Source organism: Dermacentor silvarum, chromosome 1 (genome assembly GCF_013339745.2).
Source record: "Dermacentor silvarum isolate Dsil-2018 chromosome 1, BIME_Dsil_1.4, whole genome shotgun sequence".
In the NCBI taxonomy this organism is placed as follows: Eukaryota; Metazoa; Arthropoda; class Arachnida; order Ixodida; family Ixodidae; genus Dermacentor; species Dermacentor silvarum.
The window spans coordinates 1,068,297-1,140,385 of NC_051154.1; the positions used below are offsets into that span (position 1 = coordinate 1,068,297).

The 72,089-nt window shown below is 50.3% G+C and overlaps 1 non-coding gene across 1 annotated transcript; it reads right to left on the reverse strand.

The window, feature by feature from the left end:
• Positions 1-37,978: 37,978 nt before the first annotated feature.
• Positions 37,979-38,050, reverse strand: Trnat-ugu (transfer RNA threonine (anticodon UGU)). Its single transcript has one exon. It is a non-coding gene; the product is annotated as a tRNA-Thr (tRNA).
• Between the last annotated feature and the right edge of the window lie 34,039 nt (positions 38,051-72,089).

Here is a 72,089-nt window from a genome sequence, read left to right on the forward strand (position 1 = left end):
CAGAACCAAGGTAATGTTGTTTTCCGTCCCTTGGAGATACTGAGATTATTTTTTTAGATTTGGCCTAATTACATGATTAGTCTTAATTAATTAATCAACTTCTAAAATATTATAATGATATTAAAAGTTTCAATGAGAAAATTGGAGAGCAACATGAAAGACTCCCGATACAGCTTTCTATTACTCAATACACGCTACGTAGAAGTATTTTTCCGAGCGTGAAAGAAGCCCACGAATACACGCAAAGTGCCTCGAGGCAATTTTGAGTCTATTCACGGGTTTCTTTCACGCTCGGAAAACACTTTTATGTATCACGTATTGAGCAACAAAAAGCTGTATCGGGAATCTTTCATGTTGCTGTGCAATTCTCTCGTTCACACATTTTATCCAAGAATAGCATTACAAAAGTTGATTAATCAATTATGAAAATAATTATGTAATTAGGCGGAATGCAAAAAAAATAATCTGAGTATCTCCAAGCGACGGCAGACAACATTACCTTCTGTCCAGCTACGTGACATTTGCATATTTTTAAATCTTGGTGCATGATAGTTAAGACACCCAGTATACATCTTGTACATGCAGCAAAATTTGTACAAACTACTGTGGCACACCGGAGGTTCTCTCTTCCGCAGCGGATTTCGAGGTTTATTTGACCATGTGAGGTTCTTTGGACAGTTCGGAAATAAGGTGGGAACTGTATTTGCAGACAGAACAGGGCTCTTTGGCGCGTCAAGTAGCACCATTTTATCGAGCTCCGCGTAATATGCCGTCGATATCATATCCTCTGAAAAATGCCTGGCGCAAACATGGTCAGTAGGCATTAGAGTTCGGTCTGCCCTCAGATTTACACGGCGCCACTGCTCTAGACGACCGCTGTCGGACGGCACTTTGAATAGAGGCACACGCTCCGCACAAGTTCGGTATCCAGAATTGCAGTTCGTGACGAAGCGCTTTCTACCCATTTCAAACTCTCGGAAGGCCGCTTCCACCTTGGTCGAGGGCCCGTGGCGACAATACACAGGCACAAGATGATGAAAGGCGCGTGAACAAAAAATTGCCCCCACCTCCCGGAAGGGAATCGTGAGGAAATGCGAATGCATTTCTTGCGCCGAGAGTACACGGCGTAGTAATTTTAATGGCGTACATTAATGACGAGACGAGGATTTATACCGCAACCATTTATTTACACATTCATCAGCACCTGTTTGTGTTGTCATTGTACCTGACGGCCATAATCACAGCCTTGTGGTCGCTAAAGTGTACAGTCAAAGGGTCTTTGAGAAGCATGCGCACGTCACAGTTTCGGGTAAAGGCGAGATCAATGCAACTTCCGTGAATGGTAGTCGGACACTTGTCGGACTCGGCGGAGGCACACTGCATAGAGTACTTTGTCCGCATGTACTCCACCAACCACTCGCCGCTCTTCTTTCTCACGTCCACGTTAAAGTCACCAACCAAGACGACGGGGTCAGATACTTTGGAGCGCACACACACACTTTCCATAGCCGCGTCCAGTTGCGCGGCAACGGCGTCACGGGCGAGGTTGGGCGCGAGGTACACGTAAAGTCCCTATATAAGAAAAGTACCGCCATCCTTTGACAAATGCCGCTTCGTTCTCTTGTGTGTTATCCTGTAATCCTGTATCTCCTATTGGACGATGATAGCGCGCGCTTTTCACTTCTTTATATTTTCTTTTTTTCCGCCTCAGAGCCATGTTGAAAGTCCTCTGCGCAGCCGCAGTCGCCGGCGGCGGCGGCGGCGCGCGCCCGGCCTGAAATACAGTGAACTACCAATATGTTCTAGTGCACTGTAGCCTGAAAGCTTCAAATACTTCTAGTTCACTGTAAACGTGGACTTTCCAGGTGAGCCACCGTTGACTTGGCTTTCGCAAGCAAAAAGTAAAGAAAAAAAGCAAGCGCTTTAGGAAAGGAGGCGGCGGAGGAAAGAGTAGATGGCGGTACTTTTCTTTGGCGCTGAGCCGTGCTCCCTAAAGGGCTGCAGAAGATAGCGCCAACCTTTCCCTTTCCCAACGAACCACTTAGTAGTAGTACTTTTCTTATAAGGGACTTTAGGTACACGGTCACCACAAAGACTCCGTCTCCGGTGTAGGCTTGAAACGGGCGTCCGGCTGCGTAAACTGCCGAGCGCGCGCCGCCGCTTGCGTGGCGCGATCGAGAGCGCGATCGAGAGCGCGGGCGGCAGCGGGATCAGCCTGTCGTCGTTGCCGCTTGGACTCGGCCTCGCGCCGCTTCACTCGAGGATCGGCGGCTCGCCGTTGACGTTTCTCCGCCGCGTCTCGAACACGAACTTCAGCGTTCTCGGCTCGCCGTTGACGTCTCACAGCGGCGTATCGAGCACACATTTCCGGATCTTCGGCTCGGCGTTGGCGTTTCGCAGCGGCTTCCCGAGCACGGAGTTCGGTTTCGGCAGCTCGCTTCGCTCGCTTGCGTTCGGCATCACGCGCTCTTCGCTTCGCAGCCTTGTCTTCCGCTTCTTCTCCTCCGGTTGATGATGACGTTGAAGCTACTGCAGTGACGTCACCTCCAGCGAGAGGTGTAATGCTCGGGTTGGATTGTATTACACTTCTTGCTAGGGGTACCGTTGCCGTCAGACATTCGCCTTCACCGACTTCTGCCATCGCCTTGAGAGGCGCCCAGCCAGCGAACGGTCGAGAGTGAGGCGCGCGCTTCACTCCATTTATATATACGTGCGAGCGAGCGAACGGGAGAGTGGGGCGCAGGGAGGAGAGAGAGCGAATTGCGAGAGAAGGAGCGGCGAAGCACTGCACCTACCCTCTCCTACACTCTCTCCAGACACGCGGGAGCTCCGCCGAGTTCCCGCGATGCGAGCGCCCTCACACGCCAGAGCGCGCTCCTCCTCTCCACTAACTCTCCGCTACTCCGCCCGCATCACTTGCTCCGGTTGCTAGGGGCGAGGATAAGCGCGCGCACCCACAGCTGTTGCTATGGGAGAGGGAGTGAGAGCGGAGAGATAACACCTGCCGGCGCGCGGACACCGACAGACGCCTGACATGCCCCGACTAGAGCACTGCACGGGCCGATTTTTGCGGCCCGGGCCCGGCCCGGGCCCGTTTTTACATTGGGCGGCACGCCCGAGCCCGATCAAAACTTTTATGGCAAGACCCGGGCCCGGAAATAATCTACGTTACCCGCCCGGCACGGCCCGCCACCCCTTTACCTTAAGCCAGAGCCCGGCCCGAGCCCGACTCGAAACTGGCCCGAACCCGGCCCGGTACGGAAAAATACTTTTTCAGAGTTGAGAAGCCCGAGAATAACTCGCAGAAAGCCCGAGCCCGGCCCGGGCCCGCGTAAAAACACCCGAGCCTGGCCCGGGCCCGGGTCAAAAAGCACACGCCGTGCCCGAGCCCGGCCCGAGCCCGTGAAAAAACTCCTCTACCCGGCCCGGCCCGGCCCACGGGCCGGGCCCGGGCTTTCGGGTAAGCCCAAGCCCGTGCAGTGCTCTAGCCCCGACTAAGAAATGCATTCGCATTTAAAAGTGTGCCTTCAAAAGAGCACGGCCGCGCATGCAAGCACAAAGCGCACAAAGACAGCGAAGCACGCGCCTTCCCGCCGAGGCTGGGACCGCATACTGCAGCGCCCTCTACGACGGCGCCGAACCAGCTGCAACCAAGCCGAACATAATCTGGACGCGAGCGAGCGGCGCTTTCGCGCGCGTTGGGAGGAGAGTGTCAGCACCTCTCCTTATTCTTACACCGTGGTCCAATCGGAGATACAGGAGAGAGAGAAGCGGCGTTGATCAAAGGATGGCGGTACTTTTCTTATATAGGGACCAGGCGCGTAGCCAGGGAAGTGGGGGGGGGGGGGGGGGGGGGCTGATGGGGCATCAGCCCCCCCCCCCCCCCCCCCCGAAATGTTTTCGTGCTGGCCTGCACCGCCGACCAAAACTACCACCGACGCCGGCAATCATTCTGGATTTTGTCGACAATGTCCTTTTCACGCTCGAAAAGACATTTCCGCGCGAACATTGCGAACTCGGGCAGGATTTCGTGACAACGCCCTTGCACCTGGAGTGACGTAACGCAAGGAGCCCCATCCGAGCACAAACTTTCAACGGCTTTTCGATAGCGAGCGTGCGCGTTGCGGCATCTCGCAGCGGCCGCAGAATATTCGGAGCGAATGGATTTCAATTACGAAACTTTATGGGTATAAAGTTCTCATAAACTTTTGACGCGAAAGGTGCGCTGAAATTTCCAAAGGCATGCTTTAAATGATTTTCAATTCTGGAACTTTATGGGGTTAATGCTGTTATAAACTTGGGCCAACATGCGCGCACTGGAACGCTCGTGTCCAAGCCGTTCCATAAATGGAAGCGCGCGCTGGCAATCTCCCACGCACACGAAAATACTAAATATCACCGTGAATGTTAGCTAGCAGTTGATAATTTTCTCCAAACATTTTCAGGAAGCGTGCCCAATGTGATTGATCAGCTGGACCAGGGCAGGCAAAGTAAAATATGAGAAAACAGAAGAAAGTGAACGGCCTATTATTGAGGATTTTTTTTTTTTTTTTTTTTTTTTTTTTTTTTTTTTTGCGGGCGACAAGGTCTGGCTCTCCGTGGCCACAGGGACAGGGGCCCTATGGATTTAAGCAATGCCCCTGCTGAAAATGCAGGAATTTTCAGAGTGCTTCTTCGCATGCGAGCTGATTGTGGCGATACATATCTGAAGAACGATTTGGAAAGTTGCCCCAGTATTGCCTCGTATTTAAGCCCAGACGCACAAAACCAAATTATAGAAATTTGTGGTGACATTATCAAAGAAAGCTTAGATTCAAAAGCAGGCTGCTTCTCCATACTTCCTGACGAAACGACGGACATCGCTGGAATCGAACAGCCTGTTTCTGCAAGGTACCTAAACAAGTATGCCAACGACATCAAGGGAGTGTTTTAGGTTTTAGCACCAGAATAGATGCCCATCTCTCACTGCGACAGCAGGTTCTATGTAAATGTGTAAATACTGCTGCAGCTTCTAGTCACCCTTCCAGTGACCACTGCCAGCGCAGAGAGAATATTTTTTAACAAGAGTTTATTAAAAAACTACTTGCGCTCTACAATGTCTGTGGAACGCATGGTTAGGCTGGCGCTTCTATACACCCACAGAGACGTCGGCATCAACGTGACCGTTTCGCTCAACTTTCCCGCCAAGAGAAGTTTGTCCTTTAGATAGCGAAGCAGCAAAAATCAATGCAAGTAAAAAGCACTGTTTCTTCCGGTCCATAAATTCATAATTATGAAAACGTATGACCGCTCATTAGCTTTTAAAACCGCAGAAATTTTCGCCGTTTATTCTAGCAGTTAGCATCATGATCACAATTATCACGCGAATACAAAAATTACGAGGATACCAATAACCAATTTTGACCGACCTTGCTCATTGAAAGCCCGGCCCACGCGGCGTTCGCCAAAAACACTCGGATATTGGGTAGTTCAACTTACCGCATCATCTGTGGCCTTCGTTTGTCTTTTCTTTCCTTTTCAGCTACCTGCTTTTATTTCTTTTTTGAAACGAAGGAATACCCTCCTTTAATTTTGGGTGCAGAATAATTGTTGGCGTTGTGCAGGCAGTTAAATTACACATTTTCGTACTGATTTATGCATTATTCCTCTATTATTCTACCTGTATGGTGCTGTCGCGACCGCTGCATGGCCCAAGTACATATCACGATTTCTGCAATCATAGTTATGTTCTTGCCAGGATCATCTGTCTTTCTGTGCTCAAAGTTTACTATTTGTGACTGAGCAACATGTTTATTTGTCGTATTTGACGCATTATATACACTGACGTTTGCTTAAATACGTAGATTTATTGGAGACTCATACGTATTTTTAAATATCTTACTGCGAGGTTTTGTGTATACAAGCAGTGAACTTTGTTTCCAGCGACTCTTTTTTTGCCCTTTAGCGAGTTGTATCTGCGCATTTGTATATTCCATTCTATCTTCGCATTTCTAATATATACTTTGCAGAACTCCCACTTTTATTTGTACTCACTGCTGCGAGTATTATCTCGGTGAAATTACAATACACGACGAATTACAGCTGCTCCTGCGCAATCGATTGCAACGAGGGATAGCGTCATTGATGTTTCTTCCTGGCCGTTGCATATGTAGAAATATGTAAACAAGGTTCTTGAATGACAAAGATTCATCAAAATATTTGTCCTCAACTTATTCATTTCATGGCCTTTACGTTTTTCATATAAGCTGCATGCATTGCTTTGCTGGTTTCGAACTGATATTGACCCTTTTCGCGGCGATCCCGTGGGCGCTGCCATATTTGGTCACGTGGTGACGCGTCCATTGCTTGCCTGAACTGCCTCCGTTGTCTCCTTGTTTACAATGGAAGTGTATGACGCCGGCGCGGCTTAGAAAACCTCTGTTTTTGGAGATATCGTAGACGGTGACTAGGTGGATGACACGAAGCTTTGATCACAGCTTGAGAGAACATGCAAAAGCGCTTTCGGAGCTGATTGAGCTATGTCCAAACGGCGCAGGCAGTTTATATGGTGCTTCTTCTAAAAGCGGGGCTAAATATGCATTCCAAGCTTTGCGATTATGAATTCAGGCAGGATTAGTGTGTTTTGCTTTTTGTTCTTTATTCGGCAAATATTTTGAAGCAGTGGCTTGTCAGTTTCTGACTCAGTGAAGTTCCTCGGTGCGGCCACTATCTGATTATTTTCTGCCTAATCGCTCGCGGGTGTGCTCAGTTCCGAATCCGATAGATTTGTTCTTGCTGCGCACAAGGCTTGAAACGTAGCTGTTTTATACATTGTAATACCTTGTAGTAAATATATATTACAGCGAGTAACTTGCTTACTCTTGTGGACCGTCACGAAACGTTCAGCTTCGAGCATTGGTGCGCCATAGGTGTAGTCCGTCATTTATTGTGCGTATACAGTGCGCATATATTCAAGTGTGCGTCCATTCACTTATTCTTGATACGTCGGCGATAGAGTGGTCGTAAGTTTTCCTGACATTTGGACAGATGTGTATAGATAACGTGCGCGAAACTTACTATGACAGGAAGCGGCTCTACTCCCTTTGTCATTGTTTAACGAGTGGTACTCACTGTTGCCGACGTTCTGGGGATGAAGCCCTTTCTTTGAAGATTAGCGATACAAGGCTGGCGGATGAGCAAATTTCTGTATCCTCTAGGAAAGCCGTACATCAGTTGCAGCAGCGGTCCGCGAACTTCGCCACACAGATTCATTCTATTCCTTAACATGCCAGTCACTATTTTTGCAGCCAACTACTGTACACGTCTTCAATACACATTATTCAATCTAGCATGATTGGAGCACAGTGTGTTAGCGAAAACTCAGTTGCATTTCCGACGGCTGATCGCACAGAAGCAAGGTAGAGTCGGTAATGGTTTCGTATTCGTGCGCGGTCGCTGAGGAAAGCTATGGCGCGCCGCCGTGAGCGCCATCTCGTTTCTCTAAAACTAACTGCTCCGCGAAAAGGGTCTATAGTTCTAAAGTTCATGTGATGTTTTCTTTACTTATTAATTAGACAAAAACAAAACACGGAAGCATTGATATCAGTTATTTCTGCCACAATTTTTGGGGCATACGAATATATTCTGTTATGAAAACATACATATTTTAATGGACAGTGCATAGCGTTCAATAACTCGTTTGCAGCATCTAATATACAATGAAATTGGCAATGCAGTTACTATTCATGCATTTGATCCCTCGACAAATTCGATAAGGAGGAGGCCGCGCTGCAACCTGAGCCCCCCCCCGAACAAAATTTCTGGCTACGCCACTGATAGGTCGACCCACTCGCGGCTGTTGTCCAGCGTTTTGACAGCGTCGTCGAGTGGGATGTGTTTACGTTTGCTTGTGCGCATGTGACACCAGGCGTAATATAGTTAGTAAGTGAATGTTTACAAGTGTATACGGCCGATAAAACTACTATCCTTACTTCGTATAGCTGTCCATAATTAGCTATCGCCGTCGATACGCAATTGCAACAAGCGTCGTACCATGCTTAATTTAGTTAGTAGGCTGTATGCGAATTAGCTTTCACAATTGATACGCAATCGCAACAAGCGTGATACCAGCCTTAATTTAGTTAATAAGCGAATGTTACAAGTTTATACGGCCGATTAAACTACTATCTTTACCTCATATAGCTGTCTACTAATTAGCTATCACAATCGTTATTTAAAGAGTCGCAGTTTCTCCCTTTCGGGAGAAAGGACTGTTTAAATATTTCTATTTCTCACGTGCGACGGTGTCCCTGCTCTTTCCTAAAATTTGTGACTCATAATGTCGCGGTTCACACCCGCCAGCGGAGAGCGCTGAAATGCGCATTGTATTTATTCTAAACAATAAGCGTGTATTCACTTGCACAGCGTTATCACAACATCCCTGTGGGAAATGTGTGGGGTTTACTGGCGTGAAACATAAGCCGTCCCAGCATACAAAACGCTGCGTTCCAAGCCTAACATCAGGAGTCAGTCGGTCACAATTCTATTTTCACGGCGTCCTTTTCGATACGCCTCGTCCAGCCTGATTTCTAACATCCTCCGCACCCGCCAATGTCACATGCACAGTCCTAGAGGACAAAGAAGTTCAACTATAGCCTCGTGAGTGCAGCGCCATCGGCTAGTCATATTTTGCATGCTCGGACGCTCCTGAACATAATGAGTAATTTCTCATCTCCAAGAATGACAAGGTCATCACTCTCTAAACAATTTACGGGCTTCTGTGTCCTGCTGTGCGCGCTCCTTAGTGCCAATATGTATCCTTTATATCAGCACTTCCAAAGGTCATTTAGTTTTTGTTGCCTACAACTCTAGCCGTGCACAGTGTCCGAGCAATTTCGCGAGTTCTCGTTAACTTGTGCCTGAGTAAGGGGAGTAAGACGTCTACACGCTAAAAATTTAGGAGGAGTTAGACCTTCGGCTTTCGCAACACCATCAGAAATGTAAATGAGCGGTCTATAATTTATCACTCTCTCTACTTCTGTTAGGAAATTGTCTAGTTCTTCAAAGCTCACGCATACCTTTCCTAATAATTTCCTGGGGCAGTTTTTGACTATCCAAATTATCCTCTCCCAAAAGCCTTCCCACCACGAAGCGCGCTCAGCAATGAACTTCCACGACATCTACTAGACGCACAAAACTTCTTTACCTTGACATCGCGTAGAAATCCATATGAAAGTTCGCGACTGCCTGTTGTAAACGTTAAAGCATTATCAGAACAAATTACACTTGGTGGGTCCCACAGCGGCGAAATAAAGCGTCGACAAGTAAATTAGGCAACAGTTCACCTTGATGCCACTGGAAAGTTCTAAGTGAACAGCTCCCCCCCCCCCCCTCCGCGACAGCATAGGTAAACACTATGCAGGGTATATTTTTTTGTTTCAAAATCCCTTACAGACATAGAAGGGCATTGCGTAAGGGGTAATACCGAAATTTTTATTCTTAGAACTCCAGAATTGATCAGCAAATTATACAACAATTATACAAACTACAGGAAAAGCAAGGAGGGGGGTTGATAGCAAACTATCAGTAGTAAACCAGTGTCAAATAATAACAAACAAGCACAATCATTACACTCAAATGTTACAAGTGAATTAGGGCGTAACATTGATGTAAGAAAAAACAGGAAATTTTACCAGTTGCAATAGCTAGTGTAACATGTTATACTACAAATATAAAAAATAATTTAAAAAACAATCAATAAAAGTCGGTAAACTAGTGTAAATAAACAAAACTGTTGACAGTAGTTATGAAAAATCGGTAAAGAGTGAAACTAGATGCTGTTAAGGTACGTCCACACTAGCGACAAAAACGCGCGCGACACGCCGCACGCGGCAAGCGCCCGCGCGGCAGACTCGCGCGGGCAAGTCCACACTCGCGTTTTGCGGCACGCGGCAACGGCGCGTGGAGTACCGCGTTGTCTCGTTCCATTCGATACTTCTCGTGACAACGCGCTCTCCGTTCTGCCGGTTTCGTGTTCCATTGAAAGTGTCTGTGTTTCGTTGCGCCACTGCCGGCCACGCTCAGCCATGTCGGATACGGACGCCGAGCTACTGGTGACTGTGAACACTATAATACTTATTTGTTCTTTACTTGTTCAACGTCGACGTGCCAGAAAGCGGACGAGAAAGTTTTGGGTGCGCCCTATATGGCGGTACAGGGACACTGAGAGCCAGGCGCAAACTCTGCTTTCCCGCATGTGCCAGCGGTTGGCACGCAGCTCCTTGTCCTTAAAATCGACGTTCGATTTGTCATAGAGGCACGCATATCCGCGAACGGTTTCCAAAAACGCCTCCATTGCGAGGCGAATCCTTCGTCGACGTCTCGGTGGCGGTGTGGGAAGGCTTAACAAAAACAGCCCCCTTGACTGGACATGGCCTCTGAGATTTTACGGCGTGCGCGTCACTGCTCAATCTCAGAGCCCATGCATTATGATTCTTTGCTTCTGCGACAGGTGGCGCCACAACTACGCAGCTCGCTTCTGATTGATGCTCGTTTTGCGGCTGCCGCAAAAAATGGGTCTCGCACCCATTCGAGCGTTTGCCGCGCGTTGCTGCCGCTTTTCGTGAATCTTGCCGCGCGCGACAGCATCGCTCGCCGCGCGCGTTTTTGTCGCTAGTGTGGACGTACCTTTACGCGACTGTTGCGCGACATAGTATGCGACATCACATGGTGTTATCAGGAAAAAATATGCGTGTCCGGAAAACGCCGAAAAGTATCGTGGTTGGTCCTCGAAACAGCCATGTCAGGAAGGTCATTCCAGATTCTTATGGCTGGTGGAAGAGCCGAGGAATTAAGCAAAAGTGTACCGCCATAGATAGGAGTGAAACTGACACCGTTATGTAGACGTACAAAGGGGGACATTAAGATGCAAAGGGGTAGTGTTCCTATTGTGGACATATTTATGTAATAAGGTAAAGACAGCTATGTCGCGACGCGTACATAATAGTTGTCGTGAAAGGTCATGTTTGATTTGTGTTATGTTTGAAATAGTATTGTATAAACAAGCGATAAATCGTGCGGCCCTCTTTCGATTTGTTTCCAACATATCTATTAAGTATTTGTGGTGGGGAGACCAAACGAATGACGCAAACTCGACTTGAGGTTGGACAAAGCTTTTGTATGCGAACTTAGGTATTTCAGTAGTCCAGTTACGGAGATTACGTCGTAAGTATCCGAACGATCTAGATGTGTTAGCGCAGATGTGTTTAATATGTGAGGACCAAGAAAGACCTGTTGTGAGGTTGACACCAAGTTACTTGTTCTCAAAAACATGACAGATGATGTTCTCATTTAGCCGGTCTGAAAATGTATAGTTAATGCGCTTGCAACTGAAAGAAATTGCTTTGCATTTTGAAACGTTAAGTTGCATGAGCCAAGTCTTACACCAAGAACTCTTAACCTGTAGGTCATCCTGAAGGGCGAGGTGGTCATCAAAACATATTGATACATGCACATTGCGTGTTTCTTGCGGGCGATGCGCGTGGGCGCCTCGACGAAGAAGACGAACTGCTCCTTGCTCTCGAGCTGTCGGCTGAACTGGCCAGCGCTGCAGTTGTCTTTTCTAATATACATTGTAAATAGTCTCCAGTGCTTAATCCTTCGTTCGCGTCACATTTTGTGGAGGTGCGGGGTACGAGGACGAGATCTCTAGCTGGGATGCTTTCAAGGAGGAGCTCGGCGACCTCTGTGGAAATCCGACCGGTCGGCAGCTTGCTGCAAGAAAAGAGCTTGCTACCCGAGTACAGTCTTCCACTGAATCGTATGTCTCGTGCATGCAAGACGTGCTCACTCTTTGCCGGAAAATCAACGAGAACATGGCCGAGCTTGACAAAGTAGGCCACGGTCTCAAAGGGATTGCGGACGACACGTTAAAGTTGTTGATCTTCAACAATAGACAGTTTTAGTTTAGCGTTTCTCGACTTACGTACGCTAAACGCAAACACTTTACGGGACGTTAGGGTGTGCGTCGCTTAAGGACTTTTAGTTTAACGTTCGAGAACGTAAACGTAGTATAAAACGTAAGCGGACGTAGCGCCATCTCCTGCCTAAATCAACTCCTGTCTTGGCTACAAGCGAGTCACACGTAGACGAGGAAGTGGAGAATCCGTTTATGTGTGCTCGAGAACGTCGCGAAAACGATTCAGCACCAGGTTTTGCGTCGCACGTCCACAAACTCATGGAGCGCTCAAATGTTCTTTGGGAGCCTTCTTGCTTGGCTTACCTAAGCTGGCACGACATAGAAGCAATTACGATGCGGGAGCGCGAACCAAGACCCAGGTTGTATGCAGCCAGGAATGGGCTCCTCAACATTGATGCCATCCCAGACCACACGTTCCGTCGCCAATTCCGGTTTGAAAAACAAGACTTCCATGTTCTTGTGAAAGCGTTGCAAGTGCCAGACTACGTGACAAGCGCTCAAGGAGTAGTGAGAGTGTCCGCCCAGGAAGCCCTGTCCATGTGCTTGCGTCGCCTGGCCTACCCGAACCGCCTGTGTGACTTGACTTCTTCGGCCGTCACTACAGAGTCATTTCAAGTGTGTCGAACGAAATGATGTTGCACATTTAAAATATCTTAGGAACTTTCAAACAGTAAGAGAGGCTCAGAGCTACTCACCTTTCAAGCTGACGCGAACAGACGACATACAACTATTCCAATACGGGGTTTATTCTTTGCTCACCGTGTGCCACCTGTAGCAGACGACGCGCGCTGCGGAAGCGCACGTCGTCTGCTACAGGTGGCAGACAGTGAGCGTCATGACGCGAAGAAGCGGTGAACTGCGCTCCAGACGGGCCCCGGTCGGCGCACCTACCCATCTAGACACCATAACGTTATTTCTTGTTTGTGTGTTTACATTCTGCAGAATCGAGGCTGCTCACTTACTTTCGAAGACATGCCCGGTCGCTCTTGGCGAAATGCGCTAGGAGAAGCTTGCATCTCTTACGCAGAGTTCTTGCGCTGAACACCTTCTTCGTCGCAAGTTCCATGTTTTTCACAATCTCTTGCCATTTTGATTGATTTCGAAGCGGGTTGCAAGCATTCACTTCATGGAGAAGAGCTAAATCGTCTTTCTCGGTGAAGCGCAAGCGTGCCACACCTGTTGCTGGTACAGCCTCCATTTTGCAGACTATTTTCCAAGAATAAGATCGCGTTACCATGGCACGGCCAGCGACTTTGAGTTTTGCCAAACCCGTCCAAGACAAGGGATCCATTAGCATCCATCCTGACGGCAACGTATGCGGACGCGTCGCATATAGGCTTACGGTCGCCGGAATCGCCGAACGATCTCGGAAATTGGGCGCGCTATGCCCTCAAAACTAGCGTTTCAGGTGAGTTTAGAGAAAGCGAAAGCTTATTTCTATAGTTACTGGTGATCTACGTGAGGGAGAGCGCAACCATCACGAGAATTCATGCTGAAGTGGGAGCCAGTGGTGCCGCCATGTTTGACAACGTTATTTTTTTGCGTCCGTAAACATTACGAACGTTAAACTCGCCAAATAACGTACGTTAACATAGCGCACGTAAACCGCAGAAACAGAATAACGTTCTGAGCATGCGCAGTGAAGACGACGCTATTTTTTACGTACGTAATGCGTTTACGTTTGCTTGCAAACGCTAAACTAAAACTGTCTAATGTTTCCACCATCGACGTCATTGTCAAGGAATGCCGCCGCTTTGAGCTCGCCAAAAGCCGCCGCGTCATCCCACAGTTCTCCCGGCTCTCTAACACGGCTGCGCCGTCGTCCTGCGTCGATTTTCCGCTTCACCCCCCTTCAATGACAACGTAACACGTATTGTTCGCCGCGAGCTCGAGGCTGCAAGTCCTGTCCCGTTCCATCTACGTACTTGACCCCACCACTGGCGAACCAGCCCCAGCGATCTCCCTCATTCAGGCAGTTGTGCGGCAAGAATTTGCCAACCTAGATTTTCCTGCTGCCTGCTTTGTCTCCCGACCTGACGCCAGACCGGTGCCGACAGCTGCGCCTCACAGCGATCCGTATTCCCCCTCCCAGATATCGCAACCCTACAGAGCGGAGAACTCCGGACGACAAGCCAACCTGCTTCCGTTGCCTCCGAGTCGGCCACGTAGCTCGCCACTGCGGCACCTCCTGGACGTCCCAGTATTCGAGCTACTTTACCCGTCTCCTCGCCCATATACCGACCCTCGCCGCTACTCTCCTCGCCGTATGCCTCCTACCTCTAACTTATCCGTCGATGACAGTCGTCCCGCTCACTCACCGTCACCTCAGCGCCGTTGGTCCCCGTCATCCCAGCCACGCCGCTATTCATCGCCGTCCAATATGGACCCTCCCGGACGGAAAACTAGACCATGCAGCTTCTGGGGGTAGCGCTGCATTATCTTCGCCGTGTAGAAATTCTCCATTGATGCTCCCAACGAACCAGCACTTACGTGATGTTCACGTCAACGGTGTCCCTTTGACGGCATTAATAGATACTGGAGCCTAGGTGTCCACAATGAGTTATAACCTCAGTCGTCGACTGAAGAAGGTTCTCACGCCTGCTACTACACAAGCCGTACGTGTCGCCGATGGCAGCACTGTTGCCGTCCCTGGAATGTGTACTTCCCGCATAAGTATCGTCGAACCACCACATTCCAGTTCTTTTTACAGTGCTGACCAATTGTCCCCATGATCTAATCCTCTGACTAGACATTCTTACGGCGCATTCAGCTTTGATCGACTGTTCTGCCGGTACCATTTGCCTCGAACTTTCTCTACTTGCGCATATTCGTGCCGAACTGCCGAACTTTAATACGACCACCTTCGTCCGCCTGCCGCCTAAAGCCTTGACTTTCGTCGATTTGCTATCATTTTCCCCTGTGCCCGAAGGTGATTACGTCGCCAAACCTGTTCCTGATGTCCTTTTGATGCGCAATATCACCGTGCCCCACTCCGTCGTAACCGTAGCCGATAACCGGGCATGCCTCCCCGTCATCAATTTTGGCCTGACAAAGCAAGTTCTACCCCAAGGCATAGCGGTTGCAACGCTGCGTGCAATAGGAGATGACCCGTCACGGTGTTTTCAGTAGACGTCTTCTCCAATTTCCCCATGTCCACAGGAGGCTATTTACCGTGACGCAGCATTTAGTCCCATGATTGCTGCGGACCTATTGCCTGAACAAGCAGCAGCTCTGTGTCACCTTTTGGTTTCCTACCACGACATCTTCGACTTCAACAATGGACAATTGGGCCAGACTTCAATTGTCCAATACTGGTGATGCCTGTCCTATTCATCGCCGGCCATATCAAGTTTCTGCTTCAGAGCGTTAGGTTATTCAAGATGTAGTGATCGAGATAGCTTGCCCAAGGCATTGTTGAACTCTCGTCGAGGCCTTGGGCGTTGGCCGTTGTGCTAGTTAAAAAGAAAGATGGCAGGTGGCCTTTCTGCGTAGATTATTGTCATCTAAACCGAATTACCAAAAAAGACGGCTACCCCTTGCCTCGCATTGACGACGCCCTCGATTGTCTCCATGGTGCCAACTACTTTTCATCAATAGGCCTTTGGTCTGGTTATTGGCTAATTTCTGTGGATCAAAAGGACCAAGAGAAGACCGTGTTCGTCACCCCTGATGGTCTATATCAATTCAAAGTTTTGCCATTCGGTCTATGCAACGCCCCAGCCACGTTCGAACGTTTGATGGACTCTTTGCTGCAAGGGTTCGAATGGTCAACATGCCTCTGCTACCTAGACGACGTTTTCGTATTTTCGTCTACATTTGAGACACACCTTGAGCGCAATATCAGCTGTTCCTCAAGTGTTCCACGAGTTTGGGCTCCAACTAAATTCATCGAAGCGTCACTTCGGTCGTCGGCAGATTACAGTGCTGGGCCACCTCGCCAACGCTTCCGGTGTTCAACCAGACCCGGAGAAAATTCGTGCGTGTCACGTCTTTTCCTGTACCTCTCATTCTGTCAAAGACGTCCGAAGTTTTGTAGGACTCTGCTCCTACTTCCGACGGTTCGTTAAAGACTTCGCAGCGATTGCCCGACCACTTAATGATCTTCTGAAGAAGGACGTGCCGTTTACGTGGGGTCCCGCTCAAACTGCCGCATTTGCCCACCTGGCCAACGTTCTCACAACAACACCTATAATGGCCCACTTTGACTCGTCCTCTCCTACAGAGGTCCCTACCAATGCCAGTGGTCACGGTATCGGAGCCGTCTTAGCCCAACGCCAACAGGGTCAAGATCGCGTTATCGCCTACGCTAGCCGCCTCTTGAACAGCAGCGGAGCGCAACTATTCGATTACACATCGTGAATAGCTGGCTCTCGTCTGCGCGGTTTCCAAATTCCGCCCGTACTTGCATGGACGCACTTCTCTGTAATCACGGGCCACCACGCGCTCTGCTGGCTTTCCTCACTCAAAGATCCTACCAGCCGGCTTGGTCGCTGGGCTCTGCGGCTGCAAAAATATTCCTATGCAGTAGTGTACAAGTCGGGCCACCTACATCAAGACGCAGACTGTTTATCACGATATCCAGTGGACGAGCCACCCGCCGACCCTGACACCGATGCCGACGCTTGCGTTTTCTTTCTCAGCTGCTACACGTCGCCGACGAGCAACGCCGTGATGCCACCTTGCGCGCCATCATTGATCACTTGGAATCTTCGCCTTCTGATTCGTTCCTTAACTTGTTTGTTCTCCGGGATGGTGTATTATACCGCCACAACGTACACCCCGACGGTCCTGCCGTACTCCTCGTCATTGTGAAGCACCTCCGGCCAGCTGTTCTCCAAGAACTTCGCGACTTACCAACGGCACGTCACCTCGGCGTCTCCAGCACCTACGACCGGATTCGCTTACGCTTCTTTTCTCCAGGACTTGCTGGCTCCGTCCGGAAATACGTTGCGGCGTGTGAGAAATGCCAGTGCTGAAAAACACAATTGACGCTTCCTGCCGGGTGCCTTCAACCGCTCGGCATTCCTTCGGAGCCGTTCTTTTGAGTTGGCTTAAACTTACTTGGCTCTTTCTCTCTATCAACGTCTGGCAACGAGTGGATCGCTGTGGAGACAGATTACGCCACGCGCTACGCCATCAGCAGAGCGTTTCGAACAAGCTGCGCCACAGATGTCGCCGATTTTCTTTTACTCGACGCGATTCTGCAGCATGGAGCTCCACCCCAACTGCTCCCTGACCGTGGTCGGACATTCCTTTCTAAAGTAATCGCCGACATCCTGCAGTCGTACTCAACCCGGCACAAGCTGACTACGTCTTACCATCCACAGACTAATGGTCTCACGGAGCGTCTGAATCGAACCCTGACAGACATGCTTTCAAAGTATGTCTCGTCCGACCATACTGTTGGGACCTTGCCCAACCCTGTGTCACATCAGCAGGGCCCGACATTACGAAGACGCTTGTTGCTGGCGTCTCCGTAAGGAAAGCGCTGGTCCCTGCTGCTTCCTCCGAGGGAAGCGCTGCTGCTTCCTCTGAGGGAAGCGCTGGTCCCTGCAGTCAGAATTGTGTTTAGACATTGTGAGCACTGTGTGCAATGCACATCATTTACACAAGTTACTGCTCAGAGTACCTAAACTATACTATTGCTCGCAGAACAACGCAAAAAAAAAAAAATGACTGAAAACATTTTGCACTCTGTTGTTATCTGCTATGCGGATAATTTGGGAGCTTACACAAACGCCTCCAACTGTACGCACCTCGCTGTCGGCGAAGAACTGCGGGGCGGAGACGAGAACGGGCCCGTCCTGCCGAGGACCTCGAGGACGCGGCGGTGAATGCCGCCCACTTTACTACCTCCTGTAGCCCTGCAAACACGACAACAACGTGAAACGACGTTACTGTCAGGATTATTAGAGAGCTTCTCGCTCGCCGCCCTGGCAGCCTCTTTTCTGGCTTTGTGGCTCAGCTTGGCCCAATGATTGCGCCAGCGGCTAGGGGTTTTGATAGCTGGCCCCTGTTCATTTAAAGGGGCCGCTATCTCCTCCCAAAGCTCGTTTTTTCGAGCAGCAGTCATACGTGGCGAGAGCTTTGTGGAAGCTCTCGCCAGGTATGGGTGCTGCTCGATAAACTACAGCAACATTGCAGTCTGCTCTGTTGAGACACGCGGGCCTTTCGCCGACATTTTTGTTGCTTTCTAAATTTGGGGAATTTCAGCCGGGCCGCAACATAATAACAAAGTTGGAGGCAAACATTTTGTGTAAGCTTAGCGCCCGCATAAAATGTTAACTTTATGTTTTATTTCTTTATACCGTTAATGTAAACAGTTGAAGTGGCTACTCAGATTTACTGTTCTAGCAGCTTCTTTTTCGTAAAGTCCCTAGATATTTTTTCGCTTGCATAAAATCTAGGGACATTCTCGGAGTGAAACCGACAGTGCAAGGGCGCCTGACCGTCTCTTTGACGAAGCTCTGTCGTGGCGGTGCCTTGACAGTTATCGATCCACTATCTTCCACATTGCTATGAATAATTCTTGTTGACTCTTCCTAAAAAGCAAAGGATCACAATGTCATTCAATTCATGCAGCGAAAACCACACAACAATGCGCAAGCACTACACGAGCAATCTTTAGTCACCTCACTCTTGTATCTCACGTCTCCCGGAAGCAGCGTCTGAAATTCTTCTCAGAGGAAAGTACACCGTCGTGGGTCGCAATCACTTGCGGGAGATTGCGGACTAGGGTAAACGCTCGATGGTGCGACAGTCGGCTTCTACAGCCATTTTGCGCGCGCCCAACGGCAGGGATTGGATGTAGATTCGACAAATATGTGGCTACGACTTCAAAAACAGGGGCTGAATTTCTTTTGCAACGTCAGATTTCGCTTTGTAAGGTTATAAGACAAATTTGGTTTACGTAGGATGGATGTGCGCTTTTATTAAGTGTCCATTTAGAAAATAAATTTGCTATACAGCCCCGGAAAAAGAAAACGCGAATGAAACGTCCGCCCAACGGAGCGAGCTTTTTATTGGACTATTCAAAAAACGTCATGCATACGTATACACCGCTTCCAAAAGCGATGACGTCTCGCGAAAAGGCATTGGCATAAAGAAAGGCTTTTCTTCAAGATCGCACCCCAGTGCTGCAGGCCCTCAGCCACGCCGTTTTTTTTTTTTCTGGCATGGCGGCAAAGAGCGTCTGCAGAGGGACGCCCTACGATTACCAAGGCGCCTCGGGGGCCTTCCATGTATGGAAACGATGGCGCTTGGCCTTAAGACACTAATGACAATCATAGATGACGTAGGAGCAGCCGCAAGGCGGCTCGCCATGTATTTCCTAGGTCCACTTCGGAGTAGTCACCCGAGCGTTAGGGAATCTGTACCCGAGTGCTGAATTCACGTGTTACAGGGCAGTCATCTCGCTTTTCCGGGAACGCCGTCGACCTCGAGGTAGATCCAAGAGATGTAGCGTCGGCGCGGCTCTGCGAAATACTCTTATCCGCCCGGTCCACCTTGAATAGCCAGCCACCGACGTTTCCATGGTTGGAATTGACGTCAACTAGCTTCCCCATGAAAGTAGTGGACATGCAGTGGGAAAGGGCATGGACAATCCTGCCTACACTAGAACGCCTACAGCGCTGGGCTATAGTCCAGCCCGCGAGGTGCCCCAAGTGCGGAAACACTGCCCCACGCTGTCGCAGGTTGTGTGGGAGCCAGGACCTTCTGGCGTCTCGTGCATCGATGCATGCCAAGTATAGGCGTGGACCACTAGGGGCCGGTGTCCCCGAGGTGCCTACGCAAGGCTCGTCCTCGCCGCCGGGGAATATGTTCTTTGGCGAAACCGTTGCAGGGTGGTTGGCGGTCGCCGACGCCTGCAATGGCGTTTGCTGGCTCACCTTAGGAGGGTTTTACTACGCTTCCTAGAGACCCAATTGGTTACACACGGTGAAGTTGAGTTCCTGCGGCACTGGTCCTGCCCATTTGTATCTCTGGTGGATGGCAACGTTAGACTTTCTGTGGTCTTTCCTGATGTGGAAGTGTTCTAATTTGTTTGTGCTAAGGGGCCGAATTCAGCGGCCTCCTTTTGTTGACGGCGTTAGCAACACCTGTGTGTCTTTGTGAACTGTTTGCGTACAGCTGGTCCTGTTGTATGAGTGTGTGATTTTTCATTGTAGCAGCGCAGAGTAGTCCTCCCAGTACCTGAGCACCAGCGTTACTCTCAGCAATGTATGAGTCCCCTGTGTTCGCTTTGGTTTTTCAAAAATAAACTTTTCATCTGTCCTTGATCACTGGGCACTCTGTTCGTTGCATCGGTCGGCCAGAGTGTGCTGCGACCGTAAGCGACATCAGGGAAAGACTGTTAAAAAATTACAGTGACGTTCACTTCGTGAAGGCGGGTTACGCGCAAGCGTATGGACTCCGCGAACGTGCACCGCGGCGTCGAAACAACGACGAAAATGGCGCGAACGAGGTCGTGGACGCCATAGAGTAACATAGCAAACGACGTTTACTATGTTACTCTGTGGTGCACGCTCTCGACGGTGCGACGCCTTGTGGTCGTGGCGCTCGTGTAACGTCGTCAACTGTTACATCCACTTTCACAGGGTTGAATGGAGGCGGATTTTTTTTTTTTACTTTGGATCTAGCTGCGAAAACTGCTTCTTTTGTTTTAAATTTATTCAACCTAGTTATCAGTGGGCGTGTCTTGGTGAAAATTTACCTATTTTATGAGCCCCAGAATGACGTCATCTGGTGAGTGAGTGAGTGAAAAAACTTTATTGAGGTCCAGAGAAGACGCAGGGGACACCCCGCGCCACCCGGCTAGTCCCACGTAGGGACCGGCAAGCCGAGCTTGACGGCCCGATCGCGGGCACTCTGGACGGCCAGGGTTTGGTCGTTGAGTTCGGGGCTGCCCAAAAGCGCAGCCCACCTATCCTCGCTGAAGGCGGAGCCGATGGCTTCACACTCCCACAACACATGGTTAAATGTTGCCGTTAGTCCACAGGCAGGGCAGTCCGCACTGGGATACCTTTCAGGGTATATAGCGTGAAGAACCGCAAGGTTAGGATACACACGAGCTTGTAAAAGTCGAAGGGTCACCGCCCGCGCCCTGCATAAGGCAGGGTGCGGGAGGGGGAATACCCGTCTTGACAGATAATAATGCTTAGTGATCTCATTATACGCTGTTTTCTGCTTTGAATATGCAGCTACGTCATCTGGTAGCTGCATATTCAAATCAGAAAACAGCGGTTCACTTAACTTCTATTCGGAAACAGCCCACGACTCGGAGCTTTCATCACTAAACCCAAGAAAAATGAAATTTTCGCGGCGTGATTGGTCTTCCAGCTCATCCAAACGATCACTGATGGAATCAGTTTGCGCACGCACGCATTCGGACAAGTTGCCTTCCTCAGAGAATTTCGGAGCATTAGCAAGCTTGTCTTCAACGGTTCTTAACCTACTGTGTATGTCATCCATCTGTTCTTCAATATTTGACTGACGTTTTCAGTTCGTTAAGTTGACCTATAACTTCGCCGTGGTTTTTGTCGATCTTCGCATTCATTGATTTTAGTACGGCAACAACGCCCTTTCTGGCGTCTGTATTAGCATTAGTTAGCCGAGGGCTTACCTTAATGTCACCAGCCCAATGGAAGCAAATTTTTAACATGCAAGCATTCAAATACAGTGCTTAAGATAACATTTGGGCATGTTAAAACGAGCACCATTGGATTGTTTGAGCGTTTGCAAAACAATGATGGAATGCACCACCCTGTGGCATAAAGCAAAGCAGAGTTTAACGAAATCGCATCGCTAACATGCCCACTGCTGAACCAAGGTGACGGCAGTTGATTCTAAGGCCGCTGGACAGTCGATGTTCTTGTCGATAGGAAATACAGCGTCCACGGAGGTTGTACTGTAAACTGTAGCAGATGAAGTACGGCTAGGTCATGTTACGATTGACATGTCACGCCCCGTGTCAAAAAGGATTACGATTGACGTATGACAGCCCGGTCGTTACGATTAACGTGTGACGCCCCGTGCAAGGGGAATTATCGGATGCCCATGCCTAAACCAACAGAGGGTGAATCCCTGATTCGCTATGGTTGTCTCGAGTGGTCCTCAATCTGGCGGGCGAGTCGCAGTGATTTATAGCCTCCTTTGTGTGTGTGTGTGTGTGTGTGTGTGTGTGTGTGTGTGTGTGTGTGTGCCCTGCAGGCGAGGAGTTCCGCCTTCCCCGAACTGTGTACCACCGGGGCCTGGTGTCGCATTGTTTACCAGGCCCTTTGCGTACGTGCACCCAGATAGCGCCCAGAGAGCGAACGATGCACGACAGAAGCCTCAAGTCACCGCTATCGGAGGCAAGCCCCCTAAACGTCGCCTAGGAGAGAGGTAGCAGCTGCCGCACCCCCGACATGACTCAGTACTTATCACGTGATGCTGACGTCAGCGAAATCCCGCCTACGATGTTAGCGGGTCTACTTAAGCGGCCCCACCATGTATTTTTCATTCTCTTCTTTTATTGCGATAGCAATTATATGGACACTTCAACCGGATTTCTGCCGTCGTCGTCGCCGTCGCCGTCGTCGTCGCCGTCGCCGTGAGGTTCCCTATAGATAAAATCTTCGCCGCGCGCCGTATGCCCGAGCGGAAGCGTGCGGGGACGCGTGCTATCACGGAGAGCGAACGCACTCATCTCCGACGCGCAAGCAAGGAAGCAGGAAGCCAGCGCCGGAGGGAGCGGGCGGGGGGGGGGGGGGGGCACTTCTACTCTGCCAACAACCGCGCTCGTCGCTCGTCCGCACCGTCTCTTATCTCCACACGGCTCTGACCTTTATGCGCCGTGCATTCGCCGCTCAGTTTCCGTTGAAGCGATAGACCGCACGTACTTTCGCCCGCTGCGGCCTATATGTGCTTGCTGCCAGCGTTTTGACAGTCGTTGTCTGCAGTCATTCAGTGTGATCTATTCGTGTTTGTTTGTGCGCGCTCACACCACGCTTGTTCATTCAGTTAGTAATAGTCGGACGACATTTTCCAACGCACGCTACACATGCAATGCTGCCCGGATCGGCAGTGCAGCGCTACAGGTGTGTCCCTTCGCACGCGCTGCCCACGGGAAGCGCTTCTCATCAACACCACCGTTTCACACGCGCCTTCTCGTGGTCATCGAGTCTCTCTTCATGTCGGTCTACTTACGCCGCAGCACACCTGCTTACTTAATCAGCTCATGTTTACTACAATTCATATTGCTACCAAAGCCGCTCACCTTACTTCGTATGACATTGCTGTGTTGCTATCGCATTCATTGCTTCGCCCTTAGCGCGAAACTGTGACATTTTTTCTAACCTTCATCAACCATGAAATAAACTGTGCAACTTTCACACTAAGAAATCGTCTTGCCCCTGCCTGGTCGCTATGGTCTACCGGACGCCTGCAGTCTGCCGAGAACGCCACGCTACCCAGCAGTAACGCCGGTCGAGCTTGAAGGAACGGGCGTCGCAACAATTGGTTGGCAGCTAATGGGATCGACGACGCTTCATCCTGGAAAGAAGGTCTCTTGATAACAACTTCGGGACGATCGTCGCAGGATTCATGATTGCAGCTGGTGAGTGCACGGCCTTTCTTCACTGAGATATCACCAGACTTTTTGTAATTTTGGGGAAATTATACAAAAGCAGTGATAGTAGTAACCATTGACGAGTGTTTTTAGAGTACGTCACGGTCGTGTAGAAGTGAAGAAATAGAAGCATTAAGGACAGCCATGAACCTGAAGGCGGTAAAGAAGCCGGAATTGCTAGAGTTAATTGGCCAATGAGCTGAACATAGAAATTTCAGAGCGACAGAGAAAGCCAGAGATAATTGAGGTGATTGAAGCACTCGGGGCAGACGACGAGGAACTAGAAGAATGCTTAATTAGCATTAAGAAAAAATAAGAAGACCGAATAGCACGTGCGACCAAAGAGAAACGCGTAGCACGTGAGGCCAGAGACGAACGCGAAAGACGTGACGCGCTCGAGATGAAGCTCATTGAGCTTGAGATTTTGAAGGCTCAGAATACCGGAGAAGCGACTCCCATCTCAAGGGAGCGCGAGAAAAAAAAATGAAGGACTTGATGCAGTCATACCAAGTCGGGGAGGATGTGGACCTCTTCTTGGTGAACTTTGAGCGTACATGTGAGAAGGCTGGATTTCTGAAAGACTCGTGGCCGCAGCGTCTGCTAACGTTGCTGCCGTGTGAGGTTGCAGACGTGATAGCTCGCATGAAAAAAGAAGAATCAGAAGACTATGAGAAAGTAAAGTCTAGTCTTCTGAAAAAGTACAAGTTTTCGGCGAACAAAGTTCAGGGAGGCCGAAAAGGCCAGAAACGATTCGTATGTCGATTTCGCGTACTCGTTGATGGCCAATATGAAGGAGTGGCTAAAAGGATCCGGAGCTTTTGGTGACCACGACAAAGTGGTAGAGTGTTTTGGGCTGGAACAATTCTTCCGCCGACTGCCTGAAAACATAAGATATTGGATGCAGGATAGGCCAAGCGTAGAGACAGTCGCAAGGGCGGCAGAGCTTGCTGGGGAATCCGCATCGCGCCGGGGCCCCGAAAGCAAAGAGACGCTCAGGAAAGAGAATAGATCCAAATCCGACAAGCAGGAGCGTTGGCCAAGCTCGAGACCGTATAAAGGAAAGGAGAAAGCGGAGTCAGCGACCAGTAATGACGAGAAGAACAGAGAGGGAAAGGAGGAGCCACCAGAACTCAAGGCTGCGCAACAAAAGAAGGCTTTCGAAGCTAGAAAGCCAGTTGTGTGCTTTAACTGCCAAAAGACAGGACATATTGCCCTCGGTTGCAGAAATCCAAAAGTTGTCTTTTTGTCAGTGAGCAATACTGATGACAATATGAGATTCTTAGAACCGTACATTCGGGATCTCGTAGTGAATGACAAGCCTTGTCGCGTACTCCGGGACTCAGCCGCCACGATGGATGTCGTTCATCCCTCATACGTAGAACAAAGTCAGTTTACAGGAGCATGCGCTTGGATAAAGCAAGCAGCAGAGGCTAACAGTCTTTGTCTACCAGTAGCCAGAGTCCGCGTTGAGGGTCCTTTCGGAACACTTGACACAGAAGCCGCCGTGTCAGCGCACCTTCCACCGCAATATCCATATTTGTTTTCAAACAAATCCGACGAGTTGTTGCGGAGCAGGGGAGTCGTTTGCGGCGAAGGAATAGTGCAAGCTCTAACCAGATCAAAGGCACGACAACTCGCGGTAAAGGTAGCATGCGCAAGCCCAGCACAGGAGGACACAGCCTTACACAAGGAACCCTCAGAGAGCGCCAACGAGGTGACCATGTGAATGCGAGGTCGTTGAAGGCGCGTCGGCTAAAGAACAGGCCACCGCACTGAGTCAGGAAGAGGCGGCAGTTTTGAGAGTGAACGAGGAACCTGTAGTATCTCGGGAAACGGAATGCTGGTGAAAGTTGCTAAACGTAACAACTTGCACTTTGGTTACCGAGCAAGAAAAGGACCCCACTCTTCGGAACCTTAAGCACAACGGTGAGGCGGGGACCCCTAAGAAAAAAAAAAATGTCACAGTTTCGCCCTAAGGGCGAAGCAATGAATGCGATAGCAACACAGCAATGTCATACGAAGTAAGGTGAGCGGCTTTGGTAGCAATATGAATTGTAGTAAACATGAGCTGATTAAGTAAGCAGGTGTGCTGCGGCGTAAGTAGACCGACATGAAGAGAGACTCGATGACCACGAGAAGGCGCGTGTGAAACGGTGGTGTTGATGAGAAGCGCTGCCGTGAGCAGCGCGTGCGAAGGGACACACCTGTAGCGCTGCACTGCCGATCCGGGCAGCATTGCATGTGTAGCGTGCGTTGGAAAATGTGGCCCGACTATTACTAACTAAATGAACAAGCGTGGTGTGAGCGCGCACAAACAGACATGAATAGATCACACTGAATGACTGCAGACAACGACCGTCAAAACTCTGGCAGCAAGCGGATACGCCGCAGCGGCGAAGGTACGTGCGGTCTATCGCTTCAACGGAAACTGAGCGGCGAATTCACGGCGCATAAAGGTCAGAGCCGTGTGGAGATAAGAGACGGTGCGAGCGAGCGACGAGTGCCCCCCCCCCTCCCCCCCGCTCCCCCCGGCGCTGGCTTCCCGCTTCCTTGCTTGCGCGTGGGAGATTGAGTGCGTTCGCTCTCCGTGATAGCGCGCGTCCCCGCACTCTTCCGCTCGGGCATACGGCACGCGGCGAAGATTTTATCTATAGGGAACCTCACGGCGACGGCGACGACGACGGCGACGACGACGGCAGAAACCCGGTTGAAGTGTCCATATAATTGCTATCGCAATAAAAACATAATGTTCCAAAAGAGGGCAGGCGTTCTCTATCGAAGGTATCGCGATAGAAAAGGAGTCCAGCTTGATCAAATAGTAGTGCCACAGCGTTACCGCCAGGATCTGCTGCACTTGGTGCATGGGGACCTTTGGTCCGGACACCTTGGCATTCGAAAAACTAAGGACCGCTTGTTGCAGGAATTCTACTGGCCCGGGTGCTTTCGGGAAATAGAAGCATTCGTAAAAAGTTGCGACACGTGCCAACGCATTGAAAGCCTAGGGACAAGGCTCAAAGCCCCCATGAAACTTGTTCCAATAATTACGGAGCCGTTTCGCAGACTTGTAATAGATACAGTAGAACCTTTGCCCGCAACTCAGTCCGGCTACCGCCACATTCTTACGGTACTGTGACCCGCAACCAAGTTCCCTGAAGTGCCCTTAAAAGAGCTAAGCTCGGTCGAGATCGTGAACGAGCTTTTGTCCGTCTTTTCGCGAGTCGGTTTCCCAGCGGAAATTCAGTCGGAACAAGGAACCGTTTTCACGAGCGCCCTAACCTCAACATTTCTGGAAAAATTCGGTATCAAACTTATCCATAGTTCGGTATACCATCCCCAGTCCAACGCCGTAGAAAAGGTTCACTCGGTCATGAAGCGTCTGTTGCGAGCCATGTGTTATGAGCGCAAAACAGATTGGGAACTCTGCTTACCAGCAGCTATGATAGTGCGAAACGAGAAACAAGCGGTCGGGCGGGTCCGCATGGCACCAGTTTCCCGCGCGTACGTCACGGAAGCGGGCCGCTCTCATTGGTCTCCTTCATCCGCGGCACGCGGCAAACCGCAAAAATCGGTCCAGGAGCGATCCCTGCCGCGGCAACAAAAACCCGTTTCGCGGCTGCTTTCGCGGCGCGCGTCTTGCCGCCGGCGGCGCGCCGCGTGCGTTTTTCCGCTAGTGTGTACGTGGCATTAGTCTATGGTCGTTCCCTGCGATCGCCACTCCGGATCATTCGGGAAGCCTGGGATGGCCGGGTTGACGATCCGTCTGTCGTTGAATACGTGCTAGATTTGTTAGATCGGCTGCATACGACGCAACAGTTGGCAGGACGAGAAATGCGCAGAGTTCAAGGTAATGCCAAGCTTTACTACAACAAAACGGCTCGGACGCGACGCTTCGAGGTAGGAGATCAGGTAATGATAATACGCCGCTCACCGAAAAACAAGCTGCAAGTACAGTGGGAAGGACCGGCTGACATTGTTTCAATATTATCTGACACGAACTACATAGTAACAGTTCCGGGTAAGAGAAGAACTCATCAGGTATACCACAGCAATTTACTGAAGCCCTATCGGCAGAGGGAGGCCGTCGTAAACATGTCCCTTAACATGCCAGAGGAAATGCCGCATGACTTTCTAGAGTTGGTGCCAGCAACGGAAGCAAGTGTAGGCGAAACCATAGATAACCTCGTACAGCAAGCCGAGCTCGACCTCCATCAGAAGGTGGAGCTGCGGGAACTCATGTATGAGTATAGAGATAGGTTTTCGGACAAGCCGGGACTGACGACCGCAGTTGTCCATGATACTGAATTAACCTCATCAGGGCCTGTGCGTTCGAAAGCGTATCGCGTTTCACCACGCCAGCGTGAGGTCACGGCTGCGGAAATAACAAAGATGTTTGAGCTAGGCGTAACAGAACCTGGAGAGAGTGATTATACTTCACCTCTTATCTTAGTTGAGGTGCCCGGAAAGGAACCACGCCCTTGTATTGATTACCGGAGGCTTAACCTGATCACGAAGGATCAAACCTATCCTATACCTCATATCGAAGAAAGGCTTGAGAAAGTGAGCAGCGCCTATTTTATCTCTACACTAGACTTAGTCAGGGGTTATTGGCAGGTACCGTTGACAGACCAGGCGAGTAGGTATGCCGAATTTATTTCTCCATTGGGAACGTTTCAACCAAAGGTCCTGAGCTTTGGATTGAAAAACGCTCCCTATTGTTGCATTATGGACCGGGTGTTGCGTGGTATGGAGAATTTTGCGCTGCCGTATCTCGATGATATTGCCACGTGTACTTGTTTATCTTTCACCGGTAACAGCTCTTCACCGGTTCACAAATGTTAACCGTTATCGCACGGCGCAGGACGCGCCTGCATGTATCGGAAGTTTCTCGAACGTTATCGAGGCTTCTTTCCGTTGTCTGTATTCAGCGACGCTTATGTTATCAGATTGTATGACCGACGCGAATTGTCTAGAACTTTCTGGAAGACACGCGGGCACCAGGGAATAACCTGGAACATTCGATGACTCATGTATAAAAGCCAACGCGTTTCGCCGCTGATCAGATTTCGATGATCGCCGACTGTGTTCGCCGCTTTCGTTGTGCTTCGAGCGCAGCTTGCTTTTTTGGGCACTGGTTCGCCCAATAAAGAATAAGTATTGTCGTACACAGTTTTACGACTGTTTACTTCAGCGTCACTACTACGTTACATCTGGTGGAGGTGCTTTTATGTCCTTGTACCGGACTCCCCCATCCAGCCGTGAGCCAAGTCCAAACCGTCCAGAGGACGTCGACGCCTACCCCGACCAGCGAGCTAGCCGTAGGCTATTGAACCTGCCACCGGAGTACGAACCCCTACCCGACAAGGCCAAGAGGACCAAAGTCACGACTTCGGCAGCAGCTACCATGACAGCCTCTGCGCCGACATCTGCAATCGTGATGCAACAACCCAGGGAGCCGCCGACTTTCCGCGGTTCGCCATGTGAAGACCCCGAAAGCTGGCTGGAGGCATACGACCGGGTCGCTATGTTCAACAAGTGGGACTGCGACGACAAGCTGCGCCATGTTTACTTCTCGCTTGAAGACGGCGCCAGAACCTGGTTCGAGAATAGGGAGCGTGCATGCACTAACAACCTGGGACCTGTTCCGAGCCGCATTCCTGGACACCTTCACGAGCGTCGTCCGTAAAGAAAGAGCTGCAGCCTTGTTGGAAAACCGTGTACAGCTCCCGAATGAGAGCATCGGTATGTACACTGAAGAAATGACTCGATTATTCCGGCACGCCGACCCCGCTATGCCAGAAGACAAGAAAGTTCGCTTGCTCATGCGGGGAGTTAAGCAGGAGCTATTCGCCGGACTGGTGCGGAATCCACCAACGACAGTCCAAGACTTTCTCTCGGAGGCTACGACGATCGAGAAAGCACAGGACATGCGCAACCGGCAATACAATCGCCGTTCGACGCCACAGTACGCCGAAGTCCAAGGACTCTCCCACGACCTACGAGACACCATCAGGGCGATAGTACGCGAAGAGCTGCAGAAGTTGCTACCGTCGTCGCAGCCTCAAGTTGCTTCCATCGCCGATATCGTGCGGGAGGAAATCCAGCAATCGCTCGGACTTCCCGAATTGCCGCAACCCCAGCCGGAAGCGATGACCTACGCCGCCGTCGCCCGACGTGAAGGCCCCCGTCCGCGCTCGCGCCAGGGCCCCGTAACGCCGCAGTCCCGTCGCCCACCGCCGCCGCCGCCAGCACGCCGGCCCGTCGCCCAGCGCAGTTACCAAAGGAAGACGGACATTTGGCGCGCCCCCGACCACCGCCCGCTCTGCTATCACTGCGGGGAAGTCGGCCATGTCTACCGCCGATGCCCATACCGCGAGATGGGCCTACGAGGGTTCGCCGTCAACGCACCACGCCCACAGCTTGGCGAGCGACCACGTGACATCGCCGACTACCTCGCCAGAGCTCAGTGGCAACCACGACGACCCTCACGCTCGCCGTCACCAGGCTGCTACATCTCGCCCCATCGCCGTCAGTACACTGGTCCTACTCGGGGCCGATCTCAAAGCCCTTACCCGGGAAACTAAAAGCAGCAACCAATGGAGGTGCGGTTGCTGTACGACGCAATGACGAAGATCCTCCGCCGCCACCGACGACGACGATTCGCGAATCATCACGACGAGATATCAGCACGCCGTCTAGCGACAACCTTGACAACACTTCGCCGCCGAAAGAAGATGTTCTGACGCGACGTAGCAGCAGCAGAGGAAGCCGACGCAGCCGTGATCCGACACCACGAATTAACCGCAACTCCGGACGCTGGTCTACCGATCTAGACGTGCTAATCGATGGTCATAACGTCACCGCTCTCGTCGACACTGGTGCCGATTATTCCGTCTTCAGTGGCGCGTTCGCGGCCAAGTTGAAAAAGGTGAAGACGGCCTGGCATGGACCCGATATCCGGACAGCGGGAGGCCACCTAATAACGCCGGCTGGAATCTGCACAACGCGAGTCACGGTCAACAACCGCACTTACCCGGCGAGCTTCGTAATCCTGCAGCACTGCTCCAGGGATGTCATCCTAGGCATGGACTTTCTAAATGAACACGGTGCATCATCGAGTCCAAGTCGATAACGCTTTCAACACACAACGCGATACCACCGGATACAAGCATAAGTTACCATGCCTTGAATGTGCTTGAAGAACAAGTCACCGTTCCGCCTCGCTCCAGCGTAATGATTTCCGTCGGTACCGAAGTGCTTGCAGATATGGAGGGCGTCATCGAGGGCGATCATCACTTACTGCTCGATCGTGAAATTTGCGTCGCTAGAGGCATAGCTGAGCTACGTGAAGGGAAAGCAAGAGTGATGCTCACGAACTTCAGCGACGAATACAAGCACATTAACAAAGGCACAACGGTCGCCTACATCGACGAAATAGTACAAGCCAGCAGTGCTTTTGCCTTCACGGATTCTAGTGCACTTGCAACGAAGACTGTAATACTTGAACCAACTTTCGACGTCAATCAGAACCTTCCCTGGCATAAGAAAGAGCAGCTAAAAGCTCTGCTCCAGCAATACAAGGACTGCTTCTCGTCGTCGTCAAAAGTTCGACAAACCCCGGTCGCCAAGCACCGCATCATAACCGACGAATATGTCCGCCCACTCCGTCAGAGCCCGTACCGAGTTTCGGCGCGCGAACGCGAGGCTATAAGGCAACAAATCGACGAACTGCTACGCGACGACATCGTCCAGCCGTCCAAGAGTCCGTGGGCGTCCTCCGTGGTGTTTGTGAAGAAGAAGGATGGAACCCTACGTTTCTGCGTCGATTATCGTCGCCTCAACAAAATCACGAAGAAGGACGTATACCCTCTCCCACGGATTCACGACGCCTTGGATCGACTCTACAACGCAAAGTATTTTTCATCGATGGACTTCAAAACCGGCTACTGGCAAATCGAAGTCGACGAGAGAGACCGGGAGAAGACTGCCTTTATAACACTAGACGGACTGTTCGAGTTCAAGGTCATGCCGTTTGGTCTTTTCTCGGCACCTGCGACTTTCCAGCGCTTCATGGATACAGTACTGGCAGGCTTGAAGTGGCGGACTTGCCTCGTCTATTTGGACGACGTCGTTGTGTTTGCCTCAAGCTTCGAGGAACACCTCCGGCGCCTTGAAACAGTTCTTCAAGCTATCAAGACCTCCGGACTCACGTTGAAGCCAGAAAAGTGCCGCTTCGCATACGAGGAGCTCTTGTTTTTGGGCCATGTCATCAACAAGTCTGGAGTGTGCCCTGACCCACAGAAAACGGCGGCCATCACTGAATTTCCTCCGCCCGCCGACAAGAAGGCAGTGCGTAGATTTCTTGGCCTGTGCGCCTATTACAGGCGCTTCGTCAAGGATTTTTCACGGATCGCCGAGCCACTGACGTACCTCACGAAGGCCGACGTTGAGTTCAAGTGGAAGACGCCGCAAATCGAAGCATTTGAAGAACTGAAGCGACGCCTGCAATCGCCACCCATTCTTGCGCATTTCGACGAAAACGCCGATACCGAAGTCCACACCGACGCAAGCAGCGTAGGACTCGGCGCCGTGCTTGTGCAGAGGACTGACGGACTAGAAAGGGTTGTAAGTTACGCTAGCCGGTCGCTATCGAAGTCGGAATCAAATTATTCTACAACAGAAAAAGGAGTGCTTGGCCATCATCTGGGCTACATCAAAGTTTCGCCCCTATCTCTATGGCAGACCCTTCAAAGTTGTGAGCGACCACCACGCCTTGTGTTGGCTAGCTAACTTGAAGGATCCTTCAGGTCGCCTCGCACGATGGAGCCTGAGACTTCAAGCATTCGACATCACCGTCGTCTACAAGTCCGGCCGAAAGCACTCTGACGCCGACTGCTTGTCTCGCGCCCCCCGTCGAACCGCCGCCACAGGACGACCAGGATGACGACACTTTCTTGGGACCCATCAGTGCCGACGAATTCGCCGAACAACAGCGAGCCGACCCGGAACTAAGGAGCCTTGTAGACTAACTGGAAGGCAAGACCGTCGCTGTGCCGAAGGTGTTCAGGCGAGGATTGGCGTCGTTTTTCTTGCAAAACGGCATTCTCCTAAAGCAGAACTTTTCGCCTCTCCGAGCCAACTACCTCCTCGTGGTACCCTCAGCATTGCGTCCAGAGGTTTTGCAAGCTCTCCATGACGACCCAACGGCTGGACACCTCGGTTTTTCCCGCACACTCGCGAGGATACAAGAAAAGTACTACTGGCCTCGCCTCTCTGCCGACGTCGCCTATTACGTAAGGACATGCCGAGACTGTCAGCGACGCAAAACACCGCCGACAAGGCCAGCCGGACTTCTACAGCCGATCGAACCACCTCGCCGACCATTCCAGCAGATCGGGATGGACTTACTTGGGCCTTTTCCGACGTCGACGTCCGGGAATAAATGGATTGTCGTAGCTACGGACTACCTCACCCGCTACGCCGAAACAAAAGCCTTGCTCAAAGGCAGTGCCACCGAGGTAGCCCGATTCTTCGTTGAGAACATTCTCCTGCGTCACGGTGCTCCAGAAGCCCTCATCACCGACAGAGGCACGGCCTTTACGGCAGAACTAACTCAAGCCATCCTGCGATACAGCCAGACAAGCCATCGCCGGACCACCGCCTACCACCCGCAGACGAATGGCCTCACCGAGCGCCTAAATAAGACCATCGCCGACATGCTGGCAATGTACGTCGACGTCGAACACAAGACGTGGGATGCCATCCTTCCGTACGTGACCTTCGCATACAACACGGCCGTGCAAGAAACGACGCACATGGCGCCGTTCAACCTGGTCTACGGAAGGAACCCGGCAACGACGCTTGACGCCATGCTACCGGACGTCACCGATGAAGAAAATCTCGACGTTGCCACCTATTTGCAGCGTGCCGAAGAAGGTCGACAGCATCAAGAACCAGCAGAGGACCGACAGCCGACACTACAATCTTCGACGACGCTACGTCGAGTACCAGCCCGGCGACCGTGTTTGGGTCTGGACTCCGATACGCCGGCGAGGACTTAGCGAGAAACTGTTACGACGCTATTTCGGACCCTACAAGATTATCCGACGGATTGGCGCACTGGACTATGAGGTCGTGCCAGACGGCATTTCGCAGTCACAGCGGCGCCGCGCACGACCCGAAGTCATCCACGTGGTGCGTCTTAAGCCTTTCTACGCCCGCTGACGAACTTAGGTACTTCGTTGCTTTGTTATTTTTATTGTCTTTATTACGCGTGGTTTATGTTTTTGGATTCGTGTTCGTTAGTAGCATCGGGACGATGTTTTTTTAAGGGGAGCGTATTGCCACGTGTACTTGTTTATCTTTCACCGGTGACAGCTCTTCACCGGTTCACAAATGTTAACCGTTATCGCACGGCGCAGGACGCGCCTGCATGTATCGGAAGTTTCTCGAACGTTATCGATGCTTCTTTCCGTTGTCTGTATTCACCGACGCTTATGTTATCAGATTGTATGACCGACGCGAATTGTCTAGAACTTTCTGGAAGACACGCGGGCACCAGGGAATAACCTGGAACATTCGATGACTCATGTATAAAAGCCAACGCGTTTCGCCGCTGATCAGATTTCGACGATCGCCGACTGTGTTCGCCGCTTTTGTTGTGCTTCGAGCGCAGCTTGCTTTTGTGGGCACAGGTTCGCCCAATAAAAAATAAGTTTTGTCATACACAGTTTTACGACTGTTTACTTCAGCGTCACTACTACGTGACAATATCGCGATCTTTTCGGCATCATGGGCAGAACATCTGACGCATCTGCGAGCCGTACTGGCCGGGCTGCGCGAAGCTAATTTAACTGCCAAAGCGACAAAGTGCCAATTGGGGCGTGCCGAAGTGGCCTACCTGGGTCATGTGATTGGTCAAGGCCGCCGCCGGCCTTCCGAGGTCAAACTAGCTGCGATCGAAAGTTTTCCACAACCTCGCACTAAACGGGATATTCGGTCATTTCTCGGAGTGGCAGGATATTACCAAAGATATATTCCGCGTTACTCCGATGTTGCAAGCGCTCTGACAGATGCGCTGAGAAAAACAGAAGCACAAACCATACAGTGGGACGAAGCCAAGAAAAGGGCTTTCTGTACACTGAAGAGGGCTCTGACGAGTCAACCAGTGTTAAGCGCGCCGGATTATTCTAAGCCGTTCATTGTTCAGTGCGACGCGAGTGATCGTGAAATGGGTGTCGTGCTTTGTCAAAAGGGAGATAATGACGAGGAGCACCCTGTACTCTTTGCCAGTCGGAAGCTCACTGCTCACGAGGAAGCATACAGTGCTTCTGAAAAAGAATGTGCCTGCGTTGTGTGGGTGGTGCAGAAGGTAGCCTGTTACATTGTGGGTTCAAGGTTCACCATCGAGACGGACCACTGTCCTCTTACGTGGCTGCAATCAATGTCCCCCCAAAACGGCCGTCTCTTGCGCTGGAGCTTAGTACTTCAGCAGTACAATTTTGACATTCGCTACAAGAAAGGTAAACTGCAGATGGTCTGAGTAAAAATGCAGATGGTCTGAGTCGTTGCCCCTAGTGTATCGCTAGCCTCATGTCCACTCTGGTTTCCGTGTCATTTTTACGTTGGTATTCTTTTTCATACGTTTTTTTATTATCGCATAGTTGTAGGTGATTGTTAGCGGATTTAGTAATCACGTCCTAAAGCTTTCAGGAAATGGCTGTTTTTAGTGTTTAGGGGGGAGGACGCGCGAAAGGCATGAGAAAGCAGTAGCAGTTTCTTCTTCTTTTTTTTTGTAAAGCCTGGTGTGTCTTGGGGGAGAGTGGCCTTGTGCTCGCTTGTTTGTGGTTGTGGGTCCAGCACTGTTCTGGAGTGATTGCGTGCCCAAACAGAAGACGAAAAGTTGCGAGACCTGTATGCAAATCCTGTTTCACCGGACCGGACCAGGGAGAAAAGGCACACAAGAGCGCCCCGAGAACTGATGAACGACTCCAGGGAATCTACAAGCTACGAACCAAGGGTTCGTCACCACGGAGGGAAATTCTGCTGCTGAAACGCCGATCCCTCGTCCAGTGGCTGCTGGCCCCTACGCGTCGGGATCTTCCTCCCCCGCTGGAGATGCTGTTACGACTGACATGTCACGCCCCGTGTCAAAAAGGATTACGATTGACGTATGACAGCCCGGTCGTTACGATTAACATGTGACGCCCCGTGCAAGGGGAATTATCGGAGGCCCATGCCTAAACCAACAGAGGGTGAATCCCTGATTTGCTATGGAAGTCTCGAGTAGTCCTCAATCTGGCGGGCGAGTCGCAGTGATTTATGGCCTCCTTTGTGTGTGTGTGTGTGTGTGTGTGTGTGTGTGTGTGTGTGTGTGTGTGTGTGTGTGTGTGTGTGTGTGTGTGTGTGTGTGTGTGTGTGTGTGTGTGTGTGTGTGTGTGTGTGTGTGTGTGCGCCCTGCAGGCGAGGGGTTCCGCCTTCCCCAAACTGTGTACCACCGGGGCCTGGTGTCGCATTGTTTACCAGGCCCTTTGCGTACGTGCACCCAGATAGCTCCCAGAGATCTCCCAGAGAGCGAACGATGCACGACAGAAGCCTCAAGTCACCGCTATCGGAGGCAAGCCCCCGAAACGTTGCCTAGGAGAGCGGGAGCAGCTGCCGCACCCCCGACTGGACTCAGTACCTGTCACGTGACGTTGACGTCGGCGAAATCCCGCCTACGATGTTAGCGGGCCTATTTAAGCGGCCCCACTATGTATTTTTCATTGTCTTCTTTTTTAACCTTCATCAACCATGAAATAAACTGCAAGTTTCGCTCTAAGGAATTGTCTTGCCCCTGCCTGGTCGCTATGGTCTACCGGACGCCTGCAGTCTGCCGAGAACGCCACGCTACCCAGCAGTAACGCCGGTCGAGCTTGAAGGAACCGGCGTCGCAACAGTCAGCTGGTATACTCCCCAGGTAAACGGGAATTGCATCACGAGCGCCAATTTCTCCCCTGGTGCTTGGTAGGCCATGCTTCTGAGAAAAAAAATGAAAACAAAAGTGAAGTTTGCTGTTATGGCAACGGTTTTGCTGATGCGCGAGGGGGGCGCGGCCATCCCGCTTATCTTAAAGTCCCTATATAAGAAAAGTACCGCCATCCTTTGACAAATGCCGCTTCGCTCTCTCCTGTGTTATCCTGTATCTCCGATTGGACGATGATAGCGCGCGCTTTTCACTTCTTTATATTTACTTTTTTTTTTCGGCTCAGAGCCATGCTGAATGTCCTCTGCGCAGCCGCAGTCGCCGGCGGCGGCGCGCGCCCGGCCTGAGCTTCAACGTGGACTTTCTAGGTGCGCCACAGTCGACTTGGCTTTCGCAAGCAAAAAGTAAAGAAAAAGCAAGCGCTTTAGGAGAGGAGGCGGCGGAGGAAAGAGTAGATGGCGGTACTTTTCTTATATAGGGGCTTTAGCTTATCTGCAATGCGCTCGACGAGTGTGCGATTTTCTCGGCAGACGAAAAAGGAAACTAGCATGAGTTCCGTTTGCTGCTACAGTCTGCATTATTCTAACGGCTGCAATTTTCAGCCTGTTCTTTTTTGTAATGACAATTTCCTTTTGCGTGTGTGGTTCATGTATTGAATAAATGCCAGCAGCACATCTGTGTTTGCTAAAATTTTACCCTATTCCGTCATTATACGTGAGCCAGCATGCCATAGCGTGTGGCTATTGCGTTTCGGTAGGAGAATAACAGGCAGTGAAATGTGCTTTATTTTGCAATTTTATTAGCAACATTTGTACTTCAAGAGATACAATACACAAAAATAATATTGCAGACCTGAGTATCTCGCATCTACAGTACAAACTGCAAATTATATAGGCGCATATACGTGAAGCTGCTTACAATTTCTGAATAGCAAAATTCATGTTTTTTTACTTCGCATGAGGCAATCTTGCCAACGCAAATCGTTTTTCGCAGCAGTTATCTGTGATTACTCATTCAAAAAATATCATTAAGCGAGACCGGTTGAAAGACTGACGGCAGCACATTTTGCATACCCTAACACAGACGAGGTGGAGTTATCCGAGCTGGAGCTGTGGTCTGGAAAAAAATGGAAGTAATAAAGTTTTATGCTTACACACAACGCAATTGCATGAACAGATTTCAGCACTCTTACCACTAAACAGTACTTTCAATTCATGTACGTCAATCTTATTATATTTTATTGTAGGATCGATTTATGCTAAAAATATGGCACAAAGATTTAACAATCCAAATTCTTATTTTAACTGCTACTACATTGCAATAACAGGTTTGTATCATAAGAAGCCAACAAACAATGACACCAAGAACAACATAGGGGAAATTGCTTGTACTTACTAATTGAATCAAAGAAATGATAATATAATGGAAATGAAAACGGATGAAAAAAACAACTGTCCGCAGGTGGGGAACGAACCCACGTCTTCGCATTACACGTGCGATGCTCTCACCATTGAGCTACCGCGGAGCCGTTTTCCCATCCGCTTTCTAGGGTATTTATGTGTTACAACTAGAACTAACCCTGGGAGTGTTAGCCAGCGCCACCACTCACAAACCAAAGGTTTGTGAGTGGTGGCGCTGGCTAACAGCGGTTGGCAGCCCCGATACAAGGAAGCGGACCGTAAAGGTCGATTCCGACGTGATCAAAAGGACGGGATGGACAAGGAAGTGGCTGTAAAGCTGCGGCAGTGGAATTAGGGACCGAGTTTCGGCGCTGGCAGTCGAGGCAGCAGCGGACGTACTTTTACATGCCAGGCCAATAACACCGGAGCCTAAGACGGGTGTAGGTCTTGAACACGCTACCATGTGCACATTGGAGATCGGTGTGAGACGATGCGCATAAATTTAAGCAGCCCGAAGATGACGCGGGCTTACTAGGAGCCATTGCCAACCCTCGGGGAGATAGTTACGATGGTAGAGGAGTTGGTCTCGAATAACAAAGTGATGCGCCCGTCACCGTAGAGTCCTAGATGCTGCAACAATGGCAGGATCAGCAAGAACTCCAAAAGCGAAGAAATCCACGGGCATTTGCTCTGCTCAGAGCGCATGTCATCGATGGCAATTGCTGACAGCACAAAGTTGAGTGGGCAAAGGCTGTGTACGTCAGCTGAAATTGGCGAGCAGGAGAGAACGTCGGCATCGGTGTGCTTGCATCCAGAGTGGTACACGAGCCGGATGTCGTACTTTTGAAAACGGAGTGCCCAGCGTGCGAGGCGGCCAGAGGAGTCCTTAAATGAGGAGAGCCAGCACAGCGCATGATGGTCTGTTACTACATGAAATTGGCGGCCGTATAAATAAAGGCGACATTTCGCAAGGGCCCAGAGTATGGCTAAACACTCCTTTTCTTTACCAGAGTAGTTTAGTTGCGCCTTTGCCAGCGTGCGACTAGCGTAAGCAACGACGTATTCCTCAACACCACGTTTGCGTTGGGCAAGAACCGCCCCAAGGCCGACTTCACTAGCATCGGTATGGACTTCAGTTGGGGCAGCAGGGTCAAAATGTTGCAGAATGGGAGGAGAGGTGAACAGATGGCGAAGGGTTGGGAACGAGTCATCGCATGCTTTCGACCAGACGGATAGGGTGTTGTCTCCAGTCAGCAGTTGAGACGAAGGGGCGATGATCATAGCGAAGTTCTTCACAAAGCGGCGAAAATAGGAGCAGAGGCCGACGAAACTGCGTAGTGTCTTCAGGTTGGTGGGTGTGGGGAACTCTGCAACTTCGTGGAGTTTTGCAGGATCCTGAAGCACGCCTTCTTCGGATACGACGTGGCCTAAGATGGTAAGCTTACGAGCAGCAAAGAAGCATTTTTTGATGTTAAGCTGCAGGCCAGCCTTATAGACCATATCTCGTTTGGGTGAGCTGCGGTTTTGGATGCTTTGCATAAGGTGATAGCACTTTCCAGGAATAACTTCTTTTCTCTGAGCATTTTTTCCCGCAGCTTCGGGGAGTTTGTTCCAAAAAAGATTTGGTCCCGAACCATGACAACGGTTAAGGTACCGAAATTACAAACCCTGGCCTGTTTCTTGACTTCTCGTAGAAACTGTTCGGCCTCCTGCTGCACGCGCGTACGAAACACGTACCTTTGGTGAAGTTCGCTTTCCTGCTCACCGAAATACCCCTGGAATTTGGCGACGACCAATTTGTAGTCATGTTTACTTTCCCCTCCCAAAGAACGAAAAATTGTTGTCGATCTCTAACGCATCTTCGCCGGCTACGCTTAGAAGGAGTGCAGTTTTTGTCGTTCCGACCATGGTTTGTCAAGTGACGTTGCATCCAAGAAGAGTTCGAACCTTTGTTGGAACAGCTTCCAGCTTTTCTCGGTGCTTCCCTATGTGTTCAATGGTTCCGGAGGCTTGATGCTTTCCATGACTGCTGAAGGGAAATCCAGGACGTCCGTCGGCGGCTGACCACCTTTAGTGGAATTCGTGAGGAGCAGGCTTCACCACTTCCGACACCATGTACCATTCTGAGCTTGCCGAAGTGAAGCCTGTTGCGGGTCGGGGATTAATCCCGCCGCTGTTACCAGTTTGTTGGGAACGGGTTGTTGAGACTCGGTAGCGTTTAGGCCGGTGATCCTTCAGCCAAAGGGATGAGTACGTCCGGGTAGTAAGAGCGATAGAAAAAAGGGTTTATTCTACATATTTACAGTGGCTCCAAATATGGAAGCCCACTCCATGGGGGGGGGGGGGGGGGGGAGCACTTTGAAAGTCGCAGCTCACTACATGTCTGAGCACATATCAGAACAGGTCAGGACACACCACTGCACTCAGGGTGTCTCCTTATAAAACATCGGTCTTCCCTAGTTGACCCGGCTAGGGAATCAGATGACCGTGATACGGCCAATCAGACGGGCCGTCTTGTTCGCTGAACTCCGCCTCTAATGTTGCACCTTCGAAGCAAGGACGAGGCAATCCGGAAACAGGGGGTTGACACTCCTTCCACGAAAGTCGGTGACCTGTTTCCTTCCCTCCGACGGTCATCTTGCCAGGGTCGGGAGAATGGCCTTTGCACTAATCCCCGCGTCTAACGAAGGGTGGCGGTTGTGGACGGTCGCTTCTAAGTGAGCTTCTTTGTCATGGCGTCACTGCCGCTGTCGGGCACTGTCGCCGTCTGGACGACGCTGATGAAAGGGATGGCATCGGGGGAAGCACCCAAAGAATGGGCACTGCCGAGTTGGGGTGCTTGTTTGCCCGTCTCATCGGTGTCTGGCACTGTCACCGTCTCGGCGACGCTCATGAAAGGGCCTGCCTCGATGGAAACAATCAAAGAATGCGCCCGGTCGATTCGGGACGCAACACTCCTCCCCCGCCGGAAGATCCGACCTGAGGGTGACCAGCTGTCAGGTTGCCCGAAGCGTCGGTGGTTGGTCGAGAGCTCGTTGTTTCCTCTTGTAATGATGGCCGATGAGACACTCGAGCATGTGGTCCCAGCATTAACCTCGTTGTGGCCTTCTCCCTGGGAATACACAAGCACACACACGAACCACAGGGCAAAGGAAAGCGCCGTGCTCGCACCGAGAGCCATCGGGTTTAGCGAGCAAATCAACGCGCCTGCCCTTATCTAATAATAGCACCAAAGCAGCCATCAAATCACTGAACCTTCGCTGAAGCCCACAATATTAAGATTAGACCAGGATTCACAATCTTCTCGCAACCTCCGACAGAGAAGAGCAGTCCTGGTGACAAAGCACCACATAGCGCTCAAGCGCCCGAAATCCGTTTAAATCCACCAGGCCTCGCTTGTCCCAATAATTTGGACCCAAAATTTTGTGCCGCCAAAGCGAGCTCTCACGAACCTCTGAGTTCACCAAAACTAGATCGTCGTGCTGCAGAGAGCAAAGGTAGAATATTCGAAAATGCTCTAAATAAATCATAAATTAAATATCGTACGCAGCACAAGCGCAATGAACAGTCTTGCATCCGCTAGTATCGGACGTACTAGGGCCACTCAGAGCCACATTAGCATCATGGATGTACTGTCAGAGTCGCTTTAAATTTGCGGACAAAATTCACAAGTAATAAGTGCGACTCGCGCACTAACAATTTCTTTCTCCCGTCCACAAAGGACACATACTAAAGAAACAACAACAAAAAAATCTTGCCTAATTATGCGCTAACACTACCGAAAAGTAAACTGATAATCAAGTGTGTCACTACAGGCTTCAAACAAATAGCCTGGACCTGACACTGCAAGCGTATCTCACATACAAAAATAAAGACCATCTGCTTAAAAAAAAGAAGAAGAAATGTCGAAAAAACAAAGTTTCAAACATACATCAGTGAGTTTCTAAAACAAAGAATTTAAACCAAGCTCGAAACTTGCATATCGAAATGAGATCTAGTCTCGGAGATCTCAAAACATTTAACCAAACACAAAAAATAAAGAAACAAACAAACTGTTGTTTCCACAAAACATGTACTGCGGCTTTTCATTCCGTATGGCCTACGGTTGCGGCAAATCTTTAAGCCGTACTCGAGGCGGGCGCGGTCTGAAAACTTGTCTTGTTAACGAGGGAATACAAAGGGCACGAGGTTATTCTCCTCGCTGCCCACCCCCGACACTGTACAAACAGGCCTCATGCCTTCTGGGCGCCGTGCGACGGCTTCGCTGCCGCGCGTGACCGATTCGCGTCGCCTTCCCGGCTCGCCCTCCAGTGTCATGCCTAACACACCACGAAAAGAACCGAACGAGGGGGAACATAATTGCCCCCTTCGCGCCACATTCGCTTTTGTCCACCTTCGCGCCGATCGGCCCTTTCTTTTCTTTCTTGTCTGGCGGTTCGGACGCGCCCTGTCTGCAAACATTCCAAGGAACAAACGCGCCGTTCGAACTATTTGACTGCGCTCCCCACTGGGTTTAGCGCCTTTATTCGGCCGCGTTGCCCTGTCTGCCGCATTGCTGAGCTTGCGACGCCGCTTCATCCTAGCACGCTTACTAGTGCTCATTTTCAAGCCTTCCGCTTGAATCTCGTGCTGACCGGCACTTAATTCATCGGTCACTATTTCCGTCTCAACCGCACAGTCTGAATGATTTGCGGGTAAATCATTCCTCTCAATGCTATCTCGACTGGCGGAGAGCTTCAAACACTCAGGGACAATGTAGCTATTTTCATTTGCGCAAAGTAGCTCGTATACATGGGAGCTGTCCACAACTGCACTGCCCTGCCTACATTGTGCTATAGCGCACCCTTTTGACCGATTGGACTCCGCACTGGTGCTCTTGTCTGACGACTCGGGGCCACTTCGGGCTTCTGCAAGAGCTACCTTCGCGACGTACTCCCTGGATAACTGTGCCAAATCGTCCACAGCTGGCCTAGCTGCTTCTCTAGTATTCCATTGACTCAGTATCTCGTCGCGCTCAATACGGTCCCCATTAACGGGCTCCTCAAGAACTACGTCACGGTCTACGGATCTGGCCTCCCCTGTGAACGTACCATTAGGCTCACGGGAATCAGCCTCTCTTTCTACCATCGGTAGAACCGTGCGCGCAACTTCTTCACACTTTCTGTGCGATATTTCTGCGGGTGCCTGACATACCTGCTGCTCCACTTTAAAACCCCGTTCTAATCTTTCAATCTCTTGATTGAGAGCATCTATCTCTTTCCTCACCTGCCTACTTTGTTCCTCTGCAATTTTGATTCGTTCCTGGTTAATTCGTTCATACTCCTGCCTTTCTCGCTCTTCATGCTCCTCGTTTTCTTGTTCTTTCAGAATTAAGTTGCCGAAGTGTTCAAAGTATTTCTGATCACGGCTGCATTCTAAAATAGCTCTAATTTCGGCTTCTGACATGTCATTCTCTACCTCTACGTCGAGCTCTTCACACAACTGCAACAGGTTAGCTCTCGTCGAACTAATGAGGTTCATGGTCACTACTTTAGGCTTTGGCTCAGCTATTCACAATACTTGCTGCGAAACCCGCAAAAATTGCAATGCAAGTAAAAAACTACCAGTGGTTCAATTCTGTTTTCCTAAGAGAAATTGAAGCCTGGAAAATATAGCAGAAACCAAACGCCTATACACAGAAGTAGTGCCAAGTCCCCAAGTTCTCCTCCACCGCATCGAATCAATTGCAAGACAACGTAAATCTTGGGTCGCCTTTAACTGATTACAATTCCGGTAGGTCTCTACCTCCCAATTACTCGCACACAAGTATGAGGTCTGACTTTAGTAGCTGGTTCAGATCTATGCTGAAAGCTGCTTTCTGCTTGGATGCGGAACAACCACAGTATCAAAATGGGCAGTTGTACACGCTTCATCGGTTTTTAGAAAGTCTAGGCTAAAAGATCCGATGACTCAAGCGCAAAGCCAGGCACTCACCCTGTACCGTGCAGTCATGATGCGCTGCGTTTATCCAGTCACTCGCGAGCCAGTTGGCGATTGGCGTTGGCTGTAGGTTCCATCTTGCCGCTGTCGTCCAGTCGCTCGTGAATCAGTTGTTGGTGACTGGCGTTGGCTGAAGGGTCGATCTCAACTCGGCCATCCAGTTGCTCGCGGCTCGGGGTTTGGATTCATCTCAACGCTGCCATCCAGTTTGTTGCGGGTCGGTTCGGAGATTTGCATTTATCCCGCCGCTGCTGCCAGTTTGTTGGGAACGGGTTGTTGAGACTCGGTAGCGTTTAGGCCGGTGATCCTTCAGCCAAAGGGATGAGTACGTCCGGGAGTAAGAGCGATAGAAAAAATGGTTTATTCTACATATTTACAGTGGCTCCAAATATGGAAGCCCACTCCATGGGGAGGGGGGGGGGGGAGCACTTTGAAAGTCGCAGCTCACTACATGTCTGAGCACATATCAGAACAGGTCAGGACACACCACTGCACTCAGGGTGTCTCCTTATAAAACATCGGTCTTCCCTAGTTGACCCGGCTAGGGAATCAGATGACCATGATACGGCCAATCAGACGGGCCGTCTTGTTCGCTGAACTCCGCCTCTAATGTTGCACCTTCGAAGCAAGGACGAGGCAATCCGGAAACAGGGGGTTGACACTCCTTCCACGAAAGTCGGTGACCTGTTTCTTGCCCTCCGACGGTCATCTTTCCAGGGTCGGGAGAATGGCCTTTGCACTAATCCCCGCGTCTAACGAAGGGTGGCGGTTGTGGACGGTCGCTTCTAAGTGAGCTTCTTTGTCATGGCGTCACTGCCGCTGTCGGGCACTGTCGCCGTCTGGACGACGCTGATGAAAGGGATGGCATCGGGGGAAGCACCCAAAGAATGGGCACTGCCGAGTTGGGGTGCTTGTTTGCCCGTCTCATCGGTGTCTGGCACTGTCACCGTCTCGGCGACGCTCATGAAAGGGCCTGCCTCGATGGGAAACAATCAAAGAATGCGCCCGGTCGATTCGGGACACAACAAGCCATAGAGTAACAGATACAAGGATAAGAGAGGACACTTCCATAGACCCCTGCGGCTGATTCTAAAGTCCCTATATAAGAAAAGTACCGCCATCTACTCTTTCCTCCACCGCCTGCTCTCCTAAAGCGCTTGCTTTTTGTAGCGTTAGCTACACTGGCCTAGCCAAGCCCGTTTCGCGCGGCTACAGTGGCTAGAATAGCCACTGTAGCGCGGCACATCAAGAGCCGTGCAGCGCATGCGCAAGGGTCAGTGATGTCACATGGCATGCGCACCAGAGCCACCGGAGCCAGCACCTCTCGCGCACTCCGCCGCCGCCGCGCGCGGATCACCGGCGCCGGTCTGCGCATTCCAGAGGAGTGACGTCGTAGCCGTGGTAGACGCACTGGCGCCGGCGCGCGCTCGCTGTGCAGTCGCCGTCTGACACTGCGCTGGAGCCGCTGCGCTTCTGACTGGCGTTTGCCAGTGTGGTATAGCCATGGAGAAGGAGAGCGCAAATGCTGCTCAACAGCGCAGAAGAACGGAGAAGCTTGACTCATAAGAATAATCTTATCTTAAGAATAATCTTAAGAATAAGCTAAGAATAATCAACTGAACCTTTGCTAACGCTACGTATATTCTGGCATAGCCGAGCTAAGCCACTGCAACTTTTATTTCTTTACTTTTTGCTTGCGAAAGCCAAGTCGACGGTGGCGCACCTAGAAAGTCCACGTTGAACCTTCAGGCTGGGTGCGCACCGCCGCCGGAGACTGCGGCTGCGCAGAGGACTTATAACATGGCTCTGAGGCGGAAAAAACAAAATATAAAGACGTGAAAAGCGCGCGCTATCATCGTCCAATCGGAGATACAGGAGAGAGAGAAGCGGCGTTTATCAAAGGATGGCGGTACCTTTCTTATATAGGGACTTTAGCTGATTCGGGTTCGCAGCGCACCTGCGGGTGTGGAGACGCGCGCAGCGCCCCGCATGAGGCAGACGCGCTCACATCGTTCTTGGAATACCTATGCGTTTCAGCTAACTTTTCTTCAAAACACCGGATTGACCGACACCATTCGATCCATGAATGCAAGCGGAACCTGTGGATACCAAATTTCTGGACCAGGGACCGTTTTTCATCCCACCACGGACCTCAGAAGTCATCAACCTCGTGAGCGCCACGCCAAGCCTACCGGAGCGTAGGTGGTAGCGGCAGCGCCCGGCGGAACGCCGAGGAACGCGGCCCTAGATGGCGGCGCAAACACCTGCGTCTGGCGCAGAGGACGCGAAGAATCCCCCAGATCGGAGCCGCGGAGGCCACGAAGAAGACACTGAAGGCATGGATTGCCGTGACACCGAACCCCAAGCATCCAAGCCCATGACCACAGGACCAAGCAGCAGCTACAGCGGCGGCGGTCCGACGAGAACACTAAACGCTGGAGAAGAGGACTGGCAAACGGTACTCACCCTGCGACAGCGTAAAGCGCAAGCAAAGGAACGCCAACAACAAGCATCGAGAAACGGACCCAGCTCCGAAATTGCTCAAGGCCAGAACGCCTCCGGGAATAACCGACGACGGCCAAAATACCGCAAGCTTCCACCACTGCCACGCGACGATTTCAAGGTCGTCATAAGACCCCACCAAGGACTTCCAATCCGATCCCTCACCAGCCCGTTGCTCGCCGAAGCGGTCATCGAAGCATGCAACGGCCACGTACAAGGTGAGCACTTGATGCTCCGTATTAAACCGGGCTCAAATATTTTTATCGTATCGACCCCTTTGCAAGAAGTTACCTCCATCGTCATCAACGGCAGGCCGCATGCAGTGAACGCGTACGTGGCCACCGGAGACGAGGCGTAGTGCATGGCATACCGCCCCACACCCTCAAGGTCAACTTACGTATCCGATCCCAAGGTGTGGAAATAATTCAAGCCCGCATGCTCGGAGACTCAAAGACTGCAGTGATCACATTCTACGGTACGTTTGTACCACGCTACGTCTACTACCAAGGAGGAGAGCTAGCGTGCTACCCTTACAAAAATACGGTGCAAGTCTGCAAACTGTGCCAACAAGTGGGACACCGCACAGACGTGTGCCCACAACCAGAACTCCAAGTGTGCCGCACGTGTGGCACATCGGACCCCACGGAAGGGCACCAATGCACCCCACGCTGTGCCATGTGCGGGGAGCCACACCTCACAGGAGACCGTAGCTGCAAAAAAAGACTCAAGCCAAACCGTCGCCTGCAGCACACCAACGCATCTCGGCGCAACAAACCATCCTCGAAAACTGTACCACATACCAGTAGCAAGCTGCAACATAAACATCCATCCCGATGGTTCAGCTCGGAAGAGGAAGAAGCAGCCTACAGAGACCAAGAATTCCCGAGACTCGGACACGGATCTGGCAGCCGCACTCCGCGAGCGAGACACCAATCAAGATCCAGCTCAAGATCTCGATCGGGATCCAGACATCGCAGCACGAGCCGCCATGAAACTTTCCCTTTCTCAAAACCCACAAATCTCTCCCAAACACCCTCTACAAAGTCCAGGGCTGCCGTACAGAAAGGCCAGCAACAAACCAACCCACAGGTAAGCTGGGCGCAAGTTGCGTCATCCACTGCCAAAGCCATAACTGAAAGTCCCGAATACCAACGCATTCTTGCCGAAAACAAACTCCTTAAAGCTAGCTTAGCCGAAATCAAACAAGAGCTGGCCGCACTCCGCTCCACCCAAACTCAAACCATACCCAAAAATACGGAATTGGTGATAGCTAAGGAATCTGCGAAGCCAAAACCCATCAATCAGGACACGCTGTCCAATCAGATCGCAATTTTAGCGCAGCAAATGCAGAATTTCCAACAACAAATGTGCAGCGAGCTACAAAAATTAAAAACCTATGTAGATGAATCCGTCAACAGCGTACGCGGCGCCATGCGCAAGCGAGCAAATGTTAGCCCGGGAGCCCCAACGCGGCGCCTGAAGGCTATAGAGACGACGGACAGCGAAGGTACTAATCATGGCTAATCGACGTCCAAATTCAAACGAAACCCTGGAAATTTGGCAATGGAATTGTCGCACTCTCCACAATAAGATAGCCGCATTATCCCACTTCATGCAAACGGCGCCAATCCAGCCAGACATAATATGTATTCAGGAACTAGGAAATAAAATACACACCCTACTGGGCTATGTTTACTACACCCACCCCGACCACCCAAAAATCGCAACGCTGGTTCGAAAAGACATCGCAGTGAGTGTAAGCTACATGTCCCAAACAAATATTCAGCACCAAATTCTAACTATCTGGCCCTGTAAACGCAGCAAATCCAAAACCATCATAATCAACATCTATAGCCCCCCAAGGGAACGATCCGCCAATTTCAAAGATCTGTTTTGGCATGCAAAATCCCTAGCACGAAATCAGGATAAAATATTAATACTTGGGGACTTCAACTCGCCACACACAGACTGGGGGTATCCGAGGGACTCTCCTAAAGGTCGCAACCTCGTGGAGGCGATGGAGGACCACAATATGAGGCTAGTCACCATCCTGGACTCTCCTACGCGAACAGGAAATAGCGTCACGAGAGATACTTTTCCAGACCTCACGTTTGCAAATACTTTAGACCGAATCAGCTGGACTAACCTCGAGGAAAACCTAGGTAGCGACCACAGCATCATAAGCATTTCGGTAAACTCGCCCAAGATTAGACGACCACGAGGCCAAGCAACGATCACTGACTGGAAAGCGTATCGGCAGAATCAACCAAACACTCAGCTAAACAATGCGGCGACCTGGGCAGAACAAATACGGACGGCCTATAGACGGACCACCAAGAAGGTGGCGCTAACGGACGACGTCCCGGCAGTAGACTCACATCTACTGCATCTCTGGGAAGCCAAGCGTAGCCTCATAAAACGATGGAAACGACAGAGGCATAATCGAAAACTAAAACTTAGAATAGCGAAACTGTCCCAAGAGGCGAATGAATACGCCCAACATTTGGATGATGACAATTGGATACAATTGTGTGCGTCCATGCAGGGCACCCTGCACACAAAAACAACTTGGGCCATACTCCGCAGTATGATGGACCTATCAGGCACTAAAACAGCCACATCCAGAACGCTAAGGCAAATAGCTAGCGAATTCGAAGGTACGGATGAGGAACTTTTGCGGAAACTTAGAGAAACCTATATAGGAAACCCTCCCCAAAAGCAGCACTACCCTGCCTACGACGGCGCAGCTAACGATGAGCTCGATGCCCTAATAACAGTAGCGGAGGTACATGCAGCAGCGCAATCCCTAAAGAAAAAGACAGCCCCAGGCAGTGATCAAATCACTAATGCTATGATAAGAAATCTTAGTCACGAAACCCTTCATCAAATCACAGACTTCTTTAACACAGAGGTTTGGGACACCGGCTTGGTGCCGAGAGAGTGGAAAGAGGCTAAAATAATTCTCATACCCAAACACGCGAAGGCCAAAAACTTTCAAAACCTACGACCAATCTCCCTCACATCCTGCCTAGGGAAACTATTTGAGAAAGTCGTGCTAACGCGCTTAACCGCTCACATAGAAAGCAACCAACTCTTCCCAACTTCAATGTTTGGATTTCGGCCCCATCTATCCGCCCAAGACATTTTCCTCATGCTAAAAGACGAAGTCCTAAACCCTTCAGCCAGCAGCTCCGATAGAATAGTGGTAGCGCTAGACCTTAAGAAAGCGTTCGATACCATATCGCACCAGCTCATACTGGAAGAGCTGAAAGAATTAGCTTGTGGCTCGAAAACATACGCCTACATACGCTCTTTTCTGCAAGATCGCACGGCCACCATAGGTGTCGACTCACTCCGATCGGAAGAAATACAGGTACCAGGCAGAGGCACACCGCAGGGTTCCATCTTGTCACCACTGCTATTTAACATCGGAATGCGCAGACTCGCTCTGTCCCTGGAGACAATACCAGATCTAGGTCACGCACTGTACGCGGACGATATTACCTTATGGGCCTCGACAGGCTCAAGTGGGCATAAGGAAAACACCCTACAGGAGGCAATAAACAAAGTAGAATCCTTCACAGACATGGCGGACATGTGCTGCGCGCCGGAGAAATCGGAATTTATTCGAATTAAAGCAAAATACACGCGCACAGAACCAGAGATCCGGCTAACACTCCAAGGCCAACCAATACGGCAAGTGCAAAAACTGCGAATTCTGGGCCTCTGGTTACAAAGTAACAGCAGAGTAGATCACACCCTACTCTTGCTTAAATCTACAGTACAACAGGTGGCCCGAATGATACACAGGGTAACTTTCCACAGGAAGGGCTTTAAAGAAGACGAAACAATCAGATTGATACAAGCTTTCATAATCAGCAGGGTGACGTACAGCCTACCTTACCAGCACCCTACAAACACTGAAATACGAGCCATCAACATTCTGATACGCACGGCGTACAAAACCGCCCTGGGGCTACCTAAAAATACCGCCACAGATAGACTGGAGGCCCTAGGTTTGCACAACACGTACGAAGAGCACGCATCCGCGGTAATAATATCTCAAAGGGAAAGGCTCAATATCACCGCAACAGGCAGGGCCCTGCTCGAGCGCTTAGGGTATCCCCTACGACCCCAGTACCTAAACGAGGAAACCACCCCAATGCCCCGAGAAATACGGAATCGAATAACAGTTTCTCCAATACCCAAAAACATGAATCCTAAATATCATCAACCTAGAAGGCAGGCAAGGGCTAAGAATCTACAAAAGCGCTTCGGCTCGCACCCCGGAACGATCTACACGGACGTAGCTAAAATACAAAATAACAGATACTGCCTAGCGGCTGTAAGCCAACGATCGACCGTAGCAGCCTCTACCAAAGCAAACTCAGCCAGTACGGCGGAGGCGGTAGCAATCGCCCTAGCCATCAAGGATAAAGACCGGAGAGGAGAGTCAGCCTCGGTACTCACAGACTCCCAAGTAGCCTGCCGCCTCTATTTAACTGGAAACATCCCCAAGGCGGCCTTAAACATTTTGGGACATGGCTTACAAGAATATCATACCATTGTGTGGTGCCCAGCACACACGGGACTGGAGGGAAACGAAAGGGCGGATCGGCTAGCTCGCGTATTTCACATCCGAGCGCCGACGAGTCCTATCGACGAACCTCTAACAAGCTCACGTGACATCTTGGAAAACCAGCGACGTGACCGCCAAAAATTTAGTAATCCGCACCCGGACCTTACCGGGGAACAGGCTCGTGACTGGCGCCGACTACAAACGAACACGTACACAAATCTATACCGACAACACCTTATAAGTCCCACACAATACGTGGACATCTGTCCATGGTGCGGAGAGCGGCCCACTCTTGCCCACATTACATGGGAGTGCAATTCGCGGCCCCTAAATATCAATTCCCCCAAATTAGGGCAAATACCCAGAAACAGGCAGTGGGAGACCTGGCTTGCTAGCACGGAACGGGAGAGCCAACTGGCTCTCCTCGACCAAGCCCAGCGAGCCGCTAAGGCCAGTGGAGTCCTGGACTGAGGGCCCCACCCACTCAACCTTCAATCCCCTTCATGGAATAAACGTTTACTACTGCGGGTGTGTGGAATCTACACAGACTCAGAAAACATGGTATAATTTTTTAACTGCGCTAACACACACTGACAAGGACGAGGCAGACAAGACGTGCGCAGACTCGCAACAGTTGCGAGTCTGCGCACGTCTTGTCTGCCTCGTCCTTGTCAGTGTGTGTTAGCGCAGTTAAAAAATTATACCATGCATGTCAACCAACTAGCCCGACTTGGAGCTCTACTTCAGACTCAGAAAAACCAATCTCGAAGGCTATTTTCTGGCGATTAGAAAAATTACACGGCCTCCAAGATCACTTCGGTGCGACTACACACCCCGGAGGCTTTATCTTGATTTTTTTACACGTTGCTTGCATGCATCGAGTAGCTTCGTGTAAGCTGTACCGCCAGAGGAGGAAGCACACGATGCCACTGTGTTTATGCAGACATTTTAAATAAACATGACAAGTGTTGGCAGAGACGAAACTTAAATAAGTCATATTCTCAGTAAGCGCATGCACAGTTTTTTTTCGCAATGTTCGATGAACGCAAGTACAAAAACATGGGTGCACTTCACAATGCAAGACATGTCAATACAGCTGCCATATGTTGAGAATAAAATTCACAAAAGGAATAAACAGGCGATATTATGAAAAAACCCACAAAACAGCTAAACTGCAGAAGACAGCATTAGCATTAAAGAGGAAAACAACGCTCGTCTTCTGAAGCCTAACCTTTCTTATTAAGTAGTAGTTTCAGGCTGCATAGAAAACAAGTAATGAAGGCTGCTCACTACAGTTGTCAGCCAACTGCGCTCTCTCGCTGTCCTGCCGTGGTTACTGCACCACGCAACACAGCAGTAATTCCCGTAGTACTTGACTCCGTACGGCATGACCAAAAAAAAAAAAAAAGTGTTGGTTATGTCTTCTCTCCCGCCTTCGCACAAATTTTCACCTACATGCACTTCACATCGCCCTTTCACGAAAAGCGTCACGTGCAATTGCCGCAGCTAAAAAAAAATGTGACTGTTTCGCCCTAAGGGCGAAGCAATGAATGCGATGTCAACACAGCAATGTCATACGAAGTAAGGTGAGCGGCTTTGGTAGCAATATGAATTGTAGTAAACATGAGCTGATTAAGTAAGCAGGTGTGCTGCGGCGTAAGTAGACCGACATGAAGAGAGACTCGATGACCACGAAAAGGCGCGTGTGAAACGGTGGTGTTGATGAGAAGCGCTGCCGTGAGCAGCGCGTGCGAAGGGACACACCTGTAGCGCTGCACTGCCGATCCGGGCAGCATTGCATGTGTAGCGTGCGTTGGAAAATGTGGCCCGACTATTACTAACTAAATGAACAAGCGTGGTGTGAGCGCGCACAAACAGACATGAATAGATCACACTGAATGACTGCAGACAACGACCGTCAAAACTCTGGCAGCAAGCGGATACGCCGCAGCGGCGAAGGTACGTGCGGTCTATCGCTTCAACGGAAACTGAGCGGCGAATGCACGGCGCATAAAGGTCAGAGCTGTGTGGAGATAAGAGACGGTGCGAGCGAGCGACGAGCGCGGTTGTTGGCAGAGTGGAAGTGCCCCCCCCCCCCCCCCCCCCCCCGCTCCCTCCGGCGCTGGCTTCCCGCTTCCTTGCTTGCGCGTGGGAGATTGAGTGCGTTCGCTCTCCGTGATAGCGCGCGTCCCCGCACGCTTCCGCTCGGGCATACGGCACGCGGCGAAGATTTTATCTATAGGGAACCTCACGGCGACGGCGACGCCGACGGCAGAAACCCGGTTGAAGTGTCCATATAATTGCTATCGCAATAAAAGAGAAAGCAACCTCCCGTGCCATGCATGTGCTACTGAGGCAGGAGTGTTTATTCAGACTACATCGTAGCCACAGCTTACAAACATTCTTCTCAATTCGCAAGTTCTCTCCAATTGCGCTCGTAACAAAGGCTTCAAGCAATCTGCGCACGCCACGAATAACGATCCTAAGCATAACCGCATTCTTTCACACAACTGCACACGCATTGATTGAATTCAGACTACGTGTACCGGCGTGTGCCGACTCACTTTCTCGCGCCAAGAAACGATTTTCTCGGAAACGTGCTGCGAAGCATTACAAATGGCTGTTTCTTACATAATGTGAAGCAACCCACGAACATAATGCGCGAAGTGAAGAACACAAAAAAGTTCTCTGCGCCGAACAGCTCAATGCGACAAATGTCAACTTATGGCTGAAGCGACAAATACATAAGCTATTTGGAAAGTAATTAAGGGAAAAAAGAACGTAATGAAGGCGTTCTTACAATGCAGCAGCCAAGCAGACAGACGTTCAGGCAGACGAACCCAGCGAAGGCCACGGAGACGTTATCGCACATATTTTATAGCGTCGCCTTGCCTGATCACACCATGTTCATGATCACGCCATCCCGCCATCGACGCCATGCTGACCTTATATAGTCATGGCAGCCCTACTGATCGACGATTTCGAACTATCCAATCGCAGACGATAAAGACGGATTTAGAGCCGCACTGCGAGCCAGTGTAAGCCACTTCTACAGCCACATAGAGGTATAGTGCACTAGACAAGTTACTACAGTAACTAACTAGTAGGCGCGTTCCCTTGGAGACAGGGATTGCCCTCTAGCGGGCGGCATCAAGCTGCGTAGCTCTGCCGCTTTCGAGTGGCCACTCTTGTAATTCGTATGCTTCTCTATGGTGAAGCGTCGACACAGCGAGTGAACAGTGAACCCACGGTTTTATTGAGCGTTGGTATTTATAGCGCACTCGGTCAATAAGAGGGGGAGTGCGCTATCGTACATCCGACAGCGGCATGATGATGGCTTGCGCCCACTGCTGGTGCGCATGCGTGCGATGCGATACAATTGGCAGCAGCGGCAGCGGAGAGCGCTGCTCTGAACGCAGTTTCTGCACCGTGGCGGTCAGTCCGATTGTACCCGCTGTCGCCCCTCGCGATTTCGTCGATGACACGTGTCGTCTGGACTTGAACATTGTATCCAGATTGCAAGAAGATCCCTGCCCAGGGCACCAGTCAGCACTGACGTGGACAACACAATTATACAAGGACACCGACATTGGGACAAGGTAACATTAGCAGCAGCGGCAGCAGAGAGCCCATTGCTCTGGACGGCAGTTTCTGCCCCGTGCAGATATTGCAAGAAGGTTGTTCCCCTCAGAAGTACTGCAGATTGGGCAAGTTGGTCTACATTGGGCAGACCGGTAGGTGTATTAACGATCGCTCGCGTGAGCATAATTACAATGCTAACAACAAAATTTTATCAAGCGGGTTCCTTGCCATACATTGCAAACCTTGCGGCTGCAAACCACTACTTGACAGATGCATCATCATAAGACGTAGCCACAATCAAGTGACGCGTGAGATTATTGAGGCTGATGCCATTTTGAAATGTGAGATGTGCGTAAGCACACCCTCGTTAGCTTTATCAAGCAAGGAACGTGAATTTCTTAGATTGTCAACACAGTTTCAGTGAACTGCACTCGCATGCTTTTATTGCGATAGCAATTATATGGGCACTTCAACCGGATTTCTGCCGTCGCCGTCGCCGTGAGGTTCCCTATAGATAAAAATTTGCCGCGTATCTGCGTGCTTCGCTGCAAATGTCGTCGAAAGACGATAGTCTTCTGCCGGCCGTACTACATGAGTGCTGGTCTGAACCGCGGCCACCCGTGATGCTGTTCTCGTACCATTTCCGTCCTGGCATGAAGGTTTGTTTGAACAGATTTCATTTTACCGCATTATTTCATCAAGCGGCCATTTATGTATTGCCCTGCCTCAGACAGCGCTTCCTTTATGTTGAATCGGCCGCATCTGGCTGGCATTGATAAAATTGAGGAGGCGCTGCGTGAGACATGGACGCCATCTGGCAATACATCGGGAAACATGAGCTTGTGCAGAGGGTTTCCTTCCTCCTTGGCAGAGGGCGCTCGTCGGCGCACAGTCGGGGAACGTCTTTCGTCGGCGCGCATAGCATGACATTTTCAGCGCAGCTTAAGAAACTAGGGTCTTTAGAGTTACGTATCTATGTAGTTACGTATCTATGCATTTCTGCTCTGCCAACAACCGCGCTCGTCGCTCGCTCTCCCACACCGTCTCTTATCTCCACACAGCTCTGACCTTTATGCGCCGTGCATTCGCCGCTCAGTTTCCGTTGAAGCGATAGACCGCACGTACCTTCGCCCGCGGCGGCGTATGCGCTCGCTGCCAGCGTTTTGACAGTCGTTGTCTCCAGTCATTCAGTGTGATCTATTCATGTTTGTTTGTACGCGCTCACACCACGCTTGTTCATTCAGTTAGTAATAGTCGGGCCACATTTTCCAACGCACGCTACACATGCAATGCTGCCCGGATCGGCAGTGCAGCACTACAGGTGTGTCCCTTCGCACGCGCTGCCCACGGGAAGCGCTTCTCATCAACACCACCGTTTCACACGCGCCTTCTCGTGGTCATCCAGTCTCTCTTCATGTCGGTCTACTTACGCCGCAGCACACCTGCTTACTTAATCAGCTCATGTTTACTACAATTCATATTGCTACCAAAGCCGCTCACCTTACTTCGTATGACATTGCTGTGTTGCTATCGCATTCATTGCTTCGCCCTTAGGGCGAACCTGTGACATTTTTTGTTTGTTACGTCACGTGCGCTTTGTGCGGGCTTTATAATGCGCAATAGGGTCAGGAAATAAAACCAGTTGGAAGTTAGCGCTCACCCTGTCACCTGTTCCTTTTTTCCCTTCGTACTCAAACTGAGTTGCGCTAAAGCAAGACAAGCTTATTGTTCCCCTGCTCAGGAAACCAGCATAGGGACAAGGCATCATTGGAAGCAGCGGCAGCACAACGGGCATTATTCCTACGCGCCTCATACATCAAGCATTTCGACGGTGGCAATACATTGTGTTGCCATATTGATTCAATTCTTAAGGCATTACCGTCGACAGTCATCGTGAGGCGAGTTCCACAAAATTTTTTCGTTCAGGGAACCCTAGCTGCTTGCTAATTTTGTGCCCAGACGACCCTTACCAAGGCCCTTTCACTCTTCACTGAAAAGCATTTGGTCGCTTTGAAACTTTTACGCTGCCATCACCGCCAGCTGCTTCGATGCTGACGGTGGAGGTCAACATATTTGAAGCCTCGTAGCCTGGGACGACAGCTGATGTACTCAAACGCCCATCCATACCGCTATCCTCGGATCAGAACCCAGCTGGGCCCATGGCGCACTGGTATTTTAGAGCGAAGCTGTATATGACTAGGATCCCTAGATTTCTTAGTGTCCTGCTGCCAAAAACTAAAATAATCACAGCGGGAGGCGCGTGCCCCACTGGGTTCCCTGTAACACCACCAGATGGCGCTCGCCCCTGCGCATCGGCGCAGTTGCTTTTTTGACGGGGCCCACGGGCGCTAAGGAGGAGGTAGTAAAGAAGGTCCCCTAGGGAAACCTCAGACTAGCGTCGCCGTCTATAACAAAAGACTCACTGTGCAATGCTGGGCCTTCACAAACAGAGGCAATGGTACAGTGCTCGGAAATCCTGCGTCCACTAAACGCTTAATCTGCGCGCATTATTTGTTTATTTATTTCAAAATACTGTCTATTCTCTAGCGAGGATTGTTACATGAGTGGGAACGAAACATTACAAAAGCATAGGAAACAACTCACTCAAGCAGAAATTTTACAATCATGCGCAACTGTCTCTTATGAATACTTTCAAGGGAACATTTATAATATATATATATATATATATATATATATATATATATATATATAGTATACAAACATTGGAACACAGTGGTTTCAAATGAGAAGAACACAGAACGGACGAAGAAAAGAAACGTTAAATGCAAAACCTACAAATGGACGTAAATGGATTAGTATTAGGAGCTTGGGAGCTCCGGGATGATGTACTAAATTCTTTCTAGGAACCTTTCTGGTGTTGTCTGGGCTACAGCAAGTGGGTCAAGCGCATTCCATTCCCTTTTTATTAAGGGCTGGCTCTGTCATAAGTGAACAAGATTTATATAGTGCTCCACTGAATGCAGTAGTCGTTACTGTTATCTTTACAATCTTAGAGTGGCCAGAATTACAGCGTTTAGTGAACGCACAATTTCCGAGCACTGTCATTACCTCTGGTTGTGGAGGTATTGTTCCCAGCATTAAGTGCGCCCATAAGAAACTTGAATGTAACCAAAGTAAGCGAAACAAGAAAAGACGTGCGGTAATTCCGTACATACACAAAATGGCGCATGGTTTAAAGAATGTTGGTTCCAAGTATGACGTAGATATACTCGTTACGGCAAGAAATAAGGTAGGACACATCTGTTCTCGAGTTGACAAAATGCTAACAGATAATCAGTCAAATGGCAGATTTACAGTGAACCATGCTAACAAACACATCGCATGTGCAAAACGAGTTGTGTATGTCATTCCTCTGCCAAGTTGTAATGAATATGTTGAACAAACGAAGCGCTGCGTTAATGTTCGCCTTAGAAAGCATGAGTTACCATTACAAAGGGCTGCGCCGCTACACCTTCCCCTGCCTTGCAAATCATGTGGCTGTGCCCTTATCTTTAATGAAACGGCTGTTATCTTCAAACATGCCAGCCAGATGGCTAGAGACATAGCAGAAGCATATAACATAACGAAGTGTCTGCTTGGCAGAACGTTTTTTGAGCATCTCTTGCCATTTTGTGGAATTATACGTGTACCTCTGAGAAGTCGATTCTTTGTTCGTCGGCGATGGAGGCGGACCAACCCGGACGTCTGCCAGATTCGGCGACGTCAGCGGTGGCCGCGTCAAGAAAGCGGACTGGCCCTCACAGCAACTCTGACAGCGAGGACACCCATATCTACTCACTGAGCAGCGAGGAGGCCTCCGACGACGACGACTTGGAACTTTTTATGAGCCGTAAGGCGAAGAGACGCAACACCAGGACCTCTTCGTCCTCGAGCACATTGAATGAAAGACCACAACAGAGGTCTGCGACCAACACCATCCTCTTCGTTCCTGCTGTACCCAACGGGAACATGAAACGCCTCAACAGGCAAACCGTTTCGGTGCTGCTAGAGGCACTGGTGCCGAATGAAATTATCGACATCAGAGTAAACACGCGCAAGAACGTCCTGGCGATCGACGTTACGCATGCAGCCGCACTGAATACCCTGCGCAACGTCACCGACATGGATGGAATGAAGGTTCGTTCCCACATCCCGCTGGGCTCTGACATCGTCACCGGTGTCATCTACGATGTAGATTCCGCGATTCCCAGCTCCGACTTGGAAGTTCTTGTGAAACCAGCCAGTGAAGCTGATGTCATCCCGAGTGTTACCCGCCTGGGCAGCTCACGCTGTTTGAAGATAGTGTTCAAGGGAGACTGTCTACCTTCATATGTAAAGGTAGGTCAGTTTCGACATCCTGTGCGACCTTTCGTACCGAAGCCACTACAATGCCTCAAATGCATGAGGCTGGGTCACGTGAGAAGCGTTTGCGAGAATGCAGCAGTGTGTTCTCGCTGCGCTGAAACGCACTCCGCGGATGATTGCAGGGCCACTGTTCTTAAATGCTCGAATTGTCATGGGCCCCATGAAGCTTCGTCAAAGGATTGCCCAAACATGAAAAGGGAGCTGGCTGTATTAAAACAAATGGCGAGAGACCATTCGTCTCACCGAGAGGCTGCCAAAACCATCAGAAAGCGGCGATATCGTCGCCGACGTTCGTTAAAGAAAATCAGCGCCTCTACCGCGTCTGTCGCATATCCACCGGCTCCACCTCCCTTGCCGCCCAGACCGGTCACGGCTGATAGGAACCAGAATGCTGGAAAAAGTGAGACTGCGGCTGATGCAGCTTGGCCTAGGTTGCCAAGACCACAGCCACCCGCAAAGCCACAGCGCACATCGGCAACCACGAATGCTGAATCTCCCGCCGATAAACTGCCTGAAGAGGACAAACAAGTGGTCGCGATGCTTCGATCAATGATGAACGCCATTCGCGTGCTCCTAGGCAAGCAAAAAACGCCGTCAGCTCAAAGCGCACTACAGGTACTGGATGCTCTAAATCCAGTACTTGCAAGCCTTGAGTAGACACCATGGCTCGTCCAATACTGTCATTTCGCACTGAGGTCAGACAAGCTTCGATTTTACAGTGGAACGCCAGAGGCTTGAGGTCCCGCATCTCATCCTTCCGTCAATATATTTTCACAAATCGGATTCCCATAATCGTTATTTGTGAACCCAACGTACTTACTCCCATCAAACTGTCAGGGTACGAACCATTTTTGTCGTCGACGTGCGAGGAGCGCAGCAAAATTGTCGTTTACATCCGCACGGATTTTACGTATGCCCACCATGCAGTACAACCACATGATGACAATCAGTATGTCTGCCTACTTGTAAAAAAGAAACACGTGTCATTCACACTCATTGATGTCTACTTATCGCCGTCAGGACGATTTGAATGCGATAGACTGCGAGACATATTGTTACATACCAGTGGTCCTTGGATTATAACGGGCGATTTCAACGCACATCACTTACTCTGGGGTAGCTCGGCAATCAATTCCAGAGGCAGGAATCTGGTGACATTCGCCAATGATCACGACCTTTGTGTGATGAATGACGGCAGTCCTACATACCTGCGAGGCCTCAAGTACAGCAGTTGCCTGGATTTGACTTTGGTATCACGATGCTTCAGCGCGCAAGTACAGTGGTTTTCAGACATAGAAACGCATGGAAGTGACCATATTCCCACTTACTTGAAGATCAGGGGGCTAAACAATTCCTCCTCGTCGAATACAGTACAACGTATCGATTGGACTAAATTTAAGCTACATATGAAAAATGCATGCAGAGAAGACTTGGGCCATAGCCTAGAGGAAACCATCTCAGAGGCAATGAGAGTAGCTTCATGCCTCCTAACGTTGACAGCGAACCGTTCCCAATTTGACGTAGAACTGGAGAGGCTAACGGCACTTCGACGACGAGCTGAAAGGAGGTACAGGCGCACGAAGGCAGTTTGTGACCTGAGAATGGCACGAAGAACACAGAAGAAAATCCAGCGCTGTTTGGACAAATTGCCGGCCGGTACCAAATGTAGTTTTAGCCAGGTGAACTGCTGTTTTTACCACTGTCTTCTAAAAGTAACTGGTATCTCTGCAACATGAAGCTACGTAAGAAAATTTTATTATTGATATCGTGTCATTTTACGCACGCTTCTTGTTGGTGGCTGTTGATCAGGGACAATCATCGAAGAAAACAGCATCAGAGTGAAATAAACTAGGTTAATAACTGCGTGGCGCGAAGAATGACCAATGTATTTCTAGATAATTAAATCAAAGGGTACATATACCAGTGGCGCACCAACGGGGGGGGGGGGGGGATGTAACCCCCCCCCCCCTTCCGCCTGAGGCCGTGTTAACCCCCACTTTTATTCAACCCCTTTTCTTTCCTTGCGCCTTTGAGTACTGCAACTAAGATGTAAGACGTGCAATCGTCTGCACATTCGCAAAAAACGCTTTTTTTGACAATTTCCAGTGAAGAAATCGAAATTAGTGCTGTTTAGATGGTATTGGCAAACTGTCAACCCCCCACCCTGGTTGAGATCCTGGGTGTTGACATATATATATATATATAAGGGAAAAATAACAAATAGTCTAAATGCACGAATTGAAAAAGCGAGAACTCCCGACCGGAATAAGCGCACGTGTTTGCAGTAACACACTTATTAGGGAATACTGCACATAAAACTCTCATTCGCAGAAATAATATTCATAGCAGGCAAAAACATCTTTACATGTGCAAGTGTTGTTGATATACTGTACGACGCCGAATAGTCGTTTCCGTTCGAAGGTTACGCATAACAGCACGTACTGTTGAAGTCTCAAAGGTGAGCGACCGATGGAAGTGAGGACTGTTATTCCGGATGATTGTGCTGCCGGAGAGTCGTGGTTGCTGCGCAGAGGCGCAGTTCCTGAGAGAATTAACGCATGGGTGTTAATAAGTGCTGCTTAACATGTTCCTAGCTGTCATTCAATATAAACGCCCCGTTTTGGGGCAGCCTGTAAATCTGCAAACTTGATTCAGACAAGGAAAACTTCTTTTTTTTTGACAGTCTCATCATGTTTGCAACCCATTAAAACTGGGTGCCCCATGTGATACCACACTCATCTCCTTCAACGAACGCAACAGATCTGCACATCTCTACGTGTATATGAGGCATGCCATTCCTTTGTTTCATTATGATCGTTATGATAGTGCACCGTATAACTGAAAGCAGCCGTTTATAATGTACAAGCTGCTGAGTTGAGTGGTCATACATTTGGGAACGGCATTACATTTATGTATGAAATATAGGATAAGCGCGTAACATGTTTTTCTCGGAAATCAGACTGGAGAATGATTTATTTTACTCCTAGAAAAAAGCCGAAGAACGCAGCCACCTACTTTTATTGCGATAGCAATTATATGGACACTTGAACCGGATTTCTGCCGTCGGCGTCGTCGTCGCCGTCGTCGTCGCCGTCGTCGTCGCCGTCGCCGTCGCCGTCGCCGTCGCCGTCGCCGTGACGTTCCCTATAGATAAAATCTTCGCCGCGCGCCGTATGCCCGAGAGGAAGCGTGCGGAGACGCGCGCTATCACGGAGAGCGAACGCACTCAATCTCCCACGCGCAAGCAAGGAAGCAGGAAGCCAGCGCCGGAGGGAGCAGGGAGGGGGGGGGGGGGGGGGGCGCACTTCTCTGCCAACAACCGCGCTCGTCGCTCGCTCGCACCGTCTCTTATCTCCACACGGCTCTGACCTTTAAGTGCATTCGCCGCTCAGTTTCCGTTGAAGCGATAGACCGCACGTACCTTCGCCCGCTGCGGCGTACGCTTGCTGCCAGCGTTTTGACAGTCGTTGTCTGCTGTCATTCAGTGTGATCTCTTCGTGTTTGTGCGCGCTCACACCACGCTTGTTCATTCAGTTCGTAATAGTCGGGCCACATTTTCCAACGCACGCTACACACGCAATGCTGCCCGGATCGGCAGTGCAGCGCTACAGGTGTGTCCCTTCGCACGCGCTGCCCACGGGAAGCGCTTCTCATCAGTTTCACACGCGCCTTCTCGTGGTCATCGAGTCTCTCTTCATGTCGGTCTACTTACGCCGCAGCACACCTGCTTACTTAATCAGCTCATGTTTACTACAATTCATATTGCTACCAAAGCCGCTCACCTTACTTCGTATGACATTGCTGTGTTGCTATCGCATTCATTGCTTCGCCCTTAGGGCGAAACTGTGACATTTTTAATTTAAACAAATTCTTTGGTTTTACGTGGCAAAACTACAATATCATTATAAGGCACCCGGTTTAGTTTTCACCCCCTAGGTTCTTTAACGTGCACCTAAATAGAAGTGCACGAGTCGTTTTCCATTTCGTTCCCATCGAATTCCGCGACCTGGATTGAACCCGCGAGCTCCAGTTTAGCAGCGCAACGCCATATCCACTACATAACCTCTAATTAGGCTACCGCGCAGGCTTTCTTTCTCTTTTTTTTTCTTTTTTGAAGTATCCACTGGAAAAAAATTCCACGTATGGCTTACGGCCAAATATTTAGCATATAGAATGACCAACTAAAACCATTTTCGGCGCTCGATCGCGGTCCGACTGCAATAAATGACTCCATACCAATTACTCCGCATTCTGTTACGCGAGGAAGGCGGAAACTTGAATGGGATGTTGCGCTGCAGTTTACTAAACAGTATAGCAGCGCTTCTTCTATAACAATGCTTCCCGTAAATCTGAGTAGAGGCGCCGGATGGGGCAAATATGCTTTACTTGTTTGAAGCGGCAAGCAATAAGGTTACATATGTTTCTTCGTCTGCTTTTCGCAAGACCTACTGATGGAAAACTATATGCGCAACAATACGCACGAGAGATACATGCTGCTTGAAGAACGCGAAAACCATTTGTTCTCCAAAGGGTGTCCGTACAATGACATAGTAGAATGAAAGCCGACACTGCGACCACAATGCACGCGCAATTACCGAACGGCATTAAAAAATAAAATAAAATAAAAAAAGAGAAAGAAAGGAATTTATTGTTAAGGCATAAATACATGTCATATGCAATTATGAACACCATTTGAGCAATCTAAACGCAAATACCAGCGCGCGAAATAGTACGAATGACCCTGCCGAGCTGTATCGCCAGCAGTTTCCAACGGCGCGACCTTGATGCGGCCCAATCCAGTTCGATCGCAGCGCCGCCACAGTATTTTTCCACGTCGGGCGCCTCACTGCAAAGCATGCGCCGCCCCAGCCGCTCGTCCTACTCGACCGTATTCTAGTACACTCTAGGTTAGACGTTTTCACGAGGGCGCTTCCGACGGTCTGGCGTGGAGAGTATGTGTCAGTGTTGCCTGTTGGGTCTGGACTGTGAGCTTGCCTTGCGCTTGCATTGCGGAGTGGTAGCTTTCCTTCGATGTTCCCGTTTATTTTTATTGCGATAGCAATTATATGGACACTTCAGCCGGATGTCTGCCGTCGTCGTCGCCGTCGCCGTGAGGTTCCGTATAGATTCCAAGGGCGATAAAATCGTCGTCGCGCGCCGTATGCGCGAGGGAAAGAGCGCGGGGGACGCGCGCTATCACGGAGACCGAACGCACGGTGGAAAGCAAACGCGACCGTCGCCCGAAAGGCTGTGGGGGTATGGGAGGGAGGGAGGCGGGGCGGCGCTGTGCTCTGGCACCAAAGGCGTATCTTGCCACTCAATCTCTCACGCGAAAGCAAGAAACGGGAAGAGGGGGAGGGGGCAGCTTTACCTCTGCCAACAACTTCTCCTTTGCCCGGCGGTGCCGGTCGCCCGCACCGTCTCTTATCTCCACACGGCTCTGACCTTTGTATGCACTGTGCATTCGCCGCTCAGTTTCCGTTGAAGCGATAGACCGCGCGAACCTGCGCTTGCTGCCAGCGTTTTGACAGTCCTTGGCTGCGGTCATTCAGTGTGATCTATTCATGTTTGCTTGTGCGCGCTGACACCACGATTGTTAATTCAGTTAGTAAGCCAATGTGTATAAGTTTATGCGGCCGATAAAACTACTATCCCTACTCCGAATAGCTCTCTACTAATTTGCTATCGCAATCGATGCTTCGCCTTTCGGGCGAAACTGCGACATTATTGTCACGAATGACATACGCTCGTAAATAATGGCATATATACTCATCAAAAGGCTACAGGCCAGCACTGTGCAGTTTATGGGTGCACAAACAACCAGCGGAAAATAACGATTTTGGGGACTAAGTGTGTCCACAACACCGCACTCCGCGAGACCACTGCCGCGATGTGGTATGCTCACGCTTCGCCGGTTTCCTGCATCACCTGAGGACTTGGAATTTCAGTCGAATGTGAACCAATGCACACATCAGTAAAATAACGCATTTTGGTAAACTCTTTTCCGCACATTTCCCAATAGGTTGCGAGAATTGTCAGCTCTTCGATGCAATATTTTCTCGTATGTAGTGGCAGAGGCTACATTTGTTATTCTCGTTCAAACAGGACTTCATTCCAGTGCCTAATACGGGGGTCACACGGCGCACTTTCGATCGTGATCGAGCCCGATATGGGTCGAATTTCTTGGTCGCGATTGGCTTCTTTGCTCAATCTGCGGAAGGGAGCCAATCGCGGTCGAACATTCCGATCCAGATCGGTCTTGATCGCTATCAAAAGTGGCCGTGTGGCACCGGTATAAGACAAATTGGAGCACTCTGCGAGAGAACTAGTCGGTAAATACACTTCGCAACGATCTGGAATAATCGTGTCCTGTTGAAGATGTATGCAGACCCTGTGTCCACCAAAACATTTTCTCTGCGTTCACAGGCGCCCTGCGCGGCCCTGCCCTTAAAGGTAATTAACTTCAACAGTGTGGTGCTGCATCGAGTTCACCCATCTTTGAGCGTTGACTATGTGCTTGGGCAGCAAGAGAATGCAAAAACGAACGTGTCAACCTTATCAGCGCGGCCTAGCGCCAGTGCTAGAGTTCGGGAACCGTAATGCGCTAACTGTGCGTGGCGTATAAACGCGATAAATGAGCCCGCGCAAGTAAAAACCTAAAAAAAAAGGTATTCGCACGGGTACGCGGACAATAGCATCCTGCTTGCAAGAATAACAGTAACGAAAAAAATAAATTATTCGCACAGTCGATCAAGTGAAATACTTACGTGCGTGCAGTGACCGCTTCGCTGACCACTAAGCGCTTTTCACTCACGGTGAGTAGTGGTTTACAGTCATATGCATATGTATTTATTCTACAATTGCTAAGACTCGACATTACTTTATTATGAACATAGCACAGTGAGACGGTGTAAGGGAAACAAGAGAAATTTAAGAGCAGAGATGACCCTAACGCTGCAATATTATTGGCTTATTTTGCTTCAGAGATAGCACATACGTACAATTCTTGCTGTACGCGATATCTTCAACACAAACTTCGCGCACGATCTACGTTAAGGTTCACCGTGAGCGAAGCTTGTTCCAAATCCAGACATTCGAAAGAAAAGCCATTCCAGGTAAACAAACGTAAAAAATATGTAAACAAATATCTCTTTATAACAAGTACTGTTATAATCCCAATTGGGATTGACAGTATGTATAAATAAATAAATACTAAATACTAAAAATAAAGATCTAGCACCTGGGCTGTATCAGCTGCGCAGGCATCTGTGATCACTGTCGCGCGTCGGTTTGCTGCAGGTACCGCGCTGCTCGATCGCCACGCTTATGGTTTGACATTTGGTTATAAGCACCCTGCACCGCACCATATCCAATAAATTTTGCATGATTGAGCTGTTCAGTTGCGTTGGAAGCGCATGGAGTAACCACCGCATATCTACCAACTACTGACACGCGTCCTCGGGCCGCCGGCGCCTGGTTCTAAGCATTGCCCGACAGCTTCGTACGCACCTGCTTTCGCTAAATGAGGCAACCCTCAACCGCGAAACGTAATGGTGATCAGATTCAATGGACGACTGCAGTCACATGTGCCCAGCAATAACAATGAAATATTCCGCTGATTAGCACGCCAGGTCTCGACGAAGCAGACGCGGCTGCCGCCGCTACCGATGACGAAACACCATATCCACTGGCTGGGCTTGCTGTTGCCATGGCACACTACACTGAGCGCTCACGCGAGCACGTGAGACATGTAACAAGTCAAGCGACACAAGACAAGCGAAGCGGGAGAAAACACTAGAAATAATATGCTGCGAAGATCACACAACTGAAGTGCGGCAGGTCTGCTCTCGCAAGGCGCACAGTTCAAAATGGCAGCATTATATGTTCTGACGCTACACGTCGCCCGTGTCGGCCAATGGCGTTGCTCAAACGTCGGTTTGTGAAAAGGTCAATAGGCGCGAGCGAATTGACCTTCGTGCCGCCTCTCGCTTCAGAGCGAACTAAACGTCGAAAACACGGCGCATACAAGTAACCGGCTTTAGTTGAACATTGTTCACGTCGCAGATCGCTTTCGAGATACGACACCCACGCGGCCGCCGCCGGAGCAAGACGACCCCCCCCCCCCCCCCCTATGCCTGACGCGCGACAGAAGCAGCGCACTTTCGCCCCGCCTTTTCCCTCGCGCGCGCGAGATTGAGCAGCAAGTGTCGGCTGACCCTCGCAAGCTTGCACTCGCACACGCAGCGTACCGCCGGCACGCTGCGAGTGATTGGACTTTATACAGAACCTCACAACGACGTCCCCGACCACGGCAGAAGTTCTCTTGGAGTGTCCATATAATTGCTATCTTAATATAATATATCCGCTCATCTCATTATACATTGTCTCACTCATGCCTGATCCTTGGATAATTACGACCTTAGTGAGTGGTTTCTATCCTGGCGTGCACAATCTGCTAGTGCGATAAGTCATCACCGCTAGTGAGCTTGTACACACAACGTGCCTCCATTTTTCCGCAAGCAAGGTGAACCGATATCACGTCTGCTTATCGTTCAAGCACTCACCACGTTCCCACTCACTTCCACTCACAACCACTCACTCATGTTCACACTCACCTGCACTCACACTCACGTTCACACTCACCTCTACACACCCAGAAGCACTCACCCCGTTCACACTCACAGCACTCAGTCACGTTCACACTCATCTCCACTCACACTCACAAGCACTCACCACGTTCACACTCACTTCCACTCACACTCATTGGCTCTCACCTCCACTCACACTCACTGGCACTCACCTCCACTCACTCACACTCACTCTCACTCGCACTCCTACTCACACTCACTGGCACTCACTCGCACTCACACTCACTGGCACTCACTCGCACTCGCACTCACCTGCACTCACACTCAGTGTCACTCACTCGCACTCGCACTCACCTGCACTCACACTCACTGGCACTCACTCGCACTCGCACTCACCTGCACTCACACTCAGTGTCACTCACTCGCACTCGCACTCACCTGCACTCACACTCAGTGTCACTCACTCGCACTCGCACTCACCTGCACTCACACTCACTGGCACTCACTCGCACTCGCACTCACCTGCACTCACACTCAGTGTCACTCACTCGCACTCGCACTCACCTGCACTCACACTCACCTGCACTCACACTCAGTGTCACTCACTCGCACTCGCACTCACCTGCACTCACACTCACTGGCACTCACTCGCACTCGCACTCACCTGCACTCACACTCAGTGTCACTCACTCGCACTCGCACTCACCTGCACTCACACTCACTGGCACTCACTCGCACTCGGACTCACCTGCACTCACACTCACTGGCACTCACTCGCACTCGCACTCAGTGGCACTCACTCCAACTCGCACTCACGCCTTTGAAATGAGTGCGAGTGAGTGTGAGTGAGTGCACTCATGAGTGAGTGCGCCGACCTATGGTCCGAACAAGTCAAACGCAATCCTAAGCAATCTTAACTACCGCTGATTGCTTCTCGGAATCGAATGGGACCTGACACATTTACGAAAACAAAGGGCTACATCAAACTATGCACACACAACACGGCGGAGACATTTATGCGCTAAATACCCTCAGCGTGTTTTTTTTTTTTAATTTCCAAAATGCCACCGCACGCTTTTCTTCCCCGTCAGTTATATGCCTTGGTTCCCGTGTGTGTGCGCGCTTTCTGAGTTTTGCTCTTTAATTGGTGACTCTTCCATTATAATCATTTTAGTAGAAGTCATGCTGGTATTCATATTGCCAAAATGCGCCTTTTTGTTTGCCGCAGAGCATAAACCGGGACTCTTTTTTTTTTTTTTTTACTCAGTTGTTGGCTGATGATGAACTCGCGAACGTACCCATCTTACCGCGTTCATCACCAACTGGGTGAGAACAGCGATCAGAAACCCCCTCAGTAATGACCTCTTTCGGTGGCAGTCAAATTTCTTTCCTCCGATACGGTGGAGCCATATCGCTCGCCGTTTGAGGTTTCGTTTACCACGAGGCACCGCAAAAAGCTTGCCCCCCTTGGCAATGCTATTCGAACATTCAACAGCACAGCAAGTCGGCATCGTGCGGCAGCCAAGCGCGTCTTCAAAAATGTAAAAAGCCTACGCTCACGCACAGCGCACATGTGTCTCGATGTTTCTACGCTCACTAATGGCGCCGTTTTCCCGCGATAACGAAAGCCGCGCGGGTTATTCGTCACGTGTCAAGCCTCGTCCAAAGGGAGAGCGGAAAACGGCGAAGTAGTCAGGAGAGGGGTAGAGGGCGGGGAGGAAATTCTCCTTTCCTATTTGAACAATGGTTTGCGCCATACCTTTGGAACATACAGGAACCTTATTGCAGAGTAGACAGCAGCGCCAGAACACACAGCCTAACGAGTGGTGGAAGCAAAACTTGAGGGACGCTGCATATATTCGCCGTGACACTTTCGATCGCTTATCACGGGGCAAGAGTGTCCGAGTTGTGAAAACGTCGAAAGTGCGCATGCGCAGCGCATAACACTCAGACGAGCGACGAAATGACCGCTATCGTTTGGAATGGCGTATCATTTTCATCACCTCTCTAGCGGACGGTGTCGGCGACGCTGGGGTGAAAAATGAAAACGTCGTAGCGCCCTCTGAATAGTGCAGGGTGCCCATATGCCGTTTTTCAGGCAGGTGCCTTCTGCGTGCTACCCAGCGGGCATCTTCAAGCTCGGCCACGGTTAACGCCGGTTTTGAGGACCGCCTATATGGGAGTTTTTCTGCTAAAAAGAATTACTGGTTATGTGCAGGATGCTATCCCGGACTTGACTGAGAATGACGGTGACAATAACTCTTATTGGTTTTTAAAATTAAATGCAAATGGCCTTGCGCCAACTGTCCCTAAGTGTCTGAGATTGCGCTGTTCACGTTGTGTCGACCGGTTGTATAACGCTCCTTGATTTTCTCGTGCTTTTTCGCTGCGTGTGAAGATGATGCATGGTCGACCAGGCCTGCTGCTTGCCCTGCTGCGGGACCCGTACGTGCTGCTGGCGTCAGGTAGGCACAGTCGGCGCTTCCCTAGCGACGCCGCACCACTGTGCCACAATGCAGGCTCTGTCGGCCTCGCTGCTGCTACCGTCGCTGTGCTCGAGGCCTGCCTGCCTGGCTGGCTCAGGAAGAAACTGCGGCCATCTCGCTGGCAGCTCGGTGAGCCAACAGGAGTGCTTCGACATATCATTCTATACGTAGTATGTCCTTTCACGGCCCCTCACCAGGCTTTGCAACTGACGATCGCGTCCCCCAAATATTGCCTAAATGTACGCCTCAAAACCAGCGGAATATTCAAACAAACGCCCGTGCACTCTTTTCCTCCATGCTGGCGAGGAATTCAAACGAATTGAGCCTGCAGCTCCCAAATACCTTACAGCGGCGCCAACTCTTTGATATTGTCACAGAATCGCATCTGAAAATCCACGGCGCCGTAAGAATCGAACCTGGGGCGCTGTCTTGTACAAGTTCGTTTTTCGAACATACGGTTTCAGGGGCGACGCCACAAGATGGGCGCTCCGCAGATTATGTGAGAACGAAATGACGAGTGCAGCCAATAGACGAGTGGGTGACGCCCCGGATGTATAAGTCGTCTCTTTATCGTCTGCTTGGGGACGGTATAGTGAACTGCAGATTGTTTCTCGCGTTTCAATAAATATATTTGTAATATGAAAACACAACTTTTTTAGCATTCTTTAATATTACCTGAAACAGTGCTATGTGAGTAGTAAACTAATTTATTAGTGGTAATATTTTCATTGGTCGCTACGTGGGATTGCTAGCCACTGCCCCGTTTCAAGCTGACGCAGTTGGCGCGCATTTGAAGGTCACCATGCTTGTGTACCACACACAAAGGGCTCGTTCTTTCGAAGTCCGTCTGTTGCTCATGAAGCGGTCGTCGCAACGTCAGGTTGGGCGTCAGAAAGCGTTGCTCATCTGGTTTATGGAGGAGCCTCTTGCGCGCCGGTCGTGTGCGCTTGGCCCCGGACTGACGGTAGCCGACAAGCTCTGGGGTCAACTGGCAGCGGCGCTTAATGCCGAGGGCCCCACTTCGAAGACGGCTGAGCAGTGGCAGGACTGGTGGCGCAGGCAAGGGCACTGTAAAACAAAGGAGTCTTCGCAGTAGAAGGGCGGGAAGGGGAAGTTTATTGCTCGAAGAACCGTAATAACGCGTCCATACTGGCCGTTCGAGTCAGTCCAGAAGCGCCAGATCACGAGCGAGCCGCTCGCGCCGAGCGCGCTAGTAGCCGTCGTCGTCCACTTCCTCTAATATTTAACACACTCCGGGGCCTGAGGTGGCGAGTTCTAAAGGGTACAATTTCTACACAGGTCGGATCATCTGTGAGCCACTGGGTATTTTAACTTTACACGCACGGACGTTGCCATCTTTACTTCGGATGCAGTCACTTACTACACCAGTCTTCCAGAACATTCTGGGAGCCTTGTCTTCGTGAATAATCACAACATCACCTTTACTGATGCTATAAGCTTTTGATGCTTTCCTCAAGCGAACGCTTCGAAGTGTCAGTAGATATTCACGAAGCCATCGCTTCCACAGTTGTTCCATTAATAGCTGCCTGTGGACCCACAAACTGAGCAGCTCAGCCTTTCTTTCTCCCTGTTCATCCGACGTTTTAGGATTAGACAAGAGACGGCTGCCTAACAAAAAATGAGACGGGGTTAGAATGTCTGGCTCTTTGGGAGAAGAGTAAATGAAAGTTATGGGTCTGGAATTCACAACGGCTTCTGTTTCAGTGAGCAAAGTGCTCAGTTGTTGTAGGTCCACAGACGCCCTTCCCAATGACTTGCGAAGGCACATCTTCACAATCCTAACTAACCGCTCCCAAAAACCACCCCACCAAGGAGCTCTCACTGCAATAAATTTCCAAGTTATGCCGTGGGTAGAGCAATACTGGCTGACTTTCTCTTTCCTCAACAACTGGTGCATGCTAGCTAGCTCACGTGCAGCTTTCTTGAATGTAGTAGCGTTGTCTGAGTAAACTATTCGCGGTGTTCCACGTCTTGCACAAAATCTTTTGAAAGCCATGAGAAAAGCGTTAGTAGTAAGTCCAACCACATGCTCAATGTGAATTGCTCTAACTGCTGCACACGT